This window comes from Lepisma saccharinum, chromosome 8, assembly GCF_977018435.1.
Source record: "Lepisma saccharinum chromosome 8, izLepSacc3.1, whole genome shotgun sequence".
NCBI classification, from domain to species: domain Eukaryota; kingdom Metazoa; phylum Arthropoda; class Insecta; order Zygentoma; family Lepismatidae; genus Lepisma; species Lepisma saccharinum.
The window spans coordinates 58,017,849-58,089,937 of record NC_139236.1 but is presented as its reverse complement, the minus strand read 5'-3'; the positions used below and the strand labels follow the sequence as shown (position 1 = coordinate 58,089,937).

Here is a 72,089-nt window from a genome sequence, read left to right as displayed (position 1 = left end):
AGACAGCTGAGAAAAACAAGTGAATGCCCTGGTCAACTTGAAGCGTTCAGAGAGACTTAATAAAATAAACATACAATCCTATGGATTGATACGATAGCACCCTTAATCTACCAGTGATCAAAAAATATCACTATCAGTGAACTCTTTCGATCAATACATACTTCCTCATTCAGTCATTAGTTCATCAGGTAACCTGACTTACGTACCACCCTGTACTTCTACAATTCGGATTTTACACTCTATTAGAACTTTATACATTGAAATGTAGCACATTTCAGCTACTGTTACAATACATCAATACGTTGTCATTAAGTTTTGTGGTAAAAAGTGTTCTACTTAATATTCGTGACAAAACCTATTTCATCCCTCATATTGTACCTTATGTATATACATTTGTCCAAGGAGTACGGTTTTAGCATTCTCGCAATACAGAGTGGCCACTCTAAGACCATGATAAAATTCATGTATAATTTCCGGTTTTTAAGACAAAGTTTCCAAAAATTCAAGTATACAAGAAGATGTATTACCACTTCTCACCACCCACACAACTATATTACAATACAGGGTGATTCAAAAGTCGCGCGACATAGGACAACTCCGTTATTTGTGCAGATACCGAAAAAACGATAGAGGGCATAAGTGTAGGAAATACATTGTTGGAAATCATGAGCGTAATTGTTGCGACAGCAGATGGACCATTTATTAGTCTGCTTGAAATCACAAATAAAACAAAACAAAATGACTGTCAAAATGGCAAACGGAAAGAAACACAAACAAATCAATGTCATAGCCGTACTCCATTTACGACCGAACAACAAAATTGACAATCGCAATAGCAATAGCAACCGCACGGAGTGGCAAACTGATACAAAGGAACGACCTGAACTGACATGTCCAGCAGCTGCACCGCTGGGACACTACCGGAGGAATTGTTCAAATTGATTGCCATCCTGTTGACGGCACATCACAGAACTCTTGCGCACATTACGTAACACCATAGGTGGTATTGCTGCACAGGCTCCTCTGATGTTCTCCTGAAGTTCCTGCAGTGTTCGGGGCCTGTTTCTGTACACGACAGATTTGAGATGGCCCCAGAGGAAAAAGTCAAGTTGTTACAAATCTGGCAACCTAGACGGCCATTCCACAGGACCCCTGCGACCTATCCAACGCCCAGGTAAAACTTCATTCAGCAATTCGCGAGTTGTTAGTCCGAAATGCGACGGTGCTCTATCTTGCTGAAAGAAAATCTCCCGTCGTTTTGCTAGGGGTAGATTATCCAAATAGGGCAGGAGTGTCATCTCGAGATGCTCTCTGTACAGTTCAGCAGAGAGCTTGTTGTTAAGAAATACGAGACCGATGAGAACATCCCCGTGTATGCCACACCACACATTAACCTTGGGTCAGTCTGATGATGAGCATCTACAGCGATGTATGGGTTCTCGGTTGCCCAATACACAGCGTTATGTCTATTCACTGTTCCGTTCAGATGGAAACAGACCTCATCGCTGAAAAGAATATCAGCTTCAAGGTGTGGCTGCTGCGTTCGTCTTTCAGTAAACCACTCACAGAACTGCACCCGTCTATCTGTGTCATCTCCATGCAGTTCCTGGACAAAATGCACACGATATGGATGGAAATGATTTCTGGATAGTATCCTGGACACGGATGCTTGACTGATGCCGCATTCTTGAGCCACTTTTCGTGTTGACCGTGTTGGACTGACTGTCAGCTTAGCTAGTACGCTAGCTGAGCTTGCATGAGATGTTGCTGTACGTGGCCGCCCAGACCGTCGTTTGTCATGCATATTGCCTGTTGCCTTGAACCGCTCCAGTAAACGATCAATGGTTGTATGATGTGGCGGTGGTTGATCTGGATGCCGTCTGTGATATTCCTCCGCAGCTTCCCGTAGACTCATCCCTGCAACATGGATAAGAAACATTTCCACCCTTTCCTGAATTGTGTACTGTGACATTGTTGTTGATTACTGGGGGAAAAAAAATCAACATTACGGTCATGATTTAAAACGTATTTTCCAACAATTTTGTTCTTGTTTCCTGCACACAATGAAAATAATACAAATGCAACATCACGGTCATGATTTCAAACATATGTCCAACAATTTTGCCCTCTATCGTTTTTTCGGTATCTGTACAAATAACGGAGTTCTCCTATGTCGCGCAACTTTTGAATCACCCTGTATATAGGGCCTGTGTGATTCCAATGTATCAAAAAATTCAAATTCAATTAAACGGTATATGCTATATTTAATTTAAGGTGCAGAGTTTACATTTGCAATTTCACATATTCAGGCGCGAAATACATCTACAAACGCAAGTCACGAGTGTTATGGGATATACTAATTAACGAAAAATTGTTAATTGTTAGAATTCCAAACTCAAATTTACCTAATCAACTTCAGGATATCTTGCAATAATTTCACATCTGTCAGATACATTGTTCTGCAAAGCACACTAACAAAGTAAAGAACTCGAGAGAATTCGGTTTTATTTTCCATGTAGCTTTGTTTTCCATCCTCAATAAAAATAACAGCTGAACTGCGAAAAATTTGTCTCAGCGCATTTATAAATTATGCATAAATTCAATGAAATTTGGATTAATAAAAGTTGCAATTTTTCAAATTTATGGAGGAAATTTTTTGCAGAATTCACGCAGAATTCCTGGAGCCAATAATTTATGCACAATTCCCAGAATTCAAGGAATTATCCGTGAGTAGCCACCCTGCAATAAGTTACTGTGAAGTAGATAAACAATGCCTCAAAAGATAATTTCTTTAGTAATTACTTCCAGGTTGTATCATAACTCCATTTTACCATATGATGTCAAATGCAATTTAATCACTTTCATACTATCTCTGGTGCAGCAGCCCTTACACAGTTATTCATCGTGTGACACATAATCAGCAAATTGAGTCCCATCACCAGTGTTTTTTGCTCTTGAGACCAGAATCTGTTACTATTGCTTCCAAGTGGTTCATGAATTATCATCACACTGCTGTGTCCACACTAAAACTTTGAAGCTCCCACCAGAGATTGAACGCAGCATAGCTTGCATTAAATGCAAGAGAAGATCTCTAACCATTTGGCTGGTTAGATTTAATCTAGTAACATTTGGCAAGAAATAAGGTAATTGAGTATTAATTTTGAAAATAGTTTTTTAACTTATCCTCACGGAACACTGGTTCTCAATCTTTGTGACACTATGGTGCACTAAATTCTTATTTCTAAAATCAATGCCCCATTCCCCTCAAATTTACTCTTAAACACCTTTCCAATGTTTTGAACTTTAATTAATATTTGTCTTTGAACTTAAATATAAATAAATTATGGTATACCCATACAGAGTAATAGATCGATTATGTCTAGGCTTCTTAACAAATATAAACATTTGTTAATGAAAATTGCTGTGCAAACTAAAATAGAAAATTTCAGGAGAACTTCTTGCAGCATGTATAATTGATGCCAGGGCCCTGTACCAGGCCAGGCCAGGTTTGGTGGTTGAGAAACATTGGCATAGAGGAGCCCCACCCACACAAATTACGATCCCATTGCAATAAAAGGGTCCCAGGTTTGAATCAAAGTTGGGGCACACTGCACAGAGGTTTGGATTCCACTTAAAACAAACATGCACAGGACCTCTGCATGGCATAGTAGATATATCCTTGCCTTGTAGCCAAAGTGGAAGTACATAGTGGTTCGGATCCCACTTTATACTGTAGTCCACTCCCGATTAACTTATCTATGCATACACTTAACAATCGAAGTTCAAATCTGAAACAAATACACTCCCATTATTCTCTCCAGTCTCATTCTCTCATTCCATGAAAGAATTCTTATGACTATCATTCCTCTACAAGTGAAATTTCTGAAGCTTCTTTTCTGTTTTCTCTGTTGTTAACTAAAGTAAAGGAATGCAGAGGGAAAAGTAATTATACTAACAGATATTCAACTATCTACATATCAGAATAATCAACTTTAGACAGTTAACTGCGCAAATGTTAACTTCCGAATCTGAAGCAGTCATGTATCCAAGGAAAATTACAAAATACAAAATTTAACATAAATTCTACCCACAATGGAGACAATTCAAAACCTGAACTCAAGAGATATCCTTACTCATAATAATAATGATAATTAATTATTATTGATTAATTTGTTGTTTTAAGTCCACTTTATGCACAGAAAGGCTAATCAGGACTGGACCTACAGCAGGGCATGAAATTTCAAGTTTGAAGTCAGTCGCCGGACTAAAATCTTTGGTCGCCACTATTTTATATTGATAAATAATAAAAAGTATAAGCAATTATTAAAAAGAACATACCTTAGGAATTAATGTTTGTGTAGCGCTGTCGTTCCGCACTGAAGTACCACTTATCAATCGCAGCTGCTGGGTGTCAAACTCTTTGACAGGGGGGAGGGGGTTCATTTACGGAAACTATGAGCAAATCATCCAGTGTCTCAGTCTTCAGAGAGTTCCTGTAAGTAGTCTTGAGTCTGTTGTGACAGCTGAAACCTCTCTCACATGAAGCTGTGCTCACTGGTAGAACAGCACAAAGTGTCAAAATCTGGAGCAAATTGGGGAATCTTGATGAACACTCCACACTGTGGATCTTCTCCAGCATCTGATCCAAAGTCAGAGAAGGAAACAAAAGTTTGTATTCTGTCCACTCTGCTGACAGAACATCAATTTTCTCATTATAAAGGCTCGGGTTCAAGTACATGTAGAACTTCTTTATTTCTTCTATCCCAAACTGAAGAATTTTTTCTTTGGGAGGCCAACCCAAGGTGTCGAAAACATGCAGAGATGCAATCGCATCTGTTGATATAGATTGCAATCTTTCTGTGATGTACACCTTCGCATTGTTAATTAAGTTTCCTCTAACAGTCTGAAACTCTTGCACATCCCTGATCTTCCCTGAAATGGATACATGGTCCAAGAAATCTTGTTTGCTTGGTCCAACATTAGATTCTAGGTCATCCAGTGTTCAATTCTTATTTTCAGAGATGCAATCAAAAGATTCTTATTTTGTAGTGCCAAGCTTAAAGGGTTCAGTAGAAATCCAAAAGGAAGTACAGAAGCTTTACAAATTTAAATTGCTTCAAACTTTTCAGCAAACCCTTAGCTTTAGCGCCATTATTGTCTTTTCCATGGGCCACCTGTTCAAGATGGGTCACAACAGCTTTCCATTATTCCAAGAGAGCTCTTACAGCACTTTTTGCTGGCTAACCACCTAATAGTGTGCATATCACTCAGTTTTAGAATTTCTTCTCCTATAACCTCTGCCGTTTCTCTCAAGAGGTGAAGTCTTTTAGCAGAGCCAAGATAACTGAAAAATATTTCTAATCACGGAATCAAATGCTCTAAAATATTCAACTTCACCACACGCACAGCTAACTGCAAATGGTGTGCAAGGCAGTGAATGTTTATCATTTTATTACAAATAGTTTTCATTTGCACAGCCAATCCTGATTTGTGACCGACCATATTTGCTTCAGTACCCAAGCCTACAATGTAACACTTGTTTCTGTATTTGTTTGAACATATTGCCTTATCTAAATAATCAGTTATGGCTGTGAAGTAACCAGCAGAAGTAGAGTTTGAAAGCTCTATTACTCCTAAAATATCCTCCTTGATGTGACCAATCATTTGCATCCACGTATCGAACATACACATCCATCAATCAGAAGGCTGATGTATGTATTTCTCTGGAACCACTTCACTCACAGGCAACTACCACCGAACAAAAAAAAAATATATGTAAACAGTACGGACGTTACTACCACGTCAACCAATGTTCACGAGTGCATTTATCGCATTCTTTTGTCAACAAAGACTGGACACTGGCGAGCGTGAGAGTAGTTCACAACTGTGAAAACAGAGTTTTTCCGTGAACAAGCAAGGAGCCTCGGTTGGTCCACGGTCTGCTCCACTCTACCCCTCCCCACCTCAAGTCCGCATGGTGCACGATGCACACATACTTTCTGCAGTGTCGTCATTTGGAAACAACAGAGTAGAGGAAAAGCAAAGCAGGGAAAATGGGTTGGGTTGGGTTGCATGTGCATCCAAAGTGGTAGCATCCCAACAGTTGGAGAACTGTTGTGCCGATTAGATGGTGTCAGCCTTGAGTGGACACGGGGTTTTCAATCGGCTCGCTTTCCAAAACCATGTACGAACGTTGGATTGAGAAGTTCGGGCATGTTTGACACACATTGGAAATAACAAAATTTTAGTCGCCAGCCCAATACTGGCGACCGGAAATTTCGCGCCCTGACCTACAGTTTAAAGTGGGATCCGAACCACTATGTGCCTCCACCAGGTAAATGATAATGATGATAATGTTTCATAATGATTTTTTTCTCCAACATGCACAATATGGTTTTGGTTGAAGGGGATTTATCCTTATTAAGTTCAGAGAATTAAATATTCATCACTACAGGAGAAAATACAATTTCTGTATGATAACTTAGGGTTGTGTGCACAGCTTCAAATCAAATTGATTTATTTCTTGTTTGTTTCTTTTGCGTGTGCTAGCATCAACCTCAGGTGGAGAAGTGGACAGTTTAGTACATAACAAGCTCAAGGATCCCAAGTTTGAACCCTGAATAAGGTATGGTTGTATTTTTGTATTTCTTCACCAGTGGCCGCGGTGGCTCAGTCGGTAACGTGTCTGACTACCATGCTCAAGGTCCCGGGTTCGATCCCCGGCCGGTTCAAATCCGGGAACTTTTCTAACGGTGGAAGCGGCCCCGGCGCCCACCCAGCGTCGAATAACATGGGTACCTGGGGGAAACCCTGGGGGGTAAAGGCGGTCAGGGGCGTGATGCTGATCACATCACCCCCACTCACGACCGGATCAAGAAAGTGTGGGGCGTTACCCCCACACCTCCTATACGCCTTCATGGCGTGGTGCTATGCACAGGGGAACACTTTACCTTTTTTATCCATCTTCACCATTCATGCTCCTTTGTATATTTGTTATTTAGCACCTCTTCTTTCTCCACATTCGGTTAATCGAGATGACGAGGATGTGTGATAATTACATGAAAATTATTAATTTATTCATGCTCATTGTCACAATTAACTCAAGAGGTACAAACACAACATAAAATAAAAGAAATATAAAAGAAATAGAAAGAATAACCTTGTACATCTTGTTGCAAATATAAGAGTTCTATAAAATTTGTTTTTACTTCAAACTATAGCAGATGAATATTTGCCAATACGTCTAGCAAGTTTTCCTGACTCTCACAGGGAAGTCACTAATACAACATCATTTGTTTTACTTCTAAGGATGTGAAATACTATTCCCATCATTTGTTTCATTCCAATCCTTGTTCCAAATCTAGAATGAAGTAGGATTCAATTTGAATTTCAATTTGAATTTGATTTTAAAATTGTGGGAGCGTCAGCACTTAGGCTATTTTGCTCCCGTCACATTATACGGGGGCCAGCCCCTTATCATTACAAAGAACAACTCTAATGTTGCATAATTAAAAATCGTAAAATGTTCTGACTTCTGTTAAAAGCTGAGGCTGTAAAGGGGCACTCAGCACACACAAGGACAAAAGAACAGGACAATACAAACAAAATTATACTGGCCATGGGGGCAGTCGCCAGAGCCTCATTAGTCTTCAGTCTAGGGTGTACTAATGTGGAAGTGAGGTCCAGGGTGTACTAATGTGGAAGTGAGGTTGACATTTGGGTGTACTACGTGGAAGGTCACCCCTTACACCCCTAGGATTCAATTCATCTTCAATAATTTATTTACAAAGTTTCCATAAGCAACCCAATTGTTGCTCAAGCTTTAATCAGTCCCAATAGTTAAGACTGTTGTTACATATGTAGTCAATATTAATGTTAAACTATGAAAATTATAAAACTCCACTGATTTGTGAATATGATATTGTCCCATTTCAAATCTGTTCATTGAATGTGGCAGAACGCTTGTACAGATTTTCCTTCGTATTTACATAACATAAGGACAGCTATTGTCAAGGATATACACAGTGAGAGGGAACAGGGGCAATTACCCCTTCCTCTATTTCAAATTTTACACTCACAAAGTAGGGTTCTGAAATGAAATGTTAAAAAGTATTTCTTGCATCTCCCTCAAAAATGTTCATGTATGCCCTTGGCTTATTGTCCATTCCTTACAAACTAGGGTAAGGATTTTTGCCAATGCCATCTTTTTATTACTTTGTAGTAAAACATACATTTTAATGTTTTAATTTGTTTCAAACCTGATAATGCATTTTGTAGTGCCTGTAAATACCTATTTTGCTTATCTTCCACAAAAGTGTCCTTTCTTCGCATATTTTGCATATTCATGCTCTCTCAACAGTGCACTGTAGAAAATAATATCGGTATTATCAGATTTCAAGATTGCAAGGAATGTCAGATCTTAGTGAACCATACTTTGAGGTTAACTACATACAACTTATCCATTCTGTTTTCCAGCTACAAGCTTGTAAGGAGTCTATATTGTTTTGATTGATTGATTTCCTTTATTTTACTTCACTTTTTCTGCCACTTTTGGCTAATTTGCAAAGATGGGGATGAGTGATGATATGATGAAATTGATGAATGGACACTCACAAACATCCATGCCCAGGACAGGATTCAAACCCGGGACCACTGGCATCATAGTGCTAACCACACCATCATGGGGGCCAGCTCTATATTGCTTTGTTTATGTTAAAATATGTGTGAAGATAATGTGTCATCCCAATAGACACATGGGCTTAGTCAGGATGTATGTTTCGGGGAAGTACTAGCCATCAATAAAAAAAAATGCACTGGACAATAATACTGAATCGTAGCAATGTGCAATATACTTCATAGCAACTGTGCCTACTGAATTCATAAAATACTACCTTTGACATACTGTTATCAAAAACATTAAAAATGAAAGAGTAGAAAGGTCAGTGAAGGAGCACATTAACCTGGGTCATGCAAATAAAATTATATTGTTGGTCATGCATGGTGCCAGAGACCGCATTCTTAAAATATGTTCAATTAAAGGTCTAAAATGCAAACTTCAATAATTCTGATTAAATCTTATTTTGCAAATAGTCGAGATTGTACAAAATTATGAAAATTACATCTTAGTTAATAAAATAAATACACAGAACAAAATCAGTAAAATTCCACACAATGAAAATGTCAATGTTTCATGTGAGACAACAAAAATGAGTTTATTCTTTGTTTTGTTTTAAAGTCCATTTTTTGCACAGAAAGGCTAATCGGGACTGGAGCTGCAGTTTAACCTTTATCCACCTGAGCCTCTTTCGCATGTAACCCCCTTGCCGCTCAAGCCGATTTTCAGCAAAATGCAGAGTTTTATAAAAAAGACTGTAGATCGGACACTAATTGCCGTTGACAGACAAATGATATATCGTTTTACTCGGAATGAACCATAGATTCGGACTATATAAAATATATAAAATTTATGCACATTTGGCATATATATGGAGGGAGGGGGGAGGAGACTGAAAATTCCAAAAAAATTTAAGAAAAATGGGGGTTTTGCACCCCCCCCCCCCCCGACAAAAAGTACAAGACATTGTAACAATACACATGGAAATAATCGCTGGAGTGTTAGGAACAAGAAAATAATTGCACTATTATCGTATGATCAATAGAACATGACTTGTAGCCCAAAACGTCATGACTACGTGCCACCGAGTCAAGTCTCGAATTTCAACAAAATGCATAATTACAGCGCGACCAAGTTGACTTGACGAGCAGAAAATATGTGAACTAAAACACACACACCTTTTTTTGACCAATAAGAGCAGGTCCCCCAAGCCAGACCACAAGGGTTCGAGGGAACGTGCTGTTACCAAACTAGCTTTAAAACTGTTCCATAAGCAGCGACAGTTCGGTGTTTGAATTTCGTGAATAAACCTGTCGTCCATAGTGAAGGTAGAAACATAATTAGTAATGTTATCAGGTTTTGCAATGAAGAAAAGAATTTGAAGCGTTGGAAATACCCAATGGAAGACGCGAATAAAAGAGCGGCAGCAGCGATGGGGAAATCAGTGTCAACCATTTCTAGGATTAGAAAAGAAATGCTGACCGTCGGTTTAGGTGAAAACAGCTTGTCCACTCCGGGAAAAGCCACCAGGGGTCGACCCAGGAAACTTTCCCTTGACGAAATGGATCAGTGTGTTTTGCGTCGAAAAGTGCAAGTTTTTTACACCTTTCAGAAAACGTTGCCTACTTTGAAGAAAATTCTTTCTGTTGCAAGAAATGAACTAGGATTTATAAGTGGTTGGGAAACGCTTAGAAAGACACTGAAGGAAATCAGTTTTCGTTTCACAAAATGCAAGAATAAAAGGCTTCTACTAATGGAAAGAAACGATATTGTAGCGAAAAGGGCACACTATTTACGAGCAATTAGAGCAAATGATGAAGGTAGAAATAAGCCAGTTGTCTTTCTTGATGAAACTTTTATACAACCTAATTACACAGTTAAAAAGTCAGGGACGGCAACAGGGGTGGTCACGGGTGGGCAATTGCCCACCCAAAAATTGTTGTGCCCACCCGATTGCCCAACCAATCAAATTCCATAAATATATACACTTGGGACAATGCGAATGGTTCAATAAATAAGTTTATTATGGTGTTCACTCATGTAGCCTATATTTTACTTGTGAATATCATCTATATTACAGGCAAGTTCACATACTATAATTCAATAAAAGGCTTTGGTGTCCTTTGTCGCAACACTGATTTAGTGAATAGATTTACGAAAGTTAGAGTAAATAATAAGTTGAATGGAATTAACTTAACGCGTCTGACTACCATGCTAAAGGTCCCGGGTTCAATCCCCGGCCGGTTCAAATCCGGGAACTTTTCTAACGATGGAAGCGGCCCCGGTGCCCAGCCAGCGTCGAATAACATGGGTACCTGGGGGAAACCCTGGGGAATAAAGGCAGTCAGGGGCGTGATGCTGATCACATCACCCCCACTCACGACCGGATCAAGAAAGTGTGGGGCGTTACCCCCACACCCCCTATACGCCTTCATGGTGTGGTGCTATGTTAAGCACAGGGGAGCACTTTACCTTTTTTTTTTACCTTTTTTCCTTTCAACTTCCTTAACTTTATCATTGGAAAACAAAATTAATTTCCGAACCTTTTGGAACAAAAACTGTGATCTAATGCCCACTTGTATACTTAAGCAGCCAGTAGGCTTAGGATACTTTATGGGTGCAAAATTGTGCAGAATATGATCAAGATTAGATGCAGCTACTTCACAGGGGCGGGCGATGCATCAAATTGCTTTGAAAATGTGCCACATAATTAAAAGAAATAGATACTTGAAATGTGACAAAAATATAGAAATTTAATTAACTGTCTGCCATAACTTGGCCAAAAAATTATAATTGAAACTGGGTGGAGTGGAGTTGCTTGATGTTGTGAACTCCAGGCTTCCGGCCTGGGTATGATTAAGGTAATCTGTTAAACAAATAAAAACCTCTTCTTTGCTTTGCTTCCTCCAGCAACACACGAAGTTGTTTAGTTAGACAGAGGTAATTTGATATGTTCCTTTCATCATCACGATTATATATACCTGTCATCTTCTAATTTCGATATGGTATCCAAAAAAAAATTAAAAAATAACAATTTCATGTTCGTTCTATTAATAAGAAGCAATCACAAAAATAAATGTTGATATAACAGCTCTGTAGGTTTGAAAAATGGCTGCAGAATAATTGACTTGATAATGAGTTAGTAACCCTATTTAGAAATCTTCTTACATGAATTATTTTGAGTTCACTTTAGCACAGATAGGCTAATCGGGACTGCACCTACAGTGCCTCCACCAGTTATTGAACCCGGGACCCCTTGATCACAAGGCAACGAACCTACCACTATGCCATCAGGGAGGCAAAAAAACTTCTTACAGATACATATTTCTTATCAGTTATGTAATCATGTGATTTTTCTTGTGGTTAACTAACATAGAATAGGGACGAAATTTTAGAACTTTGTGCTTCATAACATAATACATACAATGTTATTTACGGTATTTATTACTTTTCGGTGATATTTTGCCACAATGTCCTTCTTTAGTCTAGGTAAATATTATGCAGAATGAACTAAGAATTTGATTTATACCCGGGTTCTTGCTTTTTTTAAATTTTTGCTAATAAGACATTTTTCATATTTATGTCAAACACTGAGGTATATTGGGCGCTCAGAATGCACACGTGATGTAGTGACACCTTTATCCAGGTCGGTTTGATTAGTTTTAATGTGCGAATTAATTAATGTTTAAACGATGTTTTTAATTTTATTGCAAGAGCTTTTACTATTCATTATTTTCAGTAAATGGTTTTACCCCCGTATTATGTGAGGGACTCGATTAGCCATTTAGAAATAAATAAATAACAGTCTGTGTGCGAAACAAGGTGGCAAACACACTATGTTTGTATTTCTCAGTTCGTCGATTTCATCAACATATCATACATGAATCTCGCGATTCACAATTATTGGTACTGTAGGACACTCGAAACACGATGGGGACATTTTAAAATGACTCTTGAATTCCAGTCCGTATATGTTGGAAATTTTTTGTCTTGGCCAGTTTGTAAATGCTGTAAATACTTCTTACAGCAATAGCTGTGCACACGGGGGTGCCAAAGGTACCTGGCTATCCTCAATGTCTTCTCAAAAAATAAAAAAAATATGCTGAACTACCATTAAAATAATGAAAATAATATCCATGGTAAAAAAGTAAGGAATTTTGTTTCATTTGAGATGACAGCTCAGTCTCTCTGAGTCTCTCTTTCTCTCCCTCTCCACAAAACAATGTGATATTCGTTTACTATAGTAATCAGTAATCACGTAGTAAAGAAATTATTCTTTCCTTTATAAATCGCAGAGCCCCTTCACATATCGGTCCATACTTATTATTTTCCAGAGGACCGACTTGTTTGTTAATTCAACCTTCCAACATTTCAAATAAGACTTTCATGTTCAAAGACTTTCGTGAATGCTCTCTTTCCCTTCTCTTTCAATGACAAGTATATCAATTTTCAGATTTTGCTTGCATCTGAATTCTAAGGTTAAAAATGATATGTAACACACAGCATTAACTATCGACTGACCAGGTACAGCAATATAGTTTATGAAGTAATGTGCATTATGAAACATGGTAAAACTTAACCTACAGATAGATGTATTGGGTTGGTGCGAATGAAATGTATGCTTTGACGTCTGGTGAGAAACTCACCTCAACAACACAACACAGGGATTGACTGAGGTCACGGGTCTAACGTCATAAACTCTGTATACGTCCAGCAAACAGGCTGGAACACCCAGACAGTCAGGGGGCAGTGTGTTGCTGAACAGGGTCGTCTGAAAGTGCACCATGGAGAACACACAATTGCGAGTGATTTTTCTTTACATTCAAACTGGGACATTCTGCTCAACAAGCTGCCGAAAACATTAACAGTGCATTTGGGCCAGGATTTGCAAATGAACGCACCATTCGCCGCTGGTGTGTGAAATTTCGTTCTGGTGACACAGCATTGCGAAATGAGCCCCGTGGCCATCGACCAATATCATGTTCGGATGAGCTCCTCAGGAACGCCGTGGAAGCGAAGCCCTCGGAAAAGTTTTTGTGCCATTGCAGACGAGTTAGGCATACACCATACCACTGCCATTCAGCGGCTCCGTGCGATCGGTAAAGTGAAAAAGTTGGACTCATGGGTACCACATGATTTAACACCGGCCAACAAGACTCGCCGTCTGGAGGTGTAACCGGGATGGTTTCCTGCATCGGATTGTCACTCCATACGAAAAATGGATCTATTATGACAATCGTGGATCTATTATGACAATCGTAAACGATCAGGACAATGGTTGGATCGTGATCCAAGTCCAGGGCGGTTTCCGAAACCACCTCTCCACCCACGGAAGGTGTTGTTACTGGTATGGTGGTCTATGGTGGGTGTGATCCATCATGTCTTTCTCAGGCAAGGTGACACCATCAATACAGATCGTTACAGTGCTGAACTCCATGAAATGCACTGCAAAACTTCTCCGCAAGCATCCAGCAATGGTCCACAGACATGGTGTCCATGTTGCACGATAATGCTCGCCCACATGTCACGCAAAGGACAATGTAGGCTCTCCATGAATTGTAATATGAAACCCTTCCTCATCCAGCATATTCTCCCGATCTCCCTCCCACTGACTACCATCTCTTCCGGTATCTCGACCACTTCCTAACAGGGAAGACCTTCGCTGATGATCGAGTGGTGAAACATGCCCTTGAGGAGTTCTTTGTGTCGTAGAAGACTCCAGACTTCTTTCGCTATGGAATCAAATTGTTGGCTGAGCGATGGCAAAAGTGTGTGGCTGCAGACGGCGGCTATTTTGATGGAGCAGGTATTGTACTTTTGATTCTTTTTTTTTTTTTCAATGACGCACCTGGGCCGGACATTTCATTTTCACCAACTTAGTATTTCATGAGTGTGATTCAGCTGGTAGTACCTGTAGAGATATAGCCTTGTATTTATTATCTTCAATTCATTACTTTACATATGGACACAGTGATAGTAAAACCTGTGCTAAAGTGATAACAAATGTTCATTCTATAATGTTAAAATTTCATGTTCATATACCTAATAGTTTCTGGAAATGGAACTTGAAGTTACGACAGTTAGACTAGCCTTGTCCAGATAGGTAACAGAAACTTCCCTTAAGGCACCCCAAAATAAATTAGACTGCGCACACCTATGTTTACAACATCGCAAGTATAATTATTATTTTGTATTTTGCCAGATAAGACTTCCAAGTTGTAGTTTTCAATTCAAGTGGCAACCTTGCTACGCATCCCTAGAAGTTAAGTCAGAATGATAGTTTGGCGAGTTGGGTTGCATACATACAGGTTAGATTTTCAGCGCTGATAGAGGTTATGTGTACGAGGAAATGTTCCCTGTTTTTTTTTTTTATATATATCTACTAGCATCCAACCGTTGTTGAAGTTGTTTTAGGACACCCTGTATATGTTGAAGGAAAGGGGGGGCATGAGTGAATGTAAAACTCATAAGGACTTACATTTATACTGCCCACCCTAATTTATGAATATACAACTTCTGCTCACCCGGTGGAAAATTTCTGGCGCCACCCCTGATTATACATAATTCTACTTATGTAAACTTAATGAGAATAGAACCTTATAATATTATTATTGGTTTGGTTTGATTTGGTGTTTTAAGTCCACTTTATGCACAGTAAGGCTAATCGGGACTGGACCTACAGTTTAAAGTGGGATCCGAACCACTTGTGCCTCCACCGGGTATCAAACCCGGGACCCCTCGATTATAATATTATTATTATTATTATTATTATTATTGGCCTCCCCGATGGCGCAGTGGTAGCGTTGTTGCCTTGTAATCAAAGAGTTCGATAACCGGTGGAGGCATGGTTCCGATTCCACTTACATCCAGTCCCAATTAGCCTTTCTGTGCATAAAGTGGACTTAAAACATGAAATCAATTATTATTATTATTACTACTAGTGGACAATGTTATCCTCATAAATTACGCAAAAAGGAGGTGAAAGTCGCTGCTACAGCATTTGTTTGCAACAAACAATTTGCAATATTTTTTCAACACTGTCAATTTCAAATTAGCTAATTTTGGAAAACAAGCATACAAACTGTATTTTTGAATGGCAGAAAATGAATGATAAATGCATTCCAAAGACAATTACATTGCAGAAAATTTTTAGAAATGTATTTTTAGTTGCATAGATTTTGAAATCGCAAGGGACAATTGCTCCTCTGTTCTCTCCTGATGTTGCCCTTGACCATTAATTTGTACCCACTCCCCTCTCCTAGCAACATCAGGCTGGATCATCTCGTGTGCTTAGCAACCAGTGCTAGACGGACGTTTGGCATCAATGTGCTGCAGAAGAAAGGAAAGGAAGAATGTGTCTCTGTTGACCAGAGTGCCCTACGGAGAAGACTGCAACTCTTGTCATTTTGGTCAGATTGTACCTTCAAACAACTGTAGATCGGACGCTAATTGCCGTAGACAGACAAATGATATGTCGTTTTACTCAGAATGAACCATATTTGGACTATATAAAATTTATGCACATTTGGCGTATATATGGAGGGATGGAGGGAAGGAGGAAACTGAAAATTCCAATTTTTTTTAAGAAAAAGATGAGGGTTTCGCCCACCCCCACCTCGACAAAAAATACAAGACATTGTAACAATACACATGGAAATAATCGCTAGAGTTTTAGGAACACGAAAATAATTTCACTATTATCATATGACCAATAGAACTTGTACCCCCAAAACGACATGTTTGCACGCCACTGACTCTTTCAGAATATACGTAAGTGCACATTTGGTCAAAAAGTCATTGGAAAAGAAGTACAAATATGATGTCTTTTGTACTTACCTCTGCTGCTGCAGCTCCCATGCTTGGTCTGGAGCCATGACTCTCACTGACGGTACTCCATAAAACACGGCTCCAGACACAGCGACACCTGCTGCGGCGTTTGGTTCATGGCCCCCACAGTGCACATTGTTGCTGTTCTCTTACCATCTTTGGGAAATGGCAGAAGCCACGAACCTGGTACGCGTGTAGAAGATAGTGTTCTGGCCTCAGAGTTTCCTACCAGGGTCTGTGATAGACTGTAGTACTATGAAAGAAGAAGATGATGCACATCCATATTAGATGTGTCCCTACTAAGTACAATTGCACAGGATGTTTCTCACCTTCACTAGGGGTGCAATGATATCATATAACTAGCACTTTGTGATTCTCAATTCATATCATATCATATATCCACAGCAAGGTCTTGCCTTTTGGTGATGTCATGTCAAGCCACAGTTTAGCATGTTCCAAGTTTCATCCTTCACACATGGAGGAAGGTTCATTCTAATCTCAACTCCATGTGGCAGGTAGCAGGCAAGAGTAATTTCTCATTAGTTACAAACCAAATCGCTCTCACCTCAACCTCTGTTACTTCAAGTACAGAGACACCTATAATTGTAATTGTTAAGCATGGAATAATCAAAGTCACATGGTACAAAGGTGTAGAGTGACCACAAGGAAAAGAACCTTCGGCCAAAAGCATTCGGGCATCTTCCACATCGTTCTCGAGGCTCAGGACAGTGTTGCCAGCTCAGAATTGAAAAATCGGGAGATTGTTCCTTGCGAACCAATTACCTATTTGTAGCGGAAGAACAATGTTCTCTGAGGGATATGCATGCACACTGGGGGGCAAAGGGGTCAACATACATAGATTTTTTCGAGGGTTGCAAACGAAGCATTGCACCATGGGTAAGGGGGTGGCATTCATCCTTGCACACCCTTTCGAACGTACATGCTCCTATGTAATTTTAAAGAAAATTAACCAATGAAAGTTACAGGCAACTACGGGGAAGGGATGCACTATTTCCTTTGTATTTGAACTATCCCACTCCATTCTCAGCAAATTTCTTGTTATTAACACTCACACAAGCTTTATAATTCCATGGCAACAGTTTACTAAGGAAATCTCCTGAGAAATCAATAGGGCTGGCAATTGGCTTGAACCTTGGTGTAGCCTTCTCCCCTCCGCCCTTCTCTACAACTGCATTTCGATGCGTTTCTGGCTAAAACATATTTTTTTCACGATAAGAATATAACTCGAGAGAAGTCAGTAACAAAAGTGTGTAATTCACAAATAGATCAATAGAACAGGAACACACAACACACAGAATGAAATGGATTGTTCATGTCAATCTATTCTGGATGACAATACAGAGTAAGTGTGAACATGAGCAAATGTGACAAAAGATTAACAATAGAAAATATACATTAAGCACATTTCATGTATAGTGATGACATAGTTCAGATCTGATGCACAAAATCAGTTGGTATACAACAATAATATGCAATGAAACACATGTTGCAATTTGTTAGATTAGTTTCCCTTTCACTGTGAATGATTTTCTACAAGTCGCAAATGAATGGGCAATTCAATTATGAAGTTTAATATGTCTCTTCAGGTTTCCTTTTTCTGTGAATGATTTTCTGCAAAAGTTGCATATGAATGGACAAACACCTTCATGAATCTTAATATGTTGGTTCAGTCTTCTTTTCTCTGCGAATGACCTTCCGCAATAGTTGCACATGAATGGACGAACACCTTCATGAAGTTTAATATGTTTGCTCAAGTTTCCTTTCTCTGTGAATGACTTTCTGCAATAGTTGCATATGAATGGTGTAGGAGAATCATGAAGCTTAGTATGTTTATTCAGGTTTGATTTGTTTGTGAATGATTTTCCGCAATACTTGCACATGAATGGATCTTCATGAATCTTAATATGTCGGTCCAGCCTTCTTTTCTCTGAGAATGATCTTTCACAATAGTTGCACATGAATGGACGAACACTTTCATGAACCTCAATATGTCGGTTCAGGTTTCCTTTCTCTGTGAAAGATTTTCTGCAATAGTTGCATATGTAGGGACGAACACCGTCATGAATTTTCATATGTCGGCTCAGTCTTCCTTTCTCTGTGAATGATTTTGTGCAATAGCTGCATATGAATGGTTTAAGAACTTCATGAAGCTTAATATGTTGCTTCATTATTCTTTTCTCTGCAAATGATTTTCCGCAATAGTTGCAAATGAATGGGCGAACATCTTCATGAAATTTAATATGTACGCTAAGATTTCCTTTCTGTGCGAATGATTTCTTGCAATGGTTGCACATAAAAGGATGACTACCAGCACAATTTAGATGATGTTTATTCAGACCTTCCCCCTCAGCATATGCCTTGTCACAATAGCTACACTTGAATGGACGAATTCCATTATGGAGTCCACAGGGAATGCATTGCAGTAAAAGCATCCCATCACAACATTTCATGTGCTTGTTCAAGTTTGCTTTTCTTGAGAAATCTTTCTGGCACTGTTTGCACTTCCATGGTTGAACTCCATTATGAATGTTCAGGTGTTGCTTTAAAGATAGTTTCGTTATACATGTGTTATCACAACTGGTGCACTTGAACTCTTCAGGAATACTGAGATGTTTATCCATGCTTGGTAATGTCCTGTCTTGTTCACTGTAAGAGGACATATGTAATGTTAGTCCAAACCTTATAAAAAGTTCATCATATGATGTAACCTAAGAACTGTACCCCTCTAGATATCACTGAACACATAATCCAATGGGTCAATTCATACCAAATGGTCCAAGAAAACAAGAATTGGTTGCTCGGTATTTTTTTAAAGACATCAAAATTTTGTTGTTTTAACTCCTATGCAAAAGGTAGTTCCAAACAAGCATTATTTTTCAGAAACGTGATTCCTTTGAAAATGGTGGACATTTTTGTTTCATGACTTGTGACATATTCTTCTTACCTTTGCAGTCAGTTGAGATAATTATGGTAAGTCAGATAAGAAAAATGATAGAAAGCTGTGGTAAAAAACATTGTTTTCATTACATTTCAAGCTACATTTTATGTTCTGTACCTTTTTCCACAATCTCGCCAAAACTGGTAAACAATTTTGAAGAAAAATGAAAGTTCAGGATTCTCTTAGTAGGGAAGGAATATAATATCATAGCAATATTTTCCCAGGGGTAACATATACATCCAAAGTTCTAGCAGAAAATGTTTGAGTTCTGTTAGTAGTTTCCTCTTTGAGTTATAGCTCTTTGAAAAGGCTAGTTTTTCATTTTTTGAAAAATGTGGACCGAAATATATCTTGTGGGGGACCTAATAATAATAATTTGATATTTACAGCATAGAAAGTACTCCATGAGAGGTAACTGTAAAAAAATCCATCGAGATTGATTTTCAATGGATAACAAAGTTACAACAAGGGGAAGCTGGACAGAAACAGGCAAATTTACTTTATTAGTTACAATTAAAAATTTACTTCTAATGAACTGTCATACAATTAACATTATTGTATTTATTAATTACATCGTACAAATGACATAGTAGGTCTGTTAGCTGTTAGGAGTTAAAATGTGTGTAAGGCAGAGGTTTAACTGAACATATTAGTGCAAAGCTGCAAGGTGCCAAATGTGAAAACTTCATTCTCTCCCTCTCATTTGAGGGGCCTCTCTCCACCTGAGTTCAGTCTCTGGGTGTTCAGCCTGTGTATAGGATCGGTGACGATCTTATTTAAATTATTTATCTTGCAATTTTCAGTTTCTGTACAATATATGTTAATCTTTGGGACACTTCTGCCTCCAAAACAATGATTTATTGGTACTAGAGTGGGAAATCAAATCATAGAATTCTGTTCAAAGGGCATTTTAAAAATTGTCTGAACAAACTATTTGGATAAATCTGGGATGCCCTCTGATTTAGGATGACAAATAGATGGGTTTTCTTGTATTGAATATTTATTTTGCTGTTCATGAACATGAATTTCACACTGAAAATATAGTTGTACCATTCAATAATTTTCTTTACATTTTCTACTCTCAAGCACACCACTATTCTGCAAAATTTATTTTCCAGCATGGAAATCATAGGGAATTATCAGGGTTCCATGAAATACAATGATTATTTTTTATTCATACCAGGTAACAATTGCACCACCAGATTGTGACACTGGCCCGCAAACAGATAGCTGTACAATTTTTTTTCACAACATTTCATGTATTTTACATTGTGCTTTTTAAGGAAATAAAATGTACTTGATTGTAGCCACTTGGGAGTCATCATAACAGACGATCCCTTCAGAAATGTCCAATCAAGGCTTTCAAACATAAAATCAAAGTTACCTATTGAAGCAGAGTCTCCGACAACTAGTGAAATAAACTTGAGCTTATTTCCAATACTTTATTTAAGAAACAAACTTTATCATCGCTATAGTTCTTCACAAACTGTTTTGCTGCTCTATTCCTTCAAGAGCTTCTCCCGTTTTAGCGCTCATCCCACACATACTTCTCGAAGTGCTTTTCTTGTATCCAGCATCTGCCTTTGTTTGGGTGTTTTATATTGACCATTTCCAGAGTTTCCTGAACATGGTATTATCTATTGAGTTTAAGGTCTTACATGATACTGCCGAAAAGTAATATTGCCACCATCCTCTAACAATTGGATTAAGGTGTTTTATTATTATTTCTTGCTATTTCCCGCTGGCTAAGCATGACAGTGACAGTGATTTGGCTCCAGGTTCAATTCCTGCTGGAGGCACGTGACACGGTGGTTCTGATCCTATTTCAACATGTTGGTCCAGTCTACCTGGTACATGCGAATTAGAATTTCAGTATCGACCAACATTAGCTCCTTTTGTTACAGATAACTAGTAGCCAGCAGCAAATGTAATAGTGAACTAATTGTCCATTGTATGACCAATCAAGGATTGGAAATACATGCCCAGATACAAACACTCACAGACCCAACCTAAGTGCAAGGGCCATTAGGTTAATAATAGAAAGGGTTTGTGATAACTATTTTTCATTGTCTTATACTTTCCCACAAATACCATCATGAGTAATGCTTAAAAACTTTTTGCTACACCCATGAGATGGATAGAAATGCTTTATTTGTTAAAAGGTAACAATTTTCAGGCAAACAGTAGCCATCTTGGATACAAAAAACCATGTGCTCCAAATCATATATTTGCTAAATCCCTTATTTTTCATTAAATATAAAAGATAACATTTGTGCATAGGTAAAATAAGGCCTAATTTATGAAAAGTAAATTCATTTTTAATTATCTGGCATAAATAGACCAGAAAAGGTGAAAAAATACCTTTGTTTACATTTTTTTCAACCTGATAACTCGGCCACCTGGTGGAAGGAATTGGAACTCCTTCCACAGACAAGCAAAAGCCACATGTGACCTCGGCCAGCCAATGAGATGCTTTCAAGGCTGTGACGTCACACAGGAGGTAGTCAGGTGTCCTATTATGTTCTGAGCTTGGCTTCCAAGCTCACTTTGTGTTTTGTAGCTGCTTGAGAGCAGGTCAGAGTTAGTGTTGCTGGCCAAAACTAGCGCATTTGTGGCTGCTTGGGCCTTGAACAGTGGACTTACACTAGAAATAGGCATCCAAGGCCCATATAAGTTAAATATGGACCTGAGTTAACAGTTGGGCTGAAAAGTTCGTAGGCTAACATAGTAAAAAATATTTTTTTGACAAAATTCGATTTTATTATTCAATATAGTTGCCTTCGAGGGCGATACAACGATTATAGCGGTCATACAATTTTTCGATGCCATTTTTATAGTACGATTTCTCTTTAGCCTCAAAATAGGCCTCAGTTTCGGAGATTACCTCTTCATCAGTGCTAAATTTCTTTCCAGCGAGCATTCTTTTAAGGTCTGCAAACAGGAAAAAGTCACTGGGGGCCAGATCTGGAGAATATGGTGGATGGGGAAGCAATTCGTAGTCTAATTCATATAATTTTGCCATCGTTTTCATTGATTTGTGACACGGTGCATTGTCGATTGTGAGCACGCGCGGCACCCATTTTGCACACAGCTTTCGCATGTTCAAATATTCATGCACAATATGTCCAACACGTTCCTTTCATATTTTTAAAGTCTCAGCTATCTCGATCAACTTCACTTTACGATCATTTAAAATTATTTTGTGGACTTTTTTGATGTTTTCGTCGGTAACAGCCTCTTTGGGGCATCCACTGCGTGCATCGTCTTCGATGCTCATTTCGCCTCGTTTAAATTTAGCAAACCACTTCTCAACGGTTGATTTTCCTGGTGCAGAGTCCGAATAATGTTTATCAAGCCAAGCCTTGGCTTCAACAGTATTTTTTTCGCCAAAAAGCAATGTTTTATTAACACACGAAATTCTTTTTTTATCCATTTTTTCACAATAACAAAAGCTGCTTCACTCACAATGCTATATCTCACGAACTAATTATCCGGCAGCTGTGAAATTTATACACGTATCTTTTGAAGGTTAGTACTAAGTAAAAATCACATGGATTTAATTCTAGTAAGAGTCAGCCTACGAACTTTTCAGCCCAACTGTTAGTGTTGCCACACAGGAAATGCCGTATTTGAAGTTCTGAGTGAAATTTTCGCCAATGTGCCGAAATCTGTGTCCCATATTCAAATTGGGAAAGTCAGACCATATGGTTTGCAGGAAGGAGCCATAGGAATATCCATGAACATCCATGGTTATATCCAGCAATCCTCCCATGGAAAGCCAGGAAAGTGCTCCCATTAACCCCAAAAGTCTTTATTACCTCAAGGAAGCAAACCAAAATCACCAGTAATTCAGGAAAATACCCATTCTTTTGCTTTGTGTGCCCCATCAAATGCCAGGTATTGGGACGTGGCCTGGAAAAAATGTGTGGCCCCCAGGTATGAAGCGTAGTTTGTGGATATGGCTGATCTGCAAGTACAAATTATTTTGTGTTTTCTTTGTGTAACAGTGATGATGTCCATGTTTGGTGGTGGCCATGCCACAGATTGTGCTGGATATTGAATAAATGTGCTGTTTCAATGTGATTGACTTGGATATCATTGACGTGAGCAATAAGTCCATAAAAGCCTCCTCTACCTACCTTGGTTAACAGGTCTCCCAGGTGACACCTGCTATGATCCACAGAACACCACACACAGCATAGGGTCTGCGTGTGGCAGGGTAAAGCATTGCTCTTTTGAATAAGTGTGTTTTTTTATTTTTATTATTCTTTGTTGATTAGGTTATTCTCCACCAAACCCTCCCCATAACAGAGTCTCTGAATCTCTAAGAGTAGAATAATCATAATACAGGGTGGCTACTCTAGGACCACGATAAAATTTAAGTATAATTCCTTGTTTTTAAGGCAAACTTTCCAAAAATTCAAGCAGATGTTTTCTCCATTTCAACCAGTGTTGTTAAAGGTCCACGAACCCATAAATTCTAATGGGTTCCACTGCAGGACTGGAACATTTTTTCTCGCACAATTTAAATTTGGTCTAAGTTGTGTATTGTTACATTGAAAAAAAATTCCTGGACCATATTTAAATTGCCCGACCCTGTGGCCGAGTGGTTAGCACATCGCGCTGCGATGCCAAGGGCCACGGGTTCGAATCCCGGTCGGGCTTGGTTGTTTGTGAATGTCCATTCATCAATTTCATCATTTCATCACTCATCCCCATCTTCGCAAATTAGCCAAGAGGCACAAAACGTGAAGTAAAATAAACTAAATCAATCAATCAATCAATCAACCATATTTAAATTGATGCAGGAAAAAAGGTTCCTGGACAGAATTCAAATTCATCTGGATAAAAGGTTCCTGGACCGTATTTAAATTGACCCAGAAAAAGGTTCCTGCCTCGAATTGAAATGCTCTAAATATGAAAAGGTTATACACTGTCTGAAACTCATTTACGTTTGCTGATTTTCTCTCCCAGTCTGGGATTTAATTTATTTACAATTCCTGGACCAGGGTTGACCGATCAAAAGTTGCCTTTTAAAAATGCCAGCGTATGGTTTACATTAGAATGTCACACTACGATTGTAGAAAATGTAGCGCAGGGGATATTTCATAACACTGTTGTTCTCTCGTGTGCCAGATTCAAGAACTCCCTTGTCGGAGAGTTACTGTACATAATGCAATGGACTATATTAGTGTGGTGCCACATTGAGTTCAAACAAACCCTTCATGTGTTGCTCTGGCATCCGATCCAGGAACCACAGCCAATAGGATCCGTTGATGAGGCCGTGAGGCCAGAGTGAGGCTGCTGTGTTCCCAGCAGATATCACAACACGGGCAGTGCTGCTAAAACAAAGTCAAGGAACGCGTGCAATGGAGTGGGGCTACATACGTACGTGACTGCAATGCTTGCATTTTACCCATTTCTTCCTTGTACCTTAGATTCTCGAGACAGTCAGCACCTGGATTAGTCTTTCATGCTCACAAGTGGATCATTGTTTATCGTCAGGTCCATATTCGATCCAAGTTGCGTATTGTTTCATTTCAATAAGGATCTTGGACCCTATTTAAACTGTTTCGGAAAAAAAGGTTCCTGGACCGTATTTAAATTGATCCTGGAATAAAGGTTCCTGGACCAAATTTAAATTCATCCGGAAAAAGTTCCTGGACTGTATTTAAATTCATTCAGAAAAAAGGTTACTGGACCGTATTTAAATTCATTCAGGAAAAAGGTTCCTGGACTGTATTTAAATTGATCGGGAAGAAAGGTTCCTGGACCGAATTGAAAAACAATACAGATAAAGAGGTTCTTTACGGTCCAGAACCCATTTACGCTTGCTGATTTTCTCTCCTGGACCGGAATTGAATTTAATTAAAATTCCTGGACCTTTAACAACACTGATTTTAACATTACATATTGCCACCTCCCAATATCCAGACACAAATATAAAGGAAAGTGCCCAAAACCGGACCCCCAGTCTCCTGGCTCTACATGCTCCTGAACTCGAGCAGGACCAAGTGTAAATAGTAGTTTAGGCTTCTACCACTCTGTAGCAGAGCGCACACGTCGCCCGCTTCACTTGTTACTTATCAGTCCGCCATTACATGTTTTGACAATGGAACAAGTTATTACATTGTGCTACATTTTTATTTATGTCTCCTAGATATTGGCAGGTAAGTCTTTCGACCTATATATATTTGTAAATGGTAAGGTTTAAGGTTCATATTTATCATGAAACAGTTTCATTTAGATGTTGGTTAGAAGTTTATTGAACAAAATGTTGGCTATAGTCGTGCAAACTGGACCCCCTTTAGTTCCCTAAACTGGACCCCTGAGTTTGTCATGTTTAAAGTCTGCCTGTATTTGTACACACTCTTATTCTCTTGGAATTCTGTTGCAGGTTCCAAGAGGATAATGGGGAAGGTTGATCAACGAAAGTGCAGTCCGTCTAACATGACAAAAGCTATTGACGCAGTGCGGAAAAAGAAGATGGGATGGAAGAAGGCAAGTAAACAGTTTAATGTTCTGAAAACAACACTTATGAGGTTGTCCAACATGAGGTACGGTACACCTGAGGAAGCAGCAAAAACAACAAGAGGCAGACCTACAATTTTGTGTAAAGATCTTGAAAAAGACCTAGTTCACTATTGTCTTGCTATGGAAGCTTCGTTTTTTGGGCTTACTCGTAATGACTTGCGATGAATGGCCGTACAAGTGGCAGAGAGAAATAACATAGAATATCCTTTCAAAGACGAAATTACTGGGAAAAAGTGGGTCAGTCTTTTTCTTAAATGCCACAAAACCAAACTGTCAGAAAGGAAGCCTACTGGAACATCCTATAGCAGGGCTCTCGGGTTCACCAAAGAAAACACAGAGAAATTCTATAACCTTCTGGAAGATGTATATGAGAAAGGTAAATTCACTCCTAACAGAGTGTACAACATTGATGAGAGCGGCATTACTGTGGTACAATCTAAAGTAGCAAAAGTATTTGGCCTTAAGGGTAAAAAACAGATAGCCTCCTTGACATCAGGAGAACAGTTGAAAAAAGGGGCTCCACCAGGAACAATCTTTGCAGTGCACCCTTCAGGGTGGATCCAAATCAACTCCTTCACTCAGTGGTTTCGACACTTCATCGAGTTTGCCAATCCTACAAAGGAAAAACCTGTCCTGTTGCTCTTGGATGGCCAATTTAGCCACCCACAGAATATTGATCTGATAAGACTTGGCACAAACAAATCATGTTACCATTGTGTCGCTGCCACCTCACTCCTTCCACAAACTACAACCTCTGGATAAAACTTTCATGGGTCCTCTCAAAGTTTACTACAGCGAGGAAATTAGGCAGTGGTTAGGGCACAATGAACGTGCTGTCAGTGCTTTTGATGTCATGGACCTGTTTGGCAAAGCCTATATTCGATGCCAAACAGCTCAAATAGGAATCAATGGATTTAAAGTAACAGGAACAAGAAGCTGTTCTCAGATGCCGATTACATTGAAGAGGCAAACATAAAACCAGATTCCTCTTTCTATGATTCTGTGTTCAAGAAACAAACAGCAGGAAATCAGAGCTTTCCAGAGAACAGAGAAGAATGTGATGTGGACAAACCACAAGTTATTGCAGGGTTTGACCCAAATCAACCATCAACATCTGCGGCAGGTTAGGGTGTTCCTCTGTCATCAGCTACACTTGAGGATCCTCAGTGTTCCACATCTTATAAGGCAAGCCTGTTTGACATCACTCCCATTCCAACAATCAAAAAGAGGACCTCGAATAGGGAACGAAAGGCCTGCAGTTCTACGGTCATCACATCTACGCCTTATAAAGCCCAATTGGTGGAAGCTGAAAAGGCTAAAGAAGCCAAGGAAGCTGAACAGCAAGCACGGAATCGTGCTCAAGGATGCAAAAGCAATCACGGCTGGGGACGTGGGTCAGCAGTAGAGCCTTCAAGAAAAGGGAACGTGCTCGTGAAAAAGCATCTACATTTTAAGACACATGTGCAGTAATCAAGCACCAAAGATGAAAACAGTGTGTCGTCTGCAACATCTGAATTGAAGCTTCTCCCGGGAGTTTCCCCTTCCAAAGATGATGATGGGTGCTGTATGTTTTGTGACAGGCACTTTGTGGAGGATTCTAAAGGGGGACTATGGGTCATGTACGTTATGTGCTCGCTGTGGGCCCATGTGGATTGTGCTGGTGATGAAAAGGACATGTACATCTGCGATTTCTGTTGCTAAACGATGTAATTCTGTTACATATTTTCTGAATCTTTTTTTGAATACATTTGGTATGTTTTTTCATAACAAAAACCTTTAACTGTTATATTATACTTATACTTTGAAACTAGATTATGTTTTCTCTGATTTAATACCTATTTCTAATTTTGTTTGTTTGTTTATTTTGATTATTTTTACAAGGGGTCCAATTTCGAAAACTATTTTTCAAATCGCCAAAGTGTAAGGTTTTTTAAATTACTTTTTGATAGCTAATTTTTAATTATATTTTCTCCAAGTAAACTGTAAATAGTGCATGGCATTATAAAGTATATTTTACATGCTTTTAAAACATACTTTTTTACTCTTCTATTTTTATTTAAATCAAAAACAAAATGGGGGGCCGGGTTTGGGCACTTTCCTCTATTAATAATATGAAAAGTGATTCCAACATCCAAAAATTATAATTCAATGAAATTGTATACATAATATAATTAAAATATTTAATTTAAGGTGCTGAGTTTATATTTACAATCAGAGGCGCAACCACAAATTTTTGTCTGGACGGGTGGGGAGAAAGTGCCAGGATAAACGTACTAAAACTAATAATAATAATAATATTAATTATAATTATTATTATTATTGATTTGTTTTATTTTACTTCACTTCTTTGGAGGCACTTGGCATAGTGGTTCGGAACCCACTTTAAACTGTAAGTCCAGTCCTGATTAGCCTTACTGTGCATAAAGTGGGCTTAAAATACCAAATCAATAACAATAACTTTGCTACTTGTGCCACATTTGGCTAATTTGCGAAGATGCATGAATGGACAGTCACAAAAATCCATGCCGAAGCCAGGATTCGAACCTACCAGGACCAACATTGTTGTTATTATTATTATTAGTAGTAGTAGTATCAAAGATGTTATTATCCTCGTAAATTATGCAAAAAGGGGTTAGAAGTTGGTGCTAAACATTTGTGTTCCAACAAACGATTTCAATTATTTTTTCAACACGTTCAATTTCATAATGGAAAACAAGCACACAAACTATTTTTGAGAAGAAGAAAATGCTTGATAAATGCATTCCAAATATCATTCTTTTTTACATTAACATGTATAACTTTCATGCACATTATATGAAGGGCGTACTATAATGATTTACACTTTATATTTTTTTCAGGTCCCATGGTCCACCATTCGAGAAGCGAGGACTGCCATACGAAGCTACGAGTCAAGTCTACCAATTGCAGGCAGCAGTGCCCAAAAAAGAATTCCCGGTGTTCATACAGCAGCACATTCTGTACATCATTGTCAGCGGACTATTGGACAACATGGAAAGAGACTAAAATGGTCAGCAATGGACAAGTTGGTTTCTATGGAGAGAGGGTGTGACTATAGCAGAGATTTACAGACCAGAGTACATGGGGGTGTGGCAGGACCTCAAACCCTATTTCAGCAACGGTCGTGGTTGATTCCCGACTGGTGTGGGAGCGTGCATTGTCATGTTGCAGGAGCACTCCTTTTGCCCATTTTCCTGGTCGTTTTTTCTGAACCCATCTGGTGAACACGTTCCCCATATTAAGGTGATTGTGCATGATTCGCTGCAGGGTGTTTCTGGACAGGCCCATGGTTACCTCCATTTCAGAAAATGTGATGCACCTGTTCTTAAGAATGACTTGGTCAACCCGTGTAATGTCTCTTGGTGTTGTCACAGTCACTTTCCTTACAGAACTTCTCTCTTTTTCTGTTGACGTGCGTTCTGTTTTCCAGCCTTCCACCCAAATGTAAACGGTTTACCGTAAAGGTGCATGTTCACCACACACACTGTTGCCAATCGTCTGTAAATCTCTGATGTGGTTCCACCCTCTCTCCATAGAAACCAACTAGTCCAACGCTGACCATTATAATCGCTTTCCATGATGTCCAATAGTCCATTGACAATGATGTACGGAACGTGATTCAACCACGTGAAGTGTGTAATTCACAAATAGGTCAATAGAACAGGAATACATAACTTACATATTGAAATGGATTGTACAAGTTAATTTATTCTGGATGACAATACAGACTAAGAGTGAACATGAGCAAATGTGACAAAAGATTAACAATAGAAAATATACATTAAGCACATTTCATGTATAGTGATAACATAGTTCAGATCTGATGCACAGAATCAGTTGTATACAACAGTAATATGCATTAAAGCACATGTTGAAAATTGTTAGATCAATTCCCCCTTCACTGTGAATGATTTTCAACAACAGTAGCACATGAATGGGCAATTCCTTTATGAAGTTTAATATGTCGGTTTAGGTTTGCTTTCTCTGTGAATGATTTTCTGCAAAAGTTGCATATGAATGGACAAACACCTTCATGAATCTTAATATGTTGGTTCAGTCTTCCTTTCTCTGCGAATGACCTTGAACAATAAGTGCACAAGAATGGACGAACGCCTTCATGACATTTAATATGTTGGATCAGGTTTCCTCTCTCTGTGAATGATTTTTTGCAATAGTTACATATGAATGGACGAACACCTTCATGAATTTTAATATGTCGGTCCAATCTTCTTTTCTCTATGAATGACTTTCTGCAATAGTTGCATATGAATGGTTTAAGAGCTTCATGAACCTTAATATGTCGGTTCAGGTTCGATTTGCATGTGAATGTTTTTCTGCAATACTTGCAGATAAATGGAAAAATGCCTTCATGAAACCTAGTATGTTGATCCAGCCTTCTTTTCTCTGCGAATGATCTTCCGCAATACTTGCATATGAAAGGACGAACATCTTCATGAAGCTTAGTATGTCGGTTCAGGTTTGATTTATCTGTGAATGATTTTTCACAATACTTGCACATGAATGGACGAACATCTTCATGAAGCTTAGTATGTCGGTTCAGGTTTGATTTCTCTGAGAATGATTTCCTGCAATAGTTGCATATAAAAGGACGAATATCAGCACAATTTGGAAGGTGTTTATTCAGAGCACCCTCCTCAGCATAATGTTTATCCATGTCTGGTAATGTCCTGCCTTGTTCACTGTACGAGAACATATGTTATGTTAGTCCAAACCTTATAAAAAGTTCATCACATGATATAACCTAAGTACAGTCCCCCTCTAGATATCACTGAGCACATAATCTAATGGGTCAATTTAAACCAAATGGTCCAAGAAAACAAGAATTGGTTGCTCGGACATTCTTTTAAAAACATTATAATTTTGTTGTTGTAACTCCTATGCAAGGATAGTTCAAAACAAGCATTATTTTTCAAAAACTTAATTCGTTTGAAAATGGTGACTTTTTTGTTTCACGACTTGTGACATTTTGTTTACCTTTGCAGGCAGTTGAGATAATTATGGTCAGTCAAATAAGAAAGCTGTAGTAAAAAACATTGTTTTCATTACATTTGAAGCTACATTGTATGTCCTTTTGTACCTCTTCCCACCATCTCGCCAAAACTTGTAAACAATTTTAAAGAAAAATGAAAGTTCAGCATTCTATTAGTAGGAAAGGAATATAATATCAGAGCAATATTTTCCCAGAGGAAACATATACATCCAAAGATCTAGCAGAAAATATTTGAGTTCTGTTAGTAGTTTCCTCTTAGAGTTACAGCTCTTTGAAAAGGCTAGTTTTCTATTTTTTGAAAAATGTGAACTGAAATATCTCTTGTGGGGGACCTAATAATAATTTGATATTTACAGCATAAAAAGTACTCCATGAGAGGTACCTGTAAAAAAAATCAACATTGACTTTCCAACAAAGTTACATTATTGTATTTATTAATTGCATCGTACAAATCACATAGTAGGTCTGTTAGTAGCTGGTAGGAATGAAAATGTGTGTAAGGCAGGTTTATCTGAACATTTTAGTGGAAAGCTTCAAGGTGCCAAATGTGAAAATTTCATTCTCTCCCTCTCATTTTAAGCCCCCCTCCCTCTCTCTCTCTCTCTGTCTGTTATGTGAGAAAAATTGTTTTTCAGAAGAAAAACAATTTTGTGTTCGTAGTAATTTTTGATCTTATAACAAAAATTTCATTAGGAATTAAGACAAACAATGCATACAATTGAAAAGAGAAACCCTTTCTCTCTCTCACAACTTGGAAATACCACAAGGTGTAGGATTGTCATTTTATTTCTCAAGCTGTGTAGCATCAACATTTATAATAATTATGGAAGTATAGTGAATACCTAAAAGTTTCATTGGGGTAGATAAAAGGGGGCATCTAAGTTATTATTTCTCTTGACTTTGCATGTAGTTTGTATTTTCTTATGATATATGCTTGTTTACACAATTGCAAAGATATGTTGAAAGTGAGATGTCTGGTATTACGTTTTTCCGGAACCTTAGTATTTTTTGCTGATGATAATAACCTGTGGCACAACAGGGCCAAGGCCTACCTGCAAAATGCTGGCTTCACTCCCACATGCCTCAGCAGAGTTAGGTGACCATCCAATCAGTTACGGGGTGATATGTGGTCAGCACAACAAACCCCAACTCGTTGCTGTAGGTTTCCATGCACATGTTTTGTTTCTCATCCGTAACTCCCAATTTCCTCACAATGGTGGGTGTTACATACACTGGCTGAATTTTCATCAGAAAAGTTATGCCCCCCCCCCCCCCCAGATCCTCGAACCAGAGGGCATCCCATAGCTCAGCCTAAAGCCTGCAGACTTAAGATGAAGAGTGGAAATTTTGCACCAGTTATGCATTTGTTTCACTATTGTCCGAATGGGCATTGCTATTAAAAAAAGGGACGATTTTGGAATCTCTCCACATGTTGCGAGTGGAGCATTTTCCCAAGTTGATTATTAAGTTAGCCACGATGTTTCAAAAATATGATGAATAAGAATTTTCAGAATCCCATGTATGCCTTATAGAGGGAAAAAAAACAACAACTTAAACTTCAAGTTACGGCTAATCAAGTGGAGTTTTCAACTTTTCCGATGACAAGTCACTACTTCAAAGTGTCCTTATTCCAGTGATATATTTTTTTAGGGCATCAGATGTTTTATGTTCCCAACAGAATGAATAAAAAATACTCCCATAAGCATAATGTAAATTTTTCCACCAGAGTAAATGAGGGTCGCAATTTGTCACTATAATAAAGATGGGATTCGTGATCCCAGCTGAAGGCAGGTCAGGAAGCTCTGGAAAGCAGATAGGGAAGAAAAACAAAAGCACACAGTAGGGAATAAATTTGGGATAGTAAAGCAAATTACTTCATAATACACTAAGCTTAATATATAATTTCTTGTAATATGCTGCAACATACTTGAATAAATCTGGAAAATTATGGGCAAAATGCAGGAAAGACATAAAGTTACTTTAATAATTATGCAATTCTTCATCGATATGGTCACAAAATGTCTTTGGGAAAGAACATAAATTGTGCAAATGCGTATTTCATTATGTTCCATATTTATTTGATTTACCATTGTTTACCTATAGCCAATTAAAAACCAACTTGTGTTCTTCTTTGTCCTTGTCCGTGGTTGTGTGGTCTAAGGCAATGTGCTTTGGACTCCAAATTAGAGACGGCATGGGTTCGAGTCCACCTGAGTTCAGTTTCTGGGTGCTCAGCCTGTGCATAGGACCGGTGACAACCCACCAGCGTGAGGAAATTGGGGAGCTATAAGTGAATAACGTAACCTGGCCTGGGAATTCTCCTACAACGGATGAGGGTTCGACGTGCTTAACCCACGTCACCCCATTACCTCTTGAAGATCTCCACACCTCTAGGTAGGATTGTTGGAGGGAGACTGGCAGTCGGGAGATAGGCCAAGGCCCTTTCAGGGCTGTAGAACTACGAGTTCTTTATGTTCTCATCTAAAATGCTTTTCTCGTCATTGCAATTTTCTGTTTCTGTACAATACATACAATACAATAATCTTTGGGACACTTCTGCCTCCAAAACTATGATTTATTGGTACTAGGGTAGGAAATCAAATCATGTTATTCTCTTCAAAGGGCATTTTAAAAACTGTCTGAACAAATTATATTTTGGATTAATCTGGGAAGCCCTCTGATTTATATGCCGCGACACTTTTTGAAGTCTGAAGTATCCTGCAAGCTATGCAATTCATGGAAAATTCAGTAATTTTGCTGTAAACATTTGAGAAGCAAAAATGGACCCCTTATACAGGAATAAACTTAATACTCTGTTAACTACATAAATGTACTATAAGAAGGGATATGTTTATTTTGTGTAATTAGTGCAGTTTTTAAATCAAATTTAGAATTATATTCGCAATTTTCAAACCAAAATCTCACTTTTACATACCGCTCTTGATCTGATTTTTCACTGTTATAACAACATTTTATTTTATTTACCACTCTTGAACCCGAAATTGACTCTGTCTTTGTAACCAAATTTTGCTTTTTTATTTACCAAAAATATGTGCATCTATTAATGACATAAGCTGAAATCGTAAATTGAAATTTTAAGTGTAATATGTCATTCACCATTTGCGTCTACTTTGTACTGCAACACAATACATTGAATTCTAGCATGTAGCCATATTTCTGACTCACCTTGTACATAATTCCTCTAAAAATATTGTAGCACTGATATTAACATTCCTCACCCACTAAAAAACAATCCTGAACTTTGAATTTTTCTTCAAAATTGAATATCATTTTTGGGCATAAATTTCAGCAATTTGTATTAGAGATAATGAAAAAAGGTACAGAACATAAAATTAGCCAAAAGTGGCAGAAATCTGAAGTAAAATAAACCAAATCATTCATGCAATAATTTATCCAGCATAGGCAAACTCATATCCAGGAAAAATGCATGCACTTTCCTTCTGATGGCAGCAAGTCCAAAATGTGTTCAAATGTGACATCCAGATTTTGGTTCGGATGTTTATTCTTTAGAGTAACCACTTGGCTACAGCACCTCGAATAGGATGTGTGGAAAACTGCGCGGTTCTGAGCTCTCTAGCGGCTCCTCTGCATTATGACATCCGCTAGAGGCACTGGTGTCGGCACTTCTACGAGAAATTTGTCTGCTTACAATGGAAGAAAATGGAGTTTTCATTGGAACATCTGATTCTTTTACATGAAGCATTTCCTGAATGTGAAAAATGCTATGATATTTGGTACAGTGAATGTGGAGAAATTAAATGACATTCTAGAAAGTCAACCACGTCCTGTTATAGTGACTTTTATTAATAGGGAGAAAATATATGCGTGGAATGCTCTTGGTAACTTTGTATTTTGTGTATGAATCACACAAAAAGGTTCATTATTATTATTATTATAAACATTTTTTAAAGAAACACACACACTGAAGCATTTATTTTTTGATATTTACTGTCGCTTTTCTTCCACTTCGACGACATTGGTAACTGATGATTGCATGAAACAACAAAGGGAAACCCACAAAACTCCTTTAGTGCCATCGACATGAGTGTAAGGAAACTTTCAGACCAATGGGTAGAGTTGGAAGTGGTGGGAAAAAATCTGGCTTTTTTGGAAAAAAACTGGAGTCCAACTTACATACCTGCAGGTTCACACTTTGTTTTTATTACTAAAATTCAAGAAACCATTTCATTACTGAATTACTGCTCCCTTCGTTGATTATATATATGTGCAGATATTTATTCATTATAATAATATAACAATTACTATCATTGATAAAAATAATAAAAAAATATTGCATGACTGTGTGTCATATATTTTATAATTCACTAACTCACAAAATCCATAATATATCTATTTTTTTTTTGTTTATGGAGGTGCAGTTGTTTATTGAATATAATAAAACCCTGGTCACCATGGCAACTAAAAATTTCAGCCTGGCGACTGTGATCTTTTGCTGTAATATTGCCATTTTTAAGTTTTGCATGTACGAAAATTTGAAGATTCTAAGTTCAAATTGCAGTACAGCGTAAGTTAGGAAATAAATTTTTTATCAACGTTGTGAACATCCCATAGAATCAATAACAATTTCTTACTCTTTGTTTCCTAACTTCCCCATTTCCTGCTTTCTCACATGATTTAGCGATGTTTTCAACACGATGGTGCTCAGCTTCTTATAGCACCCCCATTTTTCACCACTTTTGCTCCCGCACTACGCTAAATCTTATCTACAAAGGGAAATATACTGTCTTTGCCCCCTAGTTTTGGGACCCAATCGCCGCCACTGCATGTCATATATCTTGTTAACTTTTTATTTTTAGTACATTTTATATCATTTATGATGAAACGTCCAAGGTAGCCATGTGGTTATAATGTAACATGTCATATATCAAAATAAAGAGGAAGAATCAAACTTTTCAACAGTGTATGATACATATATTTTACATTTTTAGTTTTTTAGATATGAGTTTTTAAAAAGTAGGGAAATTGGTCAGCATTCCTGGGACGGAAAGCGACTTAGAGGTCAGCACTCTAAGTGTTAAGAGAGAAAGGAATAACAGCAAACAAAATTAAGCTCGAACAATGCAAATAAAAAAAACTTTAAAAAAAACTACGAGCCTCATAACTAGGCTGAAGGAAGCAACTGATATTGAATAAACGTGGAAAGAAAATGCAATCAAAGGAGCCCTGGTTCGATTCGGGACAGGAGCTCATGTTTGCATTCGAATCCCACTCTAAACTGTATGTCCTTATGCATTTAGACTTAAGACAAACTTCGGTGTAAACAGATGTCGCGCAAAAAAAAAGAAAAAAAAATGCCGAAATCATTACTGCAAAATGAAATAAACACGTAACAAAATTCCGTAATGGGTGCATGAAGGATTCAGTGGAAAGGAAAATGCGTGACGGACCTAGTCACACTGAAGGGGGAGAGGGGTTGTTATGGGGGTTAGAATCTTCTCTTTGGACTTAATCGTCCAAGGTGGCAGGACCAACGAGAAAAAGAGATCGAAAATTATAACTACAGCAATCTAGAGTTCGGGGGTCCGCATTAGCGCAAGTGATGTAAAAAATTATTACAACTTTCAGGCCATTTTTACCATTGCCTTTCAAGGACTCTTCCGAGCACATGTAAATTTTTAAGAAAAATGTTGAGTTCAATTTATACAGACATACCCTAATGGAAACAAAACTTATAGTCCAGAGTGGTGGTTCACTAGTTGGAATTGTATCCAGGATTGCTTGATTACAAGCCGAATTTACGTTAACGGAAGGAGCTTTTTTTCTGAAATGGATGAACAGAATTAGTCTAAAATGCTAAAATTTCGTCTGTGGGACTCTCTTATGAGGCATGTCAAGTATCCGAGAAATAACGAAATCCTTGATACCACTTTCTTCACATATTCGTTCGGAAGTGGCAAAATAATAATGAAAAACTCAAGCATCAATGTTAATAACACCACTATTATTATCATCAGAAACATTCTCAAAATACACTTGTTTTCCATTGAAATCAAATGAAGAGGAAAGCAAGACCACCACACACTCACGTGAACCTGTGGCTAGATTCAAGAGTTGGAAACACTACACTTCTCTCGACCTGCTCTTCCAGGCGAAACTAGATGATACAAAATTCTGGGTTGCATAACCGTAAGGGTGGGTGATTCTTTATTTTTTCGGTGTACATATATTTTATATTTCACAAATCGACTAAACGAGATCTATCAAACAGTTGCCGTGGTGTGATTTATTGTCTGTGATGATGTGAAACACCTGATTTACAACTTGACACAAGAAGAAATTTTCGTAAATAAATATTCAAGATTATCCATTCATAACATGTCCATTTCGGGTGATTGTAAAGCTCTATTGTTACAGAATTGTAATCATTTGTATGAATATAGTGTTATTTCACAATATAGATCTCATATTTGACAACCAGGATAGAACTGTTTTATAGACTTGTATTATTTACGTGTACATTTGAAAAATTCTCATGATTTTTTTAAATCCAATGATAAATTTGAGGCCATAATCGCTTGTCAGTACTAATTTAAGTAATATACATTATGTAAATTATGTACATTATTATTGTAATCGGTAGGGTGTCTGACTGCCATGTGGGAAACCCGGGTTTGAATCCCAGGGTGTGTTCTAAAGTCAGATTTTTCCCTGCCTTTTACCCCCATAAAGCGGCCCCGAGGTTCACCCAGCCTCAAATCAATGTGCAATGTGTACCGGGGGGATTTCCAAAAAAGCCTGCTTTTTATTGAAAAACTGTCCCTTCAAAAAAAAACAGCTTTTTTGCAACTCTACCAATGGGACAAGCAACATGGGATGTTCACACTAATGTGACTAGTGACACACACTTCCAGACTGTAAAATATCAATCATTGCGCATGACGGTTCAGCAAACCCTTCAGCAATTGACTGACACCTTCAGCACATGTTCATGTGTCATATTCTCGTGCCGCTTGTTACTTCGGTGAGAAAGCTCCTTAAAGGAAGGATACTCAGAAGCAACGTGCCACAGGGGGCAACACAATAAGCTGCATGTGTTGCTTGTGTGTCGCTCAAACGGTCATTTCCTCAATAGCTTGCAACGTGTTGACAGGGTTTGTGGTTCACACATGTGTGATGAGTGTCTTGCTTTAGGGAGATTTTGCACTGAAGCAACAAGCAGCATGCAACACTTGTTGCTTGACAATTTCACCAACCAAACGCTGGTCTGTGTGACCTGTCATGCCTCTACTGTGTGAAATGTTGCTCTTGATTGACTCATTCCCAAGTGACATACGTCAAATGTTGCTTTAGTCTGAAAGCTGCCTTGGGCCAAAGGACCCATGTCGCTTTGGTGTGAAATACCCGTGTCTAATATCTCCCTGAGAAAACAGTCCAGTCTGAGCTTGTGTCCCTATGGTTCAAAAGGCTGCATTGATTACCGACTGCTCGCTTCAAAGTGACACGTGTGGTTTGTCACCTCTGTATGAAATATCTCTCATGATACTATTCACATTCCAATACCATAGAAAAATAAACTCTAGTACACACTCAAACACTTGACGTCACATTGCAATGTTTCTTGTGTTACGCATGTTATTTATTTTATTTTACTTTTCTTTCCAAATTAATGCCATTTCGTGACTGCAAATTGGTTCCATAAATTCATTTACCGCCTTTGAAGACAAACAAATCTATTGTACATAATGTATTCTAAAAACTAACTAAGCTTCATAACTTTCATAAGAAAAGTAGGTGCCATACTGATCACACTGCCATCTATGTTGTCATCCACCTCAAGAACCAGTTTTTCAGGTTGTTTTCCACACAAACTATTTAAGGTGCTCTAACTTGGCTGAATTTCATTGTGGCATGCATAAATGCTTGTTTTCAAGACACCTGTGCATTCAGAAGTTAACAAATCAACACAATACTCTGGATTCTTCTGTGTAAGATAATTGAAAACATTCAGCGCAATTTTGTTATCAGCACTTCTTAAAAGGTTTTTAAGAGATGCTTTGTAACAATTGATGTTGAAGTCTTATCATCATTCAATGATACACAGAGGCGCAACCACAAAATTTTGTGTGGGAGGCAAGTATAATAATAATAATAATAATTTCAATCATAATAATGCTAATAACAATAATGTTATTATATTATTATTATTATTGATTTGCTTTATTTTACTTCGCTTTTTGTGCCAATTTTGGCAAATTTGCAAAGATGGGGTTGAATGATGATATGATGAAATTGATGAATGAACACTCACAAACATCCATGCCCAAACCGGGATTCGAACCAGGGACCAACATTATTATCATTATTATTATTATTCACATATATGCAACATGGAGCGACGTGGACAGTAAATTGTGCACGTATTCAAAGTTTCTTTATTACATATTATATACAACATATATTATTTAAATACATTACACAACCAATTCATCCATCTCACAATAAACCAACAGCAAGAAATAAATAAATTGTCTCTCAAATGTGCATGCTTCCTTTCCTCAAAACAATTGTTCAGGCATTTAAAACAAAATCAATTAAGACAAGTCTTATTTCTCCGTCTGGCAATTTACAATGAATTACAGAGAACAATGATAAATTGCGAGCGAAGCCATCTAGAAAATTTTTGGATCTAATTTTTTTGCAGGCTGAAATCAAAATTGATTTGATACGGCACAAATAATTTCACGGGATGCCAATACATTCTGTTTTCCATCTTTGTGGTGTAGTGGTAACATCGTCACCTTGTGATCAAGGAATCCCAGGTTCAATACCCGGTGGAGGTACATGGCACAGTGGTTCGGATCCCACTTGAAACTGTAGGTCCAGTCCCAATTAGCCTTTCTGTGCGTAAAGTGGACTTAAAACCACAAATCAATTTTACTACAACTTATTTTCATTTACATCGTTCAGCGTCCAGGGTCCACCACCCCCTAGCTATGGTTCTGAACTTCATAAGACTAACAAAAGCAGGCATTGCGAGCGAAGGGAGCTAGAAAATTTTACTAAAAGTATTTTTAATTGCATAAAATTTGAAATTGTGGGTGGTAATTGCCCCTTGAAGGTACACTTGGCCATCAAAGTTTGCCCCGCTTGCCCCTTAGAAATCATTTCCCTCCAAGGAACAATGGTTGCATTACATTTTTGTCATCCTCCTTTCCTTTCATGATTATCACATTGGAAGTTTGATAGATGGATGCTGTGCCAACAAAACCGCATTTTTTAGTTTTGTCTTGCTAATAAAAATTAATTTTTCCTTGTTGAAACAAAAAAATAAATGTGGCAAATTTGGTTACATTAAAACTAATGCTTCATCAGAACGAACCATGCAGATAAAATAATATCAAATAATTTGTCAACTGGACAGCAATTCAACCCAGACAGTACCACTCACAGCAGAGTTCAAGGCCAATGAAGGTACTGAGGGTGCCAACTGCATCATGTGGTAAGAAAGTGCGGGGGATACATTTTTGTATTTAGGCATCGCCAATTTGACGAAGCCTTCTAGGCTTAAAGACGATAAATCTGATTGTGATACAAGAAGTGGGTAAAAATATGGACAAAACAACGCTGTAGGTCTCAGAAGTATTTCACTTGATGGTATTCAGTTGTTTTTTTTTTTATCATTGCTCTTCTCTGTTGTGTTTGTAAATTGTGATGAATGTTACAACTTATAATGTTGCCTCTCAATGTATATTGCCGGCGAGGTTACTATGTGTGAATCTTCATTGTTGTTCCAGTAGCATATCATTTTTATGGGATCTCTTTTCCCTTACACATTCCACCCCTATTTTGGTACTGGATATGTGGATTCAGTGCATGCTCCCTCGTGTCAATGGTTGCAACTAAGAAAGGAGAATTATACAGTATGATCACCACAACATGTAACACAGTTCTGAGTATGGCATAGGTTTAAATCAAACACAAAGTGGAAAAGCAAAACAAAAAAAAGAGAAACTTACATGAAAAACATGCAGAAAAACAGAGAAGGGAAAGAAATTCCAGAAGGTCAATAAAGAGAAATAACAAAGAAGAAAATGACAGAAAAGAGGAGAGGAAACACAGAAAAAGAAAAGATCAGGTAATGAGTATGTACTAAAACTGAGAAAAGATCAAAGCTAGAAGCAAGACACGAGGGGGAGGGGGGACAAATAGTTGCAAATAAACATGAACAGAAAGGGGAATTAGATACTTTTTCCTTATTTCAAAGGGGGGTTGGTCACTCATGAGTCCTTATGGTAAACAAAATAAGAAACCAAATTAAATAGTACCAAAACCTTCCTTCTCAGGTTTTTCTGGTGGTACACAACAGTTTGCCTTATCTAGGTGGATATTTATGAACATACCACAATGTTTTGATTAATTCTTTCTGATGAACAGAAGAACAAACCATCTTCAAGACTTCCAGAATTTTTTTTCCCAAAAAAAAACAACAACACTGATATAGCTATAAACTTTCTTAGATGTTACTTTACAGATATCTACAGAGTATGAAGTTTTGCTTACCTTCCTTCCTTATCATGAATCTTGAAATCAGAATCCAATAAACTTTCATCTTTGATGTCAAGGTTATCTTCAGTCACACTGACAAACACTACACCCAATTCACTTGAAGTCATCACATTGTTAGTGCTTCCATTCCCTTCAGTTGGAACCTCCTCTTTAGGGATGACACAGGATTCTGGCTTAATACCATAATCTGCATTTTTAGATACATCCACAAATAATGGAACGGCAGTTCCATTAAAGTTTTCTTCATAAGCCACATCTAGTTCTTCAAATTCACTTTTTAAACATATTTCTTGTTTGACAGTAATCTTCTCTGACAAATTATTTTCCTCCATTATGATTGGTCTTTTCTGATTATCAATAATTTACAGCATAAAAGTAACGGACACTATGCGAATAACAAAATATTGCACTGAAATAAAAGAAAAGCAAAATTAAATGAAAACAATACAAATTATTCATGCACACAAAACAGAAATTAGTATAAATGATGTACACAAAGTGCCTGACACATTTCAATTATTAATAAATTAGAAACTAATTAAGATACAAATAAAGAGGTGGCAATGATAGATAGATAAACTCAAAAAGCATGTCCTGACTTCTATATGTGTTAATTTTCGCACGGAGAATGTCAATTTTTTCCCACCTTTGGGTCAGCATGCCAACATCCACGGTGGCTATCGCGTTCATCAATGATCATCACTTTTGTAACGTTCATCATCATTGTTCATCGTGTTTTGAACAAATGCTTTCCAGGAAGACAGATTTGACTTGGTGGTCTAATTCCTTGGCCCTGATTCTGACCCGGCAGAACCCATTGGATCTTCTGTCTGGACACACATGGCAGGCATTGTTTTTAGGCAAAAGGAGCACATATATTTAGTACGGTCTATAAATAACCGCATTAATGCCGTGAAAAGCGAAATAAAGTGACAGAGCGATAAAACTTACGGGATATGTAGGCCAGGCTGGGGTATGCCACATGTCTGCGAGACAAGTTCCAGACCACATCACTAGATGGCAGCACTGGCATGGCGTTCGCAGTGTCAGATGCTACAAAGGAGGCTCAGCTATCCGTGATACTGTTTTTGACGTCAGAAGGCAACACACCAGGTAATATTTACGAGAGTATGACTGCTGTGTATGGTGGTGAGTGCATGTCCCAAACACAAGTGTATGAGTGGGCAGGTCGGTTTCGAGCAGGACACACAACAGTGTCTGATGCAGCATGTAGTGGGAACCCTAAATGTGCCATTACGGATGAGTCCATTTCTGTCGTTGATGACCTCATACGGGAGTGTCGAGGGATTAGTCTGAACCAGATTGCAACCGAACTTGGCATTAGTCATGGTACAGCATACACTATTGTTCATGAACACCTTCAATACCGGAAGGTGTGTGCAGCCTGGGTGCCAAAGATGCTCACAGAGGAGCAAAAGGCTACATGGATGGGGAAGAGTTTCACGCCACTCCTGCGGTACTTGACAGAGGGTGAGGGTTCCTGGAGCACATTTTGGCAATGGACTAGATCTTGCTCAGCTGGTATACACCAAAGAGTAAACGCCACAGCAAGGAGTAGAAACACCCCTTGTTCCCGCGTCACAAGGAAAGTAGACAAAGTCGACTTTGTTCCCAAGTTGATGTTCGTTTTCCTTTTATCATCGTGGTCCACTTCTCGGTATCTTCCTCTGACAGGGTGAGAAAATGAACTATGCTCTATACTCAGACATCTTGCGAAACGAGGTGAGACCTGCAATCAGGCGTAAGAGGCGCAGCTTCTTGTCACGAGGTGTCATCCTACTGCAAGACAATGCACATCCCCATGTTGCTGGACACACTATGGACATCATTGCACAAATGGGTTGGGAATGCTTAGATCATCCCCCCCCCCCTTACAGCCTTGACCTATCCCCGTGTGACTTTCATGTGTTTAGCCCACTGAAAGGCACCCTACGTGGAATCCCCTTTGCCTCAGATGCACAACTGCAGGAGGCGGTCTTCCATTAGTGCTCACAGAAGCCACAGCTGTGGCTGTCATGTTTCAAGAATGTGTGTTCCTGGCGACCCTGGCACACATCGCTTCAGAGCAGGAAATGACATCTCAATTGCAATCAAATGTTGTTGTTTGTTTGTTTCGATGTCCTCTATGTTTTTGTGGTCTGTGGGTGCCATTAAAATGACACCCTGTATAATCAGCAAAGGATGCAGTGATTGAATAATAAAATGGATTCTTGAAGTTTAGTGATTAAAAAAAAGTCTGGGACTGAGAGCCATCCCCCGGTATGTAAGTTTCTTGTACGGCATGGGCAAGCTAGGGGAAAACTAAACATTTAGTCCTGATAAGCACATCTGACAATGAAATGGACTTAAAACAATCTTGGGTCGGGTACCCTATTCTACACCCTCGAATTTTGATTTTTTTTTTCTTTCATTATGAAGGTTATGTGATCCTATTTCTGAATAAAAAAACATTGGAGCGCGGAAAGAAGTATTTACGACTCTACAGCCGTTTGAAGTGGCGATTTTGTCGTTTGCAATAGTTCGGACGTATTTTTAACTATGTTCGCCGCTCTTTCTTTTTTCGATGAATTTAGGGGTGAATTGGGTCGGGTACCCTATTCTACACCCTCGAATTTTGAATTTTTTTTTCTTTCATTATGAAGGTTATGTGATCCTATTTCTGAATAAAAAAACATTGGAGCGCGGAAAGAAGTATTTACGACTCTACAGCCGTTTGAAGTGGCGATTTTGTCGTTTGCAATAGTTCGGACGTATTAGCCACAATCTTTTACACATTTGTGTCTCAATTTAAAAGTTGATGTCATAAAATATGAAACAAATGTTAATATCAAAATATTCAATGTTTCAGGACAATTAAAAATCTTTACTGTTCACAACACATATGCAGAAGTAACATGTTACATGAACGTAACTGAGCTTTGAGACGGAAGCGACATGTGGCACTTGGAATCCAAACCTTAGAAGTAAATGCATCCTTTCGAACCAAAACAACATAAGCTGCAAGTGTCGCTTGTCACTTGGTCTGGACACTTTTCTCAGGAAACTTTCAGACCGAAGCAACAAGTGACATGTGTCACTTGTAAGTAGACCCTCAGTAATACATTCAACCTTTTGACCTGAAGTGCGACAATGAGCTAAACATGTCACTTGCATGTTGCTTGGAACACAGTTTTCACTATGGCATGCATCATGTCACTTCGGTCTGTTCTTCTTGCATGAAAAAAAAAACATCAAAAAACCCACTCATCAGAAAATGTTGTAAATTATTCTTTTAAATAATTGTGAGTTTCTAGAATTGTCAACAGTTTGAGAAAACTTGTAAAATAAAGGCTTAGCCAAGCTTATAATACTCAAAATAATTAATGGATTTCTTCTGGATATTTTTGTCAAATCATGCTAGAAATGGGATCTTAACAGAAATAATATGTACATATAACCAAAGGGGAAAAAATCAAAAGGGTCAGCAATATTTACATAAAACCTTGAAAGAACAAAGGTTACAATTTTGAAATGTGGTAGGAGTTTAGATATCAGTCACTTCCGTATGTGGAAGCCACATAATTTCACCTGTGATGATCAACTTTTACAATACATTTTTCCATGTATAAAACATTACAAAGGAGGATTGAGTACATTTTATTGAAATGTCGTAAAAGTAAAATAAAGTTAATTGTGGTATAATTAAATCAAACACTTTTCAAATGATTCATTACATTTCTCAAAATTTAGTATGTGCGCAAATGTTGTGTTATCTTTCCAATGACTTGCACTGAGACAGTGACCCCTCACTCCAATTCAGTGCATTGATTGAACGCAATGGGTTGCTTGCCCATGTAGGATAAATGTTACTTGTAGTTAGGAGCTCTATACTAAGAAGTTGAGGGTACCCTTGACCCTCTGTACCCCGTAGAGAAAGTGAAATATCTTGCATGGTTTATGAAGATTTTGATGTTTATGAACGTTTTCAGTTGATTTTAGCTTTCTGAAATGTGTTATTGTGAAGTAAAGTACATCTGCTACATTAGCACGTTACTTTACTGTGAAGCAGAACAGCCCAAAGGCTTCACGCAAGTGAATGCAGCACCCAAAACGACTCTCCACAACAGCAGCTATAATTTTACGTAGTTAGGTTAGGATTGTTAGGTTTCATATTGATAGTTATTTTCGGGGTGTTCTTTCGCTATTTTAGTGTACGTACAAACTGTTTTTACTAACCAAAAGTGGAGAAAATATGGTAACGATTAGATAAGCCGGAGACGGATTTCTTCAAATTTACAGGAGAAAAGACAAGAAAGTACTTACGGAATTGCGTTCTTGTGGACTTTCTGAAGCCGGAGAAATAGTTTTTTCGAATCGTGCAACTTATTTGGCCTGTAAGTAAGGTATTTTTCTTCATTCATGCATCTCCGTTGCACGATAGCTCGTGCCACCATTGCCGTCGACTACGTGAATCAAATGTTCCATGCGTTCGGTTATGTAACCCCCTGTCAGTGTAGCAACCACGTGGTAGTTTGACAAGATGTTAATTTTTTTTTGTTGAAATTTATTTTTCTAAATTTTCCTAACCTAACTGAACCTAACCTAACCTTACGCGAATGGTTTGTGGAACAATTTTCGAATAAAAACGTTTTGTGAATAGCTTGTGCGGCATTTATAGGTTCATAGCATGCAATACATTTAAGTGTAGGGAAAGGTTATTTTTTTTTTGTTGAAATTTATTTTTCTAAATTTTCCTTACCTAACTGAACCTAACCTAACCTTCCGTGAATGGTTTGTGGAACAATTTTCGATTCAAAACGTTTTGCAAATAGCTTGTGCGGCATTTATAGGTTCATAGGTTTGGAAAAACTGCATATCAGCTGACAATACTGCATATCAGCTGACGACAACGTGAGTCAAGATTTGGCCGCTGAATTAGCAACGACAAATAAAGAATTATAATGTTAAAAATAACGTGTTTTTCATGGGAAAAAAAAAGTGATCCCCAGGTTGAAAAATGTTCTGCTATGCATATGAGGTAAGTAGAAATGATTTTTAGGTACTACTTTACTATACCTGAGACACCTGGGAATCATTTCTTTCGCACTTTTTTACATTGCTAACGTACTATTCTGCATTCCGGAACACTTATTTAGGTGAAATAATTGAATTTGTTAGGAAAGTAATGTATATTTCTTACATTTACGAGTACTAACTGTTCTTGTTTATTTCCACACACAACATGGCGATAGCTTACTGTTGATCGTTCCTTGAGCCAGAAAAACCATTGACGTTAGCCCAAAAATTCACGATAGCCCCAAGAACCATCACGGGGACGAAGTATGCCTGCTAGGTTAGGTTAGGCCTGTTAGGTTTGGTTCCATTAGCACTCCTTTCGTTCAATTTAGCATATACGGACAATACGAGAGCGTATTGTGCTCTCATGCAGGAAGCAAATGGCGGCAGCAGCAATAGCGCGTCGGAAATAGATTTTCGTACAAAACCACATGCATTCGCATAAAAATGAATCAAAATTACATTCCCGAACATCAACAACGCTACAGAAAATGATTTGCGTAAGTATTTTCTCCTGTAAATTTGAAGAAATCTGTCTCAGGTATAGTAAAGTGTTACCGATTTTTATTTGAAAATAAAAACGAGTTAAATGTGTCTCCGACTTATCTAACTGGTACCGAAAAGACTTCGAAATTGCAGGTTTTAACTTACGTGGGCCATTGTTTGGGATCAAATATCTCCGTTAATTGCTTTCCTAACGCTGAAACCACTTTTATATTACATAAAACATAGAAATCTGTTGATTAATTCAACGTAATTCTCGAGTGGGTAATCGCCCAAAGTTTAGCACTCCCTATTTCTTTTTTTTTTCTTAAAAATCATGCAGCACGGCAATCTGTGGCACGGCCCTTCTGTCCGCACGCTGGATGCCAAAATATAGTGCTCACAATCAATGGAGTACCGGGTTCGGCAACTGCGCTTTACATAAAAGCACGACAAAACTACCAACAAGTACATGTACAAATGATTAAAAATAATACTGCAATTGTTAGATGTTATATTGTGTGTTGTGTCCTTATATTTTCTGTTCGTATTGTGAAAAAAGAATTCTGTATGCACTTGTATTTACGTTGTAGAGCTTACCCAAGGCAAAAAGTTTACTAGCATTTGCTGGCATTGCACACATACAGTTATCAAAACTGAAACTCTATCCTTATTAATACAATAAAAAGTGTCTAATTTGTTCTTAAAAAGCCCCGTCTAGTTGGCTGCACTTTTTGACACTCGGTGAAGTGCAGATGTATACCTTGATGTATCCAATGTCAGAGTCAGGGTTGGCATTGGCATGTTTAAAACAAAAGTGTATAAAACACTTTGTTTAAACGTTTAAAACACACGGATTTCTTTTTTACAAATGTTTTAAACATGTTTTACTTAGACTTGTTTAAAACACATTTTGGTACTTGATATTTTATAGTCTGTGATATATTTTTGTTTGGCAACCCTGTCTCGTCATTGAATCTGTGTCAATTGATCTGCGCTTGAATAACGTAGTGTGGAAAACGACCCAGAAACTGGTTCCCCGAGACGATGACAAGTAGATGGCAGTGCGATCGACACAGCGGCTAATTTTGTTATGAAAGTAATGCGGCTTAGTTAGTTTTTGGAATATATTGTGTAGATTTGTTTCTCTAGAAAGGCGGTAAGTGAATTGATGGAAACAGTTATATTTGTGGAGTGATTTGCAGTCACGAAATGGTATTAATTTACACAGAAAAGTAACATAAATACGTTTTATGTGCAACGCAACACGAGCATCAACATATCGCATGTGAGGCTGGACGTCAAACGTTGGATTGTGTACAGGCGCGGTTGGCTGTATAGCGCAAATGTGCAGTGAACCCCCAGTAATATACAAAATAAACAATAACTGAGATGTTCATAAGCGTAGAGTGCCAAATTCTCTAAGTGAGAAGGAGAAACCGCGGGCCAGAGCCACTCAGCTCCCCTCTAGTTCCGTTTCGTGCAAAGTCTCCGCTGAACCTCCGCAAGGCAACCCTTACCATGCTAAAGCATTGGACGGCTAGCAGAAGCTCGACGCTTACATATGGCGAAAATACATGCAGTCTGAGACTTCAGGAAGGTCGTCTCGTCAAAACGGACATGCGCAGTTCCTAGGATCACCAGCGAGCTGGAGTGAACCACGCTCTTCTCTCTTCCAGTGTTGCTCTGTGTATTTCAATTTGAATTTATTTGGCATTCTCTTTGTATTACTTATATTTTACAAGACTTATTAGATTAATGAAGAGAGTGTAATATAAATGTAGAGGTGACCCCAAACGAAAGCTAGATGTAAAGATGATGGGACAAATAAGATAAATATGATAAGATAAGATAAGATAAGATAAGATAAAACTTGCCTACACATTCAGAGTTTTCTTCCTTAAGATGGAAACACTTCAGGTGGAAGGAGCCGAAAAGTGAAAAATAGCGCGAGGGCGAGGGGTCGCTTATCGGACAAGACTTAAACAACCTTTTGGTCTTCTTACGTCAGACTAAATGCTTTCGTTGACATGTTAGGCTTTTTAGGTTTAGTTGTCTTAGAATATATACACTGCAATTTTCGGTTTCTTTACCGTGCTTGACCAAAAATGTAGTATTTACTATTTATTTAAGCCTAACCTAACAATGAAGGCATTTCGCACTACGTCAGAAGACGACCAAAAAGTTGTTTGGGTTTCGTGCGATCAGTTATACTCGAGAACGAGTAAGGAGAGGGTGTTCGAGGGGACGCACGCGATTGACTTTGTTACGTGACGTGTCATTGCCTCCATACTTGTTAGTTTGTTTTGAAGTACGTGGCTGGTGATTGAAATATATTTGGTGTGGTGATACGTTGAGTGGTGGGAGGTGGATTGTGTATTGGAAGGAGTGTAGTTGTTGCTGTGTGCGAAGTTAACATATTGCTTTGATTTAGCTATATACTTTCGAATAGTTATATATGAATTATCTTGTAATAAAGGGGTCTTGGGTTCGATTATTGATACATACTCATTTTAGCAGACAGAGATTTGTATTTTTAACTGTAGGTTCAGGATCCAGTTCCAATAATATAGTCTATTTGACAATGGTGGGACCAGAAAAGAGTTGGCAAGAGTGGAAAAGGCAAAATTGAGGCGATAATATTTTCTGAATTGAGATACCCCTAAATACAATACAATACGAAAATCTTAAATTAAAATGATCGCGCCGTACACACGCACTCCTTGGTGCTGTCACTGTTATCTGAACATAAAGCAAATTAACTTTGTCAGTAATCTACCGGCCAAAATTTGATAATTTTTCCAGTACTATCTCCACGAACCAAAGCGTGTAGTGTCTCAAAAGGTTTAGATAAGTCCACTTTACATAATTGTGGTGAACCCCCAGGAAAATTATGCACGAGCCGCGCCTGGTACACAAGTTTATTTTTGTATACTAATAAAATTGAAATAGTGTCATGAAGGGGAAAAAATGTTTCGTGGCGTACATATTATGAAGTCATTTTCCCGAAATGCAGATATTCGAAAGAATTTAATTTCATATTCCATGGAGTTGAAATAGCCGATTACGATGTACCTTGTCATCTCTATCAACAAATTGCTTTACATTCGTGTCGATTTGTAAGTAGAACTTTGGTGTTAAGGACTGTGCATTTTTACTCGTGACTTGGCTGTAAAATGTCTACCTTGTACTTGATGAAAATAAACCGCAAATTAATTAAATTAATTAAAATAAACGAGTATTGTCTGTGTGAATTTCCATAAAAATAATATTTGTGACAATGACAATATTAATGAACCTTTCAGGATAATGCATACACAATACTAATTCTCGCAGCAATTGTCATGTTACGTGTTACAATCCATACCTATGTTTTCTTCCGTATTGTTAATAAAAAAACTCAAGGACAGGTCATGATAGACGGTTCATAATATTCTTTAATATTTTCGCGACTACTGTACCAAATTTCATAACAATTTTCTGATGCAAAGAAATGTTACAAAGAAAAGAATCAGACGTTGCAGCAAAAACCCCATTTACTTCCATTATAAGCAGTCGAGCGCTGTACCCCGGTGTCAACACCAGCGCCTCTAGCGGATTTCATTTTCGAGTGGAACCAGCGAGAGAGAGCAAAACCATGCCGTTTTCCACACTACGTTATTCTAGGCGCTGTAGCTTTGTTTTACTGTAGAAGGGTCTCACTTATCGCACAACACTTGAGCAACCTTGTGTTGTCACGTGAGAAAGCTTTTTAATTTTAGCATAGAATCTATGATTTTAGGCTAAATGCCTACGTTGTTAGGTTAGGCTAGCTAAGTTTAGTTCTCTTAGCCTAAATAATATTTTTTGGTAAAATTTTCGTTTCCCCAAAACGTATTTCTTCACTTTTACAGGAGAAAGTACTTACTTGCAAAACTGTTGTGCGACAAGGATTTTGATCATGACGTGAACTTTTTTTCGTTTGTGATAAGATTCATTGGTTTGTAAACGTATAACTGAATGAAGCGCCGATGCTTACTTTTGGTAACATCATTTTGTACTACTTCCAAAGATAAATTGATCTGAATCTATTATGACACTGCAGGTTGTTTTCTGCAATGTAAACTGTTCAGGCAGCAGGAAATATTTCACCCTGATTTTCCCAGGACAAGGATAGTAATTCTATAATCCGTCGCGTGCCCAAGGGGGGATAGTGGGGGGTTATATCTCCCTTTGGCCCAGTATTCTTAAAAAAATAACATCAAACGTAGGGAAATATGGTGAAATGAGGGATGACTACCAGAAGAAGTGTACATAACCCCTCCCTTTCGAAAATCCTGGACACGCCACTGTCTATAATATTTAGTTTCTTGAAATTTAGATTAATATGAATCCTAACCTACTTCAGCAGTGGCGGAAAAAGGGAGAGTATTTCCCCCAACTTTTGTCCCTGCAGTGTGATAAACCTTATCTCCAAAGGGAAATTAACTGTCCTTGCCGCCACTGTACTTCAGTATGTAATTTCATAAAAATGAGTATTTTTTCTTTAACGACTTTAACTATAATTTACTGGGAAAAGGTTGAATTTCTTTTGTTTAAAACGTTTTTTTACTCAAGTTTAAAACAAAAGAAAACTTTTTTTTAAATGCCAATCATCAGGGTTGGCAAAATTTGTGTTTTTTTTTAAAAAAATAACAAAACAAGCTGTTTTTTTGTTTTAAACATAGTTTTAAACATGAATTTAAAAAAACATGTCTTAAACATATGTTTTAAACAAAAGAAAGTCAACCTTTTCCCAGTAAATTATAGTTAAAGTCTTTAAAGAAAAAATTAGGGGTATGCGGGATCCCGAAGAGTCGGGAACGGGATCTAAAAAAAAAATCCCGACTTTTCGGGTTCCCGAGCAGTTAGTTTTTGTACCAGAAGTGCAAAAACAAGCATTTAGGATGAAAATTACGTGTAGAATTCGAGATTTTTAGAGCTTCGGGAAATTTCGAATATTTTCCGTCCCGAATGTCGGGATTTAAAAAATTCCCCGTCTCGATCCCGTCCCGACCAAAAAAATTCTATCTCGCACTCCCCCTAGAAAAAATACTCATTTTATGAAACTATATTACTGAAGTACAGTGGCTGCAAGGACAGTTTATATCCCTTTGGAGATAATGTTTACCATACTGCAGGGAAGGGGTGTGTGGGACAGAATTTTTTGGGTCGGGACGGGAAATTCTTTAAATCCCGACATTCGGGATGTTCGAAATTTCCCGAAGGTCTTGAAATCTCGAATTCTACACGTAATTTTCATCTTAACTGTTTGTTTTTGCACTTCTGGTACAATAACTAACAATTTCCGATAAGTTCCAGACATACATTTACAATGAAGAATATGTCAAGAATTGACGACTTTTTAAAATGACCATTCTGTATTTCCCTACTGCTTGGGACCCCGAAAAGTCGGTATCGGGACGGGATTCCGCTCCCACCCCGATTCCGGTACCGACTTTTCGGGATCCCGCACACCTCTACTGCAGGGACAAAAGTAGGGGGTAATAGCCCCCCTTTTCCGCCACTGCTGAAGTAGGTTAGGATTCATATTCATGTAGATTTCAATAAACTAAATATTATACAGGGTGGCTCAATAAGTCACTTAACAACCCCAGTACAACGCCACTGCGGCATGGAACGTGAAAATGGCGATGACCAATCGTTATCAGGCCAAGGGGGAACCACATTGACGTCACCCGCATGGTCGGCAGCCATCTTGATGTCCGCCATCTTGAATTCAACTTCAGAAATTTAAATGGGAAGGGGGTCGTGCGACATATCAAAATGGGCTAGAATTTCACCAGGAAAACAACTGTGACATTTGTTTTCACCTAACTTTAAATTTAAGGGCGATTCCCGCATGGAAGTCCTTTTTGCTTAATTGTTTATTGTTCAAATTATCGTTAGTATGTGATTATGTGGTATTTATTGTTAGATCAATCACTGAAAATGTCCAGATATTGACTTACCGGTATGTACATATCTTGTAGTATTGGTTGCCATGGGAATTACGATTGTCTTTTGTCTTTACATAAAAGTTTAAAAGAGTGATGATGTGAATTGATCGTGTCAAGAGTAGCATATTTCCTTTTTCACTGATCTGAACGAAAATGCCACTAACACGTGAGGAACGGATTGCCATCATATTGATGTCAGGGTAGAGAAGTACGCGTGACATTGCCGCAGACTTCAATAACCGCAATCCTGCAAGACAACCGGTCTCACATGTGGCCGTCAGCCAGTTGCTGGCAAAGTTCCAAGATACTGGATCTGTGGATGACAAGCCGCGACATGGACGTCCGGAAACAGCCACGGATGAGGGTACTGCTGTAGCGGTGTTGGCATCATTTGCAAAGTCCCCAACCTGTAGCACACGGAGACTGGCGCTGGAAAGCGGTGTCAGCAGGGGTTCAATTCAAAGGATTGTACGTGACCACCACTGGCATCCGTATAAGATACAGCTGCAGCAGCACCTTAGTGAGGACGATCCAGACAGGCGTTTGCAGTTTTGTGAGTGGGCTATAGCACAACTGCAACGTGACCCTGCCGTGGGTAGCAAGATTCTGTTCAGTGATGAGGCTAATTTTTATGTGTCGGGAGAGGTGAATAAGCAAAATCTGCGGTACTGGTCACCCGAAAATCCACATTGGACAGATCCCAGCAAGGTGACGGGAGGCGGGAAGCTAATGGTGTGGTGTGGTACTTGGGGTTCCCGACTTGTTGGTCCATTTTTCATTGAGGGCAACTTAAATGCAGAGGGCTACTTGCTTCTGCTACGGGAGGAGATCTTACCATCCTTACTGTCCGAGGATGGGAGCTATCCTGAATGGTTCCAGCAAGATGGTGCTCCACCGCACTATGGGATGATAGTCCGTCAGTACCTGGATCAACAATTCCCTCACCACTGGATTGGTCGCCGAGGGACTGTGAAATGGCCTGCACGCTCACCTGACCTGACACCATTGGACTTTTACCTCTGGGGACACCTGAAAGCCATGGTGTATGCTACAAAAATCAGGGATCTGGCCCACTTGCGCACACGCATTGTGGATGCCTGTACTGCAATAACTCCTGAGGTTCTTCAGAATGTGGTAAGGTCATGGAAGAGACGATTACACGTGTGTGTTGCGCAAGAGGGACGTCATATTGAGCATGTGTTATAACTTTGTGGTATTGTTAACTCTGCAACAATTAAAGTTAGGTGAAAACAAATGTCACAGTTGTTTTCCTGGTGAAATTCTAGCCCATTTTGATATGTCGCACGACCCCCTTCCCATTTAAATTTCTGAAGTTGAATTCAAGATGGCGGGCATCAATTTCAAGAAATTGAAACCGCTTGGCATCAGAAGAAGTGTGCAGCAGGGGTATTCTGCCACAAAAGAAGTGATGTAAGTGAGGTGACAAAAAGAAATTTCATAAAGAATATGGAGGACAGAATAACGAAAATATGCACGAAGGAATGTGAAAAAGAAGGCAAAATAAATAGCCTATGGAAACAGCTGGAAAAGAATGGCTATGAGAAGCAGGATAGACTGGACATAAACAGAAGAAGGAAGAAAAGAGGAAGGGGAGAATTGGAAGAGAAAGAAAAAGATGAAGAGAAAGAAAAAGAGAGGTGGTTTGGAATAAGGAGTATGGGGGAGACCACAGAAAAGATATGCAAAGTGCTTAGGAAAGCGGGCATTAAAACTTACAGGAAGGGAGGGAGAAGCATCTTAGGAATAGCGAAGAATGCAAACAAGAAAAAGGAAAACAGAGAAGAGGAAGAGGAAGGGATTATCTACGAAGTAAAATGTAAAGAATGTCAGAGTGTGTACATAGGAGAAACGAAAAAGAGACTGAAAGATAGGTTGAAACAACATAGGGATGATGTACGACTTAAGAGAGAGAGAAATGCGATATTTAAACACACGAGAGAAACAGGACATGACATAGAGTGGGATGAGGCTAAGCAGATAGGAAGGGAGAAGAGAATGCTAGTGAGAAAATGGAAGGAAGCCAAGGAAATAGAGAAGAAAGGTGAAGAAGACACAATGAACTGGAATGGGGGACTGAAGTTAAACAAAGAATGGAAGAAAGTGTTAGAAAGAGTGGAAAGGACAAGAGAGAAACAGGAGAAGAGAAGGAAGAAAATGAAGGAAAAAGAGCGTGATATATAAAGCCCAATCCACATTCTATATGAAAGTATATATTTTTCGCCTTTTAGGTGAAAGTATAGTGAAAGCCACCTGCGAGAAAGTTCCAAAACAACTTTCTATTAGTCTGGAGGGAGTTATGTTTTGTGTATATAATGCCCTGTTTTTGGTATCTTGTTACTTTTGTACTTGATACAGAGTCTGATGAAGACCTTGCTAGAAGGTTGAAACGTTACGTTTAGTTTATGTTTTTAATAAAATAAATTACTGCCTTGGTCAGCATATTTATATTTTTTCATAATAATGGAAACAAGGCTTAATGGTGTTACACTCTCCCCTCCTCTCTCTGCTAGCACGTGACCTTCACTGTAGCGTAGGTGGGTGTAGGCCACGCCTTCCTTTGCGACGTGCTCCGGAAAGCGATAATTGACATCATTGCCGCTAGGAGCGCTGTCGTATCAATTGCAGCAGACGACGAATTTACGGGGTAAAAATCGCCTTTTAAAAGACTGTGTGATAGTTATGCGTTATGGTGATGGATAATTACGTCAATACGTCCGTTTTTCTTTAGGGGCTAAGCCCCAGAAGCCCCAAGGGACGAGAAGCCACTGGGAGAAAACAACCTGCAGTGTCATAGATTCTCCAGATCAATTTATCTAACCAAAGTACAAATTTGTGTTGCCAAAAGTAAGCGTCTGCGCTTTCGTCAGTTATACAAACCAATAAATCATAGCGCAAAAGAAAAGAAATTCACGTCATGATCAAAATCACGCATTGTGTATTCAGCAGTGGCGGTCCCTCCATGGAACAGAGGGAACAGGCTGTTCCCTCCTACTTACTGCGCTTTTGGCTATTTAAATTATTTATATTAACATAATAAGAACACTTCTTTCTCCCGAAATCAACGTTTCCAAAAGTAACACTGAAGAAAATCTTTCACCGTGGCTGGACGTTTGTTGACGTCATCTACCCCCAACGCATCATGGTTCTCACCCCATGCTCTACCATGGTCTCTTAGTATCATGCCCTCTACTGTCTGAAGCCGAGTATTTCCGACCACGCGCGAAGGTAAACGATCCCCACGGCACCACGGAAGCTGAAAACTCTAGCTGTTCCCTCAGAGAGATATTGCGGATTCGCTTTTCTTCCAGTTTTTGCTATGTGCTGAAGTTTAATCGCGTCATAAGTGATACTTTTGAGTGTAGAAAGTCCATAACTTCCTAATCTCGTTGAGAACTTGCGTCTGACATTCATAACGAACTGAAAAAATCTTCTACAGTCTAAGCGTCTGCTAAATGCCTTGGCTAAACGCTGCGAAATAGCTTCCGAGGGAACAGCTCACATCCACCTGTTCCACCAACCCCAAGACCAAAGTTCCAAGGCACGCAGCTGCACCAGAGGCGGCGCCAGAAATTTTCGACCTGGTGAGCAGAAGCTGTATATTGATATATTAGGGTGGGCAGGTATAAATGTAAGGCCATATATATATATATATATATATATATATATATATATATATATATATATATATATATATATATATATATATATATATATAGGTATACATTTGTATGTATGTATGTATGTAAGACACATACAGGGTGGCCACAAAGTCGCTTTCCCCAATAAATGAAGAAATCAGTATTTTGGGGAAAGCGACTTTGTGCCCACCCTGCATATGTACAACATACATGCCTATGTATCCCCTTCTCTCTTACACTCCCGATTTCCCTTCACTTCTTTTCCCTTTCTTTTTCATCTTTTCTGTTTTACTCCATAATGCCTTCTTATATCTTTCTTTCTCAGCTTGTTACCTCTTTCTCCCTTTCACTTTCTCTCGTTCCATTCTTCAAATGTTTCTCTTAAATGCCATGCACACACACATCAAATGTATATGTGTGTGTGTGTGCGCGCAGTCATACATTCTAAACACATTCGTTCCTTCATGTCAAAGTAGTGAAATAAATGTGAATTGGTTGCATCACATTTTGTTCTTCCAAGTGCAAAAATACAAGGCACATACCTACTCCACTTTATATATTAGGCGACAGTGATAGAAATTGTGATGGTAGACAAAGGTCAAGGATTAAATTACTTTTTCGTAATTTAAATGCATGTTCCTGATCATATTATTTTCATCATATGAATTTTTGACTGAAACTTGAGGGTTAATGATCACTTTTCTTGGCTTACAAGGTTTTTACAACTGACAAATGTATTTGAATGTTTGAAGTAACGGCTATCGGGTGCCAAAACTTGGAGGAAAAGACAGTTTACTTTTTTTGGTAGAAAAGTCTTAGCATTAAGAGGCCATAGTGCGGGTGCAACAAGTGGGAAAATGTGGAAGGGGGGACTCCCCCTCGCTCCTCCAAATCGCTGCCACTGGATATTTGGATTAAAATTAATGTCTTATTGGGAATGTAAAAACACACACACACGAAAAAACAATTCTTTGTTCATTCTGCATAAAGTATCCCCAGGCTATTTGAAAGGCTATATCGCCCAAAATTAATAACCAAGTAACATTGAAAAATCTGTTAGTTAAGTTGTAATTCGTTTTCTGAAGAAAGTCTTCGTTACTTATGCGGGAGAAGTAACACACGTATGCTTAGATGAACACATGCACTGAGGTAACAAATAGTTTACATTTTGTAGAATGTGATTTTGGACACAAGGAATTAATCGAATTTGATCCCCATACCCGGTAATTCATCTCTTTTTCACAGACGACTTGGGTTGTTTGGCAGGACCTTTTCGAAAGCACTCAAATGTCAACCTCTATCCTGTGCAGTTTACCCTGGAAACTTTAATCTTGCAGACGAACGAATCTCTGGCGCCTGGAACTAAAGTCAAAATAATAATTTGTGGGTGGTTGTATTTTCAGTGTCTGCGTGTATTTGCCCCCCCCCCCCTCCTCTTCGTCACTTTCACCTAATCACCATTGTATATTTTTTTTTTCCAATGGAATAACGTTGTCGTCTTTAAATGAAGAGGTTCTGGTTTCTACTGCCCTCTCCCCTGGTGGAAGTACAATGCACACTGGTTCGGACTCCACTTTAAACTGTAGGTTCAGTCCCGATTAGCCTATCTGAGCATAAAAGTGGATTTAAAAACAAACAAAATTTTCTAATGGATACTTCGTGACACCTTTTTTCTTTACTTCATCTGCATCTACAGATTCTGTTGACCTTTTCGGCTGAACCTCTGATGCTTCAAAAGTTTAACCCATTCTCATCGTGATTGATTAGTTCTCTGACGCCCTCAAAACAAAGCTTTCCTTCCAAGCCCTTCTTCTTGTAATTCTACGTAAGTTAATCACAAGAAAAATCGCATGATTCCGTAACTGATAGGCAAAATTTATGTGTGAAACTAGGATTTCTAAATAGAATTAGCCACCCAATATCAATTCAATGATTCTGTTGCTTTTTTCAAACCCACATAACTGTTACATCAAAATTAATATACCTCGGTATTGTAGTGGCTATTGTAATTGCTTCTTATTAGTAGTTATTAGTAGAACGCATACAAAGTTGTTATTTTGTATATACCATGTACATATTTGAAAATGACAGATATGTAAAATATAAATATAAAAATTGTAATGAAATAAAGAAAGAGACACTTCTGGAATTTCAATGTAGACCTAAATAAAAAGTCGAAATAATTTATTGTGTTGCTGGAGGAAGCAACGCTAAGGGTTTTATTTGTTTATTTAGAGATTATTTTAATCATACGCAGACCCGGATATTACAGCACCAAGACCCCACCCCAATCCCCTCTCCAGTTTGAGTTATAACTTTTCGCCAAGCTACATGAGGTGGTTAGTTATACGTATTTCTACATTTTTCATCACATCCGAAGTACCTGATTTTTTCATTATGTGGTACTTTTCAAAGCAATTTTTTCCCCAGTGAAGGCCCGGAGTGGCAGTCCTCAAGCTCACCCTAAACCCTGATCTCATTTTGACCATACCTTGCATAATTTTGCGCCTCCTAAGCCTATTAGCTGCTTCTAATCATAGAAGTATTCAGTTGGTTACAGTTTTCTTGTTTCAAGATCTCTAGTAATTCATTTTGCTTTCTAATGACAAAGTTAAATCAGCTTTTTATGGGATGATGATATGTGAACATTTCTAGTATAGATAATATTCATTAGTAAAATATACATGTAATGAACACCAGAATACACTTATTTATTGCAACATTCACATATCTCTAAGTATATGTACTTAGTGAATTTTATTGGGTGGGCACAGGAAATTTTGGTTGGGCGCTTGCCCACCCGTGCCCACCCCTGTCGCCGTCCCTGAGCTGCAGGACAAGAACGCGAATGTTGCGAGTGTTGTATGATCGACCGGCTGAGTACGAAAGCCTGTAGTTCATTGAACTTTGCAGAAAATACAACAAACCAACACACATCCTAACTGAATTAAAAACTAAAACAAAATAATACACAAGGCATTTTCAAACGAGTTACTACAACTCTGTAAAATGATTAACTGGATATTCTACCAGTGGCAAATTATATTGTTGTCCTTGTTTAATCCTGAGAAGGGAGTCTGGAACAGGTCGGGTTTTGTCACATTAACAACTTCTACTAACAGGGTGGCTACTCACCGGGAATTTCTTGAATTCCGGGAATTATGCGTGAATTATTGGCTCCGGGAATTTTGCGTGAATTCTGCTTGAAATTTTCTCTGTAGACATGAAAATTGCAACTTTTTAAAATCCCAATTCCATTGAATTTATACATATTTATTAATGACCTGAAACAAGTTTTTCACAGTTTAGATTTTACTTTTATCAAGAAAAGAAAGCTGCGTGGAAAATAAAACAGAATTCTCTCAATCCGTTTGCTTTGTTAGGGTCCTTTGCGGAACAATCCATCTGATGGACGGAAGATTATTGCAAGATAAAATATCTTGAAGTTGATTAGATAAATTTAAAATTCTTATAGAATTAACAATTTTTCGTAGATTACTATTTCCCGTAACATTTGTGACTTGTGTTTGTAGATGTATTTATAGTCCCGAGTAGCAGTGGCGTGCTCAGGATTTTTGTAAGGGAGGGGTTACCTATACTTTTTCTTGGTAGTCCGCTCTCATTTTGTCATATTTTCCTACCATTGACGTTCTTTTTTTAGGAATATTGGGCCAAAGGGGGGGTATAACCCCCTACCAACCACCCCTTGGGCACGCCACTGCCTAGTAGCTATGTGAAATGATAAATGTAAACTCCGCGCCTTAAATTATATATATGTACCGTCCAAGTGGATTAGAATTATTGGATTCATTGGAATCGCACAAACCATATATTGTTAATATAAGTATTTGTTGGTGTGTATGTGTGTGGGTGGTGAGAGACGGTAAAACCTTAGTTTGAAATAGATAAAACATCTGCTTGAATTTTTGTACAGTTCGCCTTGAAAACCGGGAATTATACTTGAATTTTATTATGGTCCTACAGTAGCCACCCTGACTAATCTAGCGAACGACATGAAAAAACTCAACCATCTGTGTGCCATTATTGCATTGAGGACGTTTGAATTACAAGAATACTCAACTCTATGAAAAACGTCAACTTAATCTACGAATAAAGAGATGAAACAGGTCACAACAAAATATTATTTTCTTTCTCTGATGACTCATAAATTTATAGCCAGACCCAGTGGCCGAGTGGTTAGCACATCGCGCTGCGACGCCAAGGGTCCCGGGTTCGAATCCTGGTCGGGCTTGGTTGCTTGTGAATGTCCATTCATCAATTTCATCATTTCATCAATCATCCCCATCTTCGCAAATTAGCCAAGAGGCACAAAACGCGAAGTAAAATAAACTAAATCAAATCATAAATTTATATTATCAATTTTTTTCTTTGTTGCGCATCAACAATTTTATTTTTAATGTTTTCTTTATATTATATCACATTTGCTTTAAATGTATTATTGTCATCAGAGGCGAAGATATAGTACAAGCAATGCAAGCACTGCTTGCTTTATTCGAATATAATTTAATGTACTTAATGTTTTAGCCTTATTTCATTTCCATCGCACTCGATTTCGCGAAAAATTAGGGCCGCAAACTCCCTCAGCAGCTCTGTAGCAAGCACCAGCCTCAATGCTTGCGGCTGCTCTGCGGGAAAATAACGCACCCGAAGGAGTCACATGGCGAAGCATGAAATTCGAGTGGAAACCCGTCCACAACGCTTACACCAAAAGCTCTGCTTGCTGAGCTTGCGTTATTCCCGAAAATAGCCGAGCTCAACCGAAAGCAGAAGAATATATTGCCACCAAAAACTACGAGTAAAGAATATTTGTCTTCATGAACACGTAAACAAGATCGCGAATATAAAAATAATTCTTAGTCATAAAATAACTAAAATAAGTTATTATCATTGTTCTAAATTCCATATATATATATATATATATATATATATATATATCATTTTATATTACAATTTATTTTAGATTTCGCGAATTGTAAAACGCGTAAAAAAATGGATATTGGGAGTTCGGGCGAGATGGTAAAGGGCGGGGGTTTGTGTTTCCAGTAAGTTAAATGTCTGCACCCCCGTGAAGAGTTTCCCCAGGGAGGGAGGGAAGATTCGACGGACCTTGGTCTGCACCCTGTGTCCAGCTCGGTCCAGCTCAAATTACGTCAAAAGTGTTGACCGCACCAGTGTTTGCAACTGCCAAATTATTTACACAGTAATTCAAGTGAGCTGTTTCACAAATTTTACAACCACATTCAATAAATTGACTGCTTTTGAATAAAACTTGGGGTGAAAATAAAGCTATCTAAAAAGAACTCTCTACTGATATTTACACAGCACAATTAAATCGTATACATTGTACATATTATGAACACAAGAACATGTTTTAAGTTTTATTATTATGACACAAGTGGTGCTCCCAGGATTTTTTGTAATAGTCTCCTCATTTTGTCATATTTTCCTGCCTTTGACTTTCCTTTCCATAGGAATACTGGGCCAAAGGGGGGGGGCAACCCTCCCCCGGCCCCGGACGCGGCTCTGTATTTCACTTTATTACTTAAATATTATGTATATACTCTTTCTGCTGTAATGATTCTGATTCCATCGCTTAATTTCTATCTCCAAACTGATATATCTTTCCTTCCCATGATGAATAAAATTAAGGAAATAGGTTGGTATCACTTTCGGTCGTTTCAGAGATTTCCAAAGTGATCTTGCGTGGATGGTTTCCAGTTGTGGAAAGAGCGTGGGAGTGTCTTCACGTTTTGAGAACCTTGAGGACCTAAGATTTGTTGAATTGTTCGATAGCGGGAAATTTCCTATATATGTAAAGGAGTTTGGAATTTATTGTGGTGAGTACATCGTCTATGCATGTGTTTCTTTGGTTTGAAATGAAATTTTTAAAGTTTGTGTTTAACTTTTTATTTTAATGTTTGACTCCGAATGCGATTTTTAGGGTGCCCACAAATCCTAAATTACAATCACGCAGTGTAAATTAAATAAATGAGATATTTTACCTAAATCCGTTTGGTCACCGTTTGCCCACATTAAAAAATAATGAACAAATAAAAGTACTAATAAATAAATAAGAAATTACGTACCCCTTTAGTCGTATGCGGACATATGTAAGACGTTTACTACCATACGAATAACGTTACCTGGAATTTCGAAAGTAAATGTGACGTTTGAGGATCATATGGTTTATTTTTAGAACCGTCATTTTATTATGATATTTTGACAAATCCAGCGACCGGGCCAATGAGGCTATAAACCTTTAATCCCCCTCTTGGCGTGCCATTGTACTACATGTTTTGTTGTACTGAAACATTGCTTGCCTCCTTCGTAAGACTACGCTTCGCTACTGATTGTCATATAATTTTAACGTGCCTCATGTTTGTCACTTCTGACATTTCAATAAGGGTTGAATTTTACTTGATCTATTGTATTATATTAAGACACCCATGCGAGGGGGAGCAAGTGCAGGTGACCTGTTCCCCTGCCTGATTTATCACCGCACGCCACTGGTATTCAGGTACTTCCACCAGTCTCAAACTTACAGGACGGTACGAAACAAAAGTAGATGAAGTGGACCGGTTCTAAGCCCGAAAATGGGGCTCGGTGGGGCTCGCCTTAATGGATTTCTCTTGTAAGGCATGAGCCCCATTTTCTGGCAGTGTTGCCAGCTGCTTACTCGAAAAAATCACCAAGGTTTTTTTTGGGTCTAACCTAGCCTAAAGCAAGAAGCTGGCAATCTTGCTTGAGGCTTGCCTTAATGGATTTCTCTCGTAAGGCATAAGCTCTATTTTCTTGCAGTATTGCCAATATTTTACTCGAAAAAATCACCAAGGTTTTTTTTTGGGTCTAACCTAGCCTAAAGCAAGGAGCTGGCAATCTTGCTTGAGGCTTGCCTTAATGGTTTGTTTTTGTAAGGCATGAGCTCTATTTTCTCGCAGTGTTGCCAATATTTTACTTGAAAAAATCATCAAGGTTTTTTTTGGTCTAACCTAGCCTAACACAAAAAGCTGGCAACCTTGCTTGAGGCTTGTTTTACAGTGCATAAAGCAAAAAGCTGGCAATTTTACTTAAGGCTTACCTTACAGTGCATAAAGCAAGGTTGCCAACCTACTGGTATTTTTGCCATAATTTTTTACAAAAAAGAGAGAGAAGAGAGAGAGGGAAGAGTTAAACAACCGACAGCCCACCTACAGCTTTTTTTTTCTCTTGGTCTAACCTAGCCTAAAGCAAGGAGCTGGCAATTTTGCTTGAGGCTTGCCTTACAGTGCATAAAGCAATTTTTACCAACCTACATATACTAAACAGGGAGAGCCGGCACTGCCGTAAAAGAGAGAGATGGATGGGTGGGAACACTGCACGGGTTCAATGTTATTAAGTAAAAATCGCCTTAATGGTTTTTTTTCTTGTAAGGCATGATTTCTATTTTCTCGCAGTGTTACCAAGTCCTACCTACATTTTTTTTTTAGTTGGCAAGGGCTAGAGAGAGAGAAAAACTTATAGCTGGGAACAGTAATGAGCGAACGCGCCATATTGTAATTTTCCAACTCCGGCAATGTTTGTATATCGCGACCTTTGTAAACTTTTTTCTCTCTCGGGGGAACGATGTGCCACACACACACACACACACACACACACACACACACACACACGCGTGCGGGGCCAAAATTTTTGAATTTACGGCTGGAAAAATGTTTTTCTATGACATGTTTTCGTTCGAGGCAAATTCGTAGGTAGATATTGTTAAATAAATATTAATATTGTAAATATATATATACTTATTGTGTTTAGTTTTTCGGTATCGAAAAGCGACTGTCATATTGTATTTGAAAAAAATATTATATTTTTGCCTGTGGTTATCTAGAAAAACGACAATTTTGTTCCCTCTCTCTGCATATACTATCAACGTTGACACAATGACACAAATTCAGCAAATACGTATGCTTGGTGGCAGAGAAAAAATACAATGAATTTTCTGGTTATTTATTTCATAGCTCTGATAGTCATCGCGTGCGTCACAGATTGCCATCTGCCGTAGGCTTTGGGATGACGGAAGTTATACTTCCTGTTTTTTTTTTTTAGTGACGCCAGTTAACAGCATAGGTAACAATGATGCGATGCGATGCATTAACTTGTGAATTTTAGAACTCGCAAAATGATGTGGCTGAAATGTAGGGGGTTTATTGCCCTCTGTTTACATCTGGCAACACTACCGTAGATTTTTTGACAGTGTTGTTAACCTACTGGGTTTTTCACTGTAAATTTTCATCAAAGGACCTGAGAGGTTCATGTATTTTTTATGTTTGGCAACACTGTTGGGGGCCTAGTGTTGGCGACACTGCGGGTTTTTACTGTAGCTTTTTATGAGGGGGGTTTATTGCCCTCTGTTTACATCTGGCAACACTACCGTAGATTTTTTGACAGTGTTGTTAACCTACTGGGTTTTTTCACTGTAAATTTTTATCAAAGGGTCTGAGGGGTCCATGTATTTTTTATGTCTGGCAATACTGTTGGGGGCCTAGTGTTGGCGACACTGTGGGCTTACTGTAGTTTTTTATGAGGGGGGTCTATTGTTCGAAATTATTATTTGAGGCTTGAAATCATCATTTGATGCTCGTCGGTGTTGCCTACCCACTCTACAAAAATTCTACTATATGATTTTTCACTAGCTAAGCTAACCCTACAAATAGGAGTTGGCAGCACTGACTTATAAACCCATTGGGTTCTCTTGACATGTTTTTTCATGATGTGTTGCTAGGCTATTGAGCATCTTGGCGTATACAATGTATATATTTTGAGAGGGGGGTTATAGCTTTTTATGCTGTACGAATACTGGAAGCTTGACAGTGACAACCAACAGAGTAGGTAAACCTACATCCAGGAACTGGCAACACTAGTTTCTGACAGTGAATTTGAAATAAAATATTAAACAAAATACATGAGTAAGCACTGTGATTACAAATAGTACCAGTGTTATGCCCCCAACTCCAACTGGACAACTGGGGAAAATAATTGTACAACAATTTGTACCTAATTGTACAATACTTGTACCTAATTGTACAATATATACACAGACATAAAAGAGAGAGCCTTCCCGTAACTTACTTCATGTACAATTTATATGATTTTACAACTGTGAAAAGAAAGCATATGTGTTCTGTATGCACACATTTATTCTTATTTTTCGAAGTTGAATGAAAGCACATGTTTTTACGCTCTCGTAATACTAACCTTGCTCCACTGATTTTAAATTGCTTCCATCCGCTTTTTTTTTCTGTGTTATTTCCGCATGCACGCAACATTCGCTTTCAATAGACAGAAGGAATGTTAGTTATAATTAATCACATACTTACCTCATGTTAATTTTGATTATTTTGATTGAAGAAATGATAAGATTTAATATATAAAATAAAACATATTTAATTAGATTTACAAACTTTTATGCTCTCCTCTCCAATCAGCTAGTTCCTCATTTCCATAGCGAACCAGGAGGAGAGGTTTAGGGGGCTCTGGCCCCTTCCGAAATATTCATGAAAGTGAGAAAAAAATCTGTTTTTTTCATGAATTATTTCAAAGGGCTTTCTATATCCCCTTGAATAGGTATGTTTAAATAGAAAAACTTCTATTCTAAAGTGCCTACAGAGAAATTGGAGGTATGAACCTCCGATAACTGACTTAATTAATTTCTTATAATTTGCCTAAATGATATTCTACATGTGATCTATTCGCTATCTATCTGAAAAGGTACAATTTCTGGTTTTTACACAAAATCTATTCGTAATAATATGTTTTGTTTATTTTGTTTACCTGGATTTGTTATTTTATTAAATGTTCCATAAATAGTTTTCTGAAAATTAGTTTTACGAGGATTATTAGTTTTCCACTAATGACACCAGAAAACAATTAATTTCTTCTTCCCCTCCTCAACTCTACTAGAATATTCAAAAGTGATATATTTTTATTATTCACAATTCACAGACAATATCCATATTAATTAGGAAGGTATGTTGTATGCTAGGTTAGCTAATTGTGTCTTCTACAGCTTTACTGTATAGAGGGAAGATGGAAAAAGAGAGCTCTACGGAAACTGACGCTCTTAACAATATTGTACGCCTGTGAAAATTATATATAAATAAGACTTAAGCATATTATCTGCTTTCATGTCAGATTTTCCCAACCTGTGGGCTGTAGTGTTTAGGTGACAAGCGACCTGCTCAAATATAATACTGTTGACAATATTGAACGCCCCGTGAAAATTATATATAAATAAGGCATAAGCGTATTATCTGCTTTCATGTCAGATTTTCCCAACCTGTGAGCTGTAGTGTTTAGGTGACAAGCGACCTGCTCAAATATGATACTGTTGACAATATTGTACGTATATTGTATTGTATAGGAGACTAGAAGCATATAATTTGGCGAAAAAAAAAAAAACCAAGTAAGATCATAGAGAATAGTTAAAAAAAAGTGAACAATTATATTTTGCATTGCACAGCATTAGGTATTAAATAACATACCCCCAAAAAATCTCTGCATTATGCGTTCTGTAAAAAATTGCCCTACGTGCCAAACTGCTGTGTCAAGTAAACATTTTCAAAGGCACTGTCGTACTTGTGTGCCGGGAAAGCGAATATGTGCGACCAAACTGTGCTCTAAGTGTGGAAAAAATATTTCTATTGCCAACTTCAAGTTTTTTTTTTTTTTGACACGTATATATATTATTATTTTTTTAACAGAGGAAGAAAGTCCGTGCTTCGGAAAACGCGATGTGCGTAATGATATCTTCCGTCTCCTGCATAGACTTGTACCAATCTACTGTGTACCATCTTCTTCCCTGCCTTGCCTCCTCTAGTTCGTCCAACCTCTCGTCCAATTTTTCCCCTGCAGCCGAAAGCAGAATGTTGAGATCACCGCACCTCAGGCCGCTGATCCCCCGAAGACGGTCCTTGAGAACCATTTCACAAGGGATGCGAAATTCCGGCGTTGTTCTTGCTATGATTACAAGTTTCCCTACATCTCCGTTTACTATTTTTTTGAATATTTTAGATAGTAGCTCGGGTGGCAAATCAGTTATACGAGACATGTTGTTATTATTATTATTTTTCACTTTATGTTATTTATATACCCTACCCCAATTTTTGTTTCGTGTTCATGGCGATGGTGGTAGAGTGCCACACACGTAAATTTGCCGTTGCGTAGAAACGAATTTTCGTTTCGTCTCCCTCTCTCTTAGCATCATGTGTTCTACCCTGCTCGATAACCTTCGCTATTGTTGCCACATTGTTATTCCATTCCTGGACACACTCGCGCAAACATTATTGAAAACAATTGAATAGCGCTCCAGCTCGCGGTTCCCACCGTTCGGTAGGGACGCTAATGTGGCAATATAGCACGGCGTAGTGCTTGCTTTTTTTATGCAGTGCATGTTTATTGGCTAGCTAGTAACTAGTGTTGCCAACTGTAATAATGAAGCACTATTTCTGTCATGGAAGGGGAAAAGGCAGGTAAAGTGGCGGTGAGTTTTGTTGGATTGGAAGCACCATATTTTTATTTTATACTAAGTATTTGACCGGTTTGACGTTGTGTGCGTGTATTGCGTGTGTGTATGTAAAAGTGTGTGTTTGCTAATGAACGTTAAATTCCATAATGCCTCCAGTTCTGTCGAAGTTGAAATCAAAAACCTTGCATAGCCAAGCTCGGGAAATTCTAAGCAACGTGCACGAGTTCATGAAGGAGGAAGCCAGTCATGGTGTTAGCATCCCAATAAAGCATTTTGGCAAGAGAGCAGCGAACAGCAGCAACAAATTGTTCATATTTCATAATTTTGGAATTATTCAAAATAAATAAATTATGTAGCTCCAACATCATTTCAACTCTGGCTCCGGCACGTGTTCTTGTAGAAATTGCATAGAGGAGGCTGTTATTTTTGCTGCTTAATGCGATACATATTGTTTTCTGTGTTAAAATTGCCATGTTTTGATGGGTGATAAGCCTATTGAAAACTGTGATCGAGCGAGATATTTTTTTGCGCTGAATAGTATTGAAATAGCATAAGAAGTCTTATTATTTATTTTATATTTTGATGTTTTAGTTAGGAATATATTGATTTTCAATTTTCTGTTGCTGCGTAATGACCGGGGGGGTCGAAATAGAGCGGCATCTGCCGCTACCTCCCAGGGAGGCAAAATGACTAGCGCCGGCCCTGGTTCATAACAAAAGAAAAAGTCGCGCAGCTTATCGTCTAGTGGCAGTATATGTACTTGTTATTGTTGTGGAAGCCGGCATTTTTTGTAAATGTACAACAAAAGCAACCGACTGTCGCCGATCTCAGAGAGGAAATAATAATACTGCTTCAGGAGGAGTGTTATGGTGCAATTGTAGCGGTTTAACACGTTGGCATGTTATTATCTGCCGCTGCAGTTCCATACCAGTGTATACGGGTTTTGGAAGTGAAAAGTTAGAACGCCACCAGTGCATTAATGCAATGAAAAATAATATATATATTTTTTTATTTTGTTTGAAATCACTCAAATAAGGAATCGTATGAAGAAGTCTTCTTTGCAGCATTTTTGGTAATTTTACTTATGTGTTAGTTCATATTTTGCGAATTTTTAGTCCATATGTATGTAGCTACATACAAAGTTACTTGTTAGTACATATTAATCCTAGTCCTGGTATAATGCATGACGTTTAAAACTCAACGTTAGATAGACCTGAATTCTCTAATTTTATTGTTGTACGTAACAGCTGTGCATCGGCGCACTGCAGCGATTTTCTATCTGCTCCATTAGCAACACTGCTTCTTTAGTTGTTTCGCGCATCGCACGGCAGAATTATCTGTGCTGGACTCTACCCAGTGCGGCGACCTGTTCACCAGCGATGCGTCTCTGCTCACGAATTTTTCGAAAGCTGCGTGCTCTAACTTTCTGTCTGCTTCGTGACGTGCATCCAGATCCGTCTGCGTGGTGTTGTAAGCGATGTCGTGATTTTTGCATGCGGCGTCCAACGGATTCACACCCTTGCAACGTTTAGAAAGTCGTTTATTTATATACGTCGTTTCTCACAACGTTGCAACGTTTAGAAAGTCGTTGATTTTGTTTCTGTATTTTCCCTCGTTGGGTTTCTCGTCATGTCGATCGTCGCGAATCCGAAATCGTCACCGTTCCAGCAAGTAGAGCAGCAGCGTTCCGAAAATTGATTGTAGTTCATGTCTCCGCCTACGTAGTCATCGTACGCGTGCTTGAGGTTGGTATGATCTTGACGAAACAAACATATGAAATTAGCGTTGTCGCGTAGTAACTGTTTTGGAATTTTGGAAAACGTTTGAGCTAGGTAGAAGCAATCCATTTTTTTTGTGACGACCTTGCGTGAAAAAGTTGCGAATTTCATTTTGATTTTCCAGGATGGCGTCGTCGAACACAACGACTGAATTTTCACGACAATCGTCGAGTGGTTTTATTTCCGAGGGGGGGGAACGTTGCAATGTCCAGACCATCGTACAGTTTCATCAGTTGCTGGTATTTGGATTGCTCCAAACTTTTCGAGAACACGTACAGGCGCCTGTTCTCAAAAGGTGACAAGTTATCTTTTCAGATGCATTTACCTGGCTACCAGTACTGCGGACCGGGGTACCAAACTCGAGAAAAAATTGGAGAGAGGGGGCAAGGGTGTGAATCCGTTGGACGCCGCATGCAAAAATCACGACATCGCTTACAACACCACGCAGACGGATCTGGATGCACGTCACGAAAAGCAGGACAGAAAGTTAGAGCACGCAGCTTTCGAAAAATTCGTGAGCAGAGACGCATCGCTGGGTGAACAGGTCGCCGCACTGGGTAGAGTCCAGCACAGATAATTCTGCCGTGCGATGCGCGAAACAACTAAAGAAGCAGTGTTGCTAATGGAGCAGATAGAAAAATCGCTGCAGTGCGCCGATGCACAGCTGTTACGTACAACAATAAAATTAGAGAATTCAGGTCTATCTAACGTTGAGTTTTAAACGTCATGCATTATACCAGGACTAGGATTAATATGTACTAACAAGTAACTTTGTATGTAGCTACATACATATGGACTAAAAATTCGCAAAATATGAACTAACACATAAGTAAAATTACCAAAATGCTGCAAAGAAGACTTCTCATACGATTCCTTATTTGAGTGATTTCAAACAAAATAAAAAATATATATATTATTTTCATTGCATTAATGCACTGGTGGCGTCTAACTTTTCACTTCCAAAACCCGTATACACTGTATGGAACTGCAGCGGCAGATAATAACATGCCAACGTGTTAAACCGCTACAATTGCACCATAACACTCCTCCTGAAGCAGTATTATTATTTCCTCTCTGAGATCGGCGACAGTCGGTTGCTTTTGTTGTACATTTACAAAAAATGCCGGCTTCCACAACAATAACAAGTACATATACTGCCACTAGACGATAAGCTGCGCGACTTTTTCTTTTGTTATGAACCAGGCCGGCGCTAGTCATTTTGCCTCCCTGGGAGGTCGCGGCAGATGCCGCTCTATTTCGACCCCCCCGGTCATTACGCAGCAACAGAAAATTGAAAATCAATATATTCCTAACTAAAACATCAAAATATAAAATAAATAATAAGACTTCTTATGCTATTTCAATACTATTCAGCGCAAAAAAATATCTCGCTCGATCACAGTTTTCAATAGGCTTATCACCCATCAAAACATGGCAATTTTAACACAGAAAACAATATGTATCGCATTAAGCAGCAAAAATAACAGCCTCCTCTATGCAATTTCTACAAGAACACGTGCCGGAGCCAGAGTTGAAATGATGTTGGAGCTACATAATTTATTTATTTTGAATAATTCCAAAATTATGAAATATGAACAATTTGTTGCTGCTGTTCGCTGCTCTCTTGCCAAAATGCTTTATTGGGATGCTAACACCATGACTGGCTTCCTCCTTCATGAACTCGTGCACGTTGCTTAGAATTTCCCGAGCTTGGCTATGCAAGGTTTTTGATTTCAACTTCGACAGAACTGGAGGCATTATGGAATTTAACGTTCATTAGCAAACACACACTTTTACATACACACACGCAATACACGCACACAACGTCAAACCGGTCAAATACTTAGTATAAAATAAAAATATGGTGCTTCCAATCCAACAAAACTCACCGCCACTTTACCTGCCTTTTCCCCTTCCATGACAGAAATAGTGCTTCATTATTACAGTTGGCAACACTAGTTACTAGCTAGCCAATAAACATGCACTGCATAAAAAAAGCAAGCACTACGCCGTGCTATATTGCCACATTAGCGTCCCTACCGAACGGTGGGAACCGCGAGCTGGAGCGCTATTCAATTGTTTTCAA

General features: G+C 38.4%; 1 protein-coding gene across 5 annotated transcripts; it reads right to left on the bottom strand.

Moving 5' to 3' along the window:
- Nucleotides 1-17,816: 17,816 nt before the first annotated feature.
- Nucleotides 17,817-47,989, bottom strand: LOC145991029 (uncharacterized). 5 transcript variants are annotated; one of them, XM_083126709.1, is made up of 3 exons: nt 47,834-47,989; nt 41,506-41,920; nt 17,817-19,108 (listed from the first exon to the last, which is right to left on the bottom strand). In XM_083126709.1, the coding sequence occupies exons 2-3, from the start codon at nt 41,841-41,843 to the stop codon at nt 18,019-18,021; spliced, it is 1,428 nt and encodes a 475-aa protein (XP_082982835.1). In that variant the 5' UTR covers nt 41,844-41,920; nt 47,834-47,989; the 3' UTR covers nt 17,817-18,018. The 5 variants fall into 5 exon arrangements, with proteins under 5 accessions (XP_082982835.1, XP_082982833.1, XP_082982836.1 ...); XM_083126707.1 differs by lacking the exon at nt 47,834-47,989 and adding an exon at nt 47,671-47,825; XM_083126710.1 differs by lacking the exon at nt 47,834-47,989 and adding an exon at nt 47,239-47,642.
- Between the last annotated feature and the right edge of the window lie 24,100 nt (nt 47,990-72,089).

Bases quoted from the DNA above. Each gene is read 5' to 3' on its own strand.
- LOC145991029 (XM_083126709.1), bottom strand. From the start codon at position 41,843: ATGGAGGAAAATAATTTGTCAGAGAAGATTACTGTCAAACAAGAAATA. The intron at 19,109-41,505 runs GTAAGCAAAACT...GTCCTCTTACAG, and splicing joins ATTCATGATAAGGAAGGAAG to TGAACAAGACAGGACATTAC.